General features: G+C 37.1%; 1 pseudogene; it reads left to right on the top strand.

The window, feature by feature from the left end:
* Positions 1-62,119: 62,119 nt before the first annotated feature.
* On the top strand, positions 62,120-62,218 carry LOC132297919 (small nucleolar RNA R71; annotated as a pseudogene).
* Positions 62,219-72,089: the final 9,871 nt, after the last annotated feature.

Raw genomic sequence — 72,089 nt, 5'->3', positions numbered from 1 at the left:
TATACTACTTGCATTCATAAGTATGGAATATCAAACAATAAGCATGGATTGTTGATCGGTTGATCAACTATACATCAACCTTAGCAATAGCACGAATCATTGTAAAATAGGACTATTGGTCGGGTAAGTCGAACCACTGGGACTGGGCTAATCTATGGCAACCTAAGTGTCTAGAGTCATTTTAGAGTGATAAGGGGTGTTCATAGAGGGTTTGTTTTGTTTGTCACTAAACTAGGAATTCAAAGATACATTAACAATAAAATTGTAAGAAATTTAGAAAGAGAGATCTAGGTAGAGAAGACTAAGGAGATGAATTCACACTACACCCTAAGTACATGCTAGATTAAGTCTAAATTGGGGATGGACAATATAGGCAATGGTCAAGAAATATATGACAACGCTTAGTTACCATATATTTGTTAAGAGATCCATTAAATTGGCACAAGAATGATCCTTCAAAAGCTAACACATTGAACTACCTAAACTAGGATGTAGAGTCAAATATATTATTTTAAGCTAAAGACCATCAAGCATTCGAGCAAATGACAAAGCACATAAAGTAGGAAACTAGCATAACCCATCAAAGGAAGTTCCTAAGCAATGGACTATCCATTTTTCTATCTACATGCCTTGAAAACATTTCATAGTTTTCTCCCCATTGTCACCATGACAATACAAGCAATAAGATTAATGTAAGATTCATCAAGTCAAGCTAAATAACTTACATCAATCATTTAAACATAATAGAGTTCATTACAAAAAGTAATATGCTCTAAACTAAGAAAAGACCAAAATCTATACATTAAAATCCCCAAAATAGAACCTAATCTAGAACATGAACAACAAGGGGAGGCTTCAACACCTCCCTAGATAGAGTTTAGTTACCCATTGATGCACTAGAGGAAGGCGGAAGCTTGAAGAAAGACTCCATTTTCGTGCTCCTTCTTTTTGCTCCAAGAACCCCCTCTTCCTTGCTCTCTTCTCCCTCCTCTATCTTCCCAAAATGAAGCTCAATCTAAATGTGTGGCCTCCCCCTTTTATCTTCTAGAGATAAGCCTCTAAAAACCCCCACCAACCAACATCTCCAACCAACCATTAAAGAGGGAAATTAGAATTGAGGAACCCAAGATGCAAGTGGCTGAAAATGGGCCATTTCTGGATGCAATTCTACCCTAATTTCGAGCACTTGAAATAAGGCCTCGAGCACTCGAAATTGGAGCAGAATGCTCCATTCTTGCCTTGCTCCGCCCGGACCTACTTTGGTGAAATGGCCATACCTTTGCATTCCAAACTCCGAATGAAAAACCGTTTGAAGATTTGAAGAGCTAATTCAGAGCTTTAAATACTTCATGTTTTGGTGGAGATCCAATTCTCAAGGATGGTTGGTCGAAAATGAAGATCAAGGAAGAATTTCATTGCTGCCAGGCAGTTCTGCGTACCTCTGGTAACAAGGCCATAACTCTCTGTTCTAAACTTCGAATGACAAACCGCTTAAAGATTTAGAAAGCTGATTCAGAGCTCTAAATATGTCATGTTATGAGCGAAGTCCAGTTCTTGAGTTTTCAAGGTCAAAATGGCGAGCAAAGTCCAGGTTCCACTGCTGCCAGTAATTCAGCATTGTGACCTTTGATGTTCAAAACTCCACAAAGCATCCTTCTTGCTTTTTTTTGGCCAATGAACCTGAAAATATGCAAAAACGTGCATATGAAGGTAATCTACATAATTAAACAAACAATGGACTTAAATAATGCAATTAAGGGCGCTTGAATATGCAATATTCGGCACTTATCACACCCCCAAACTTACATTTTGCTAGTCCCTTAGGAAAACCAAAATGAATACTTCAATGAAAATACAACCATGGGCATGCTACTACAAAAAATATTATCCATGGTAAAATGAGATATATACATAGCTCAAAAATAACTTGAAACAGAAAAAAAGCTGGAGATGGGGTCATTGGGAAGACTACCTTGCATATATGAAGCATTGATACTAAACACATTTCAACATGCATGTATCAACATCATAGTCCATATAAATAACTCAATTGTCATCTCTTAAATGGAAATCAACTCTAACTTCAGTGAAAGTGGATTGGATTCTCAACATGCGGCTTTTACTTTCTTTTCCAATTCCAAGACACGAGTTTTCAAATCACTGAATTCCCTTTTAAATAAAGTCCCTAAGGCATGATTTTATTTACAAGACAACTTTTGTTGCTTGCTGACACTTTATTATAACTCAAAAGCGAAACATAGAATGGTTGTGCAATGCTGAAGTCCCTTAAGCTTTCTAACCAACCTATGTAGCAAGCGTTAGGCCAACAACTCCCAAACCAGATGGCTTTAGGGTGTTAAGTGTAGAGACACTCCAAAGGGCTTAATAGCTCAAGTTGGAAAGGCTACGAACTCTAGCGAACCATGTTTATTACAATTTTTTTGAATGACCGTGCAATGTTAAAGTCCTTTAAGCTTTCTAACCAACCCTTGTAGCAAGCGTTAGGCCAACAACTCTCAAACCAGACGGCTTTAGGGTGCTAAGTGTAGAGACACTCCTAGGGCTTAATAGCTCGAGTTGGAAAGGCTACGAACGTCAACTGGTCATTTTTTTTTCTTTCTTTCTCATTTTTATTTTTTATTTTTTATTTTTTATTTTTTTATTTATAGACAACTTAAATCATGCCAAAGATATTCATCTATCAGGTTCATCAAATCAGATTAACTAGGCCAAGGTCAAGGTCGATTAAGTTGCATGACTCACAGTTAAGTTTCCAATGTGCATCTGTCCATTGTGAAGCTTAAAAGAGTGTCAAATCTAGCGAGAATTTAATTGAGACATTTATACAGACTAATTTGAATCTACATGATCATTTCAACTCAAATTTTTCTTTATTTTCAAAAATGTCAATTGCTTCTATACACAAAGTATTAAACATATGCTTCATCTCCGACAAGTGTCAAGTTATACTATCATTGCTTAGCAAAAATGTGAAACCAAAAATGTCCTATTGCACCCCCAAACTTGAATGTCACATTGTCCTCAATGTGTGAAGACAAGTGAAACAAAATAAGAGCAAAGGGGGGAAAAGAACAATAATACCAAGTGGAGTGACGACGACGTAGATGTTCAGCCATGTGAGTGCGCAAATGCGTCCTCCAAACTTGGACATGAAGACCTATCAAAACACAACTAAAATATACATAGAAAAGCATAGGTCTCGTAAGAAAAACCAAAACAGAAATAAAAACTCTAACTTGAAGTTTAGTGCAAGATGAAAAACAAAATAATGCCAAAAAAATTGATTTATTTATTTATTTAGTATTATTATTATTAGTATTATATGTATATATATATATATATATATTTTTTTTTTTTAAATTTTAAAAGTTAACTTCTTTTCTTTTCTTTTTTTTTTTTTTTTTTTTTTTTTTTTTTTTTTTTTTTTTTTTTCAAGATATGCATGAGGGGTTGGTCGCATGAGAGGTTGGTGTGCATGCAAGGGGGTGGTGAGGTGGTTGTGGTTAGAGGAGATGAGGTTGAGTTTGTGAGTTGGGTTGGTTGAATGTGGAGGTGGAGTGTGAGGTTGAGAGAGAAGGTGATGCAGGTTGTGGAGTTGGTGTTGATGGTGGTTGGGTTTGTATGGGGTTGGGTTGATTGGTGCAAACTGAGAGAAGTGATGGGGTTGGGTTGCTTGGTGTGGGTAGGTTGGTGGCAGGGTGGTGGTTAGTTGGCATGCAGGGGTTGGTCTGGATGGAGAGATGCCGAGAGGTTGAAAGAGGTTGAGTGCTCGGGTGGTGAGTGAGAGAGCTTGGGTGAGGTTGAGAGGGGGTTCGAGCACTCGAAGTTGGACTTCGAGTGCTCGAAAAACTGGTAGTGGCTACGGAACTGAAATGCCGAGAGGGTGGTCGTATGAGCATGGGTGGTTGGGTGGTTGTTTGGTTGAGAGAGAAGGTAGGGGGTTGCGAGGTTGGCATGAGGTGGTTGCCGAGAGAGAGAGAGAGAGAAGGTGAGGTTCGTTTGGTTGATATGGTTGGTGCATGGTGAGGGGCATGCATGCATGGGGCTTGGGAGTTGGTTTGGTTGATGTGGTGGTATGCCGAGGGTAGGTGATGGTTTAGAGTGTGGATGAGTTGCAGGCATGGGGTTGTGGGTTGCTGCTGCATGCTTGAGAGGATGAGGGTTGGGGTGGTGTTGTGTGGGCTGTGAGGTTGTTTGGTGTGGGGGTGGATGCCGAGAATGAAGAGTGGATGAGGAAGAGAGATGCCGAGAGGGGTTGCTTGGGGTGTTGCAGCAGGTTGGTTAAGGTGAGGGAGTGAGGCTTTGGTGGGTTGGTTTTGTTTCAAGATAGAGAGATGAAGAATGAGGGATAGAGGAAGGTGGTTGCTACTGGGGTTGATTTTTGAGCACTCTAAGCATTGAAGTAGAGTGCTCGAAGATGGGATAGTAGGCTCGGGGTTGAGTGAGGAGAGAGTGGGGTGTAATTCGAGCACTCGACATGGGGTCTTCGATTGCTCGAATTAGAAGCAGTAGCCGCGGAACTGAGGTAGGCAACTGCAAGCACTCAAAGCTTGGTCTTCGAGTGCTCGAAATTAGGGCAGTGGTGCAAGCAAGATTGGAGGCAGCAGCGAGCACTCAACAGGGAAGGTAGATTGCTCGAAATCATAGCAGTAGCCTCAGGATATTTGGTTTCGAGCACTCAACTGGACATCTTCATTGTGGGTTGACAGTGGGCATTATTGCATGTATTGGATGCATTTTCATGCATGGTATGCTAGCATGGATGAATGATTGCATGCAAAAAAAAATTTCATTCTTATGCATCCATGAATGCATGCATTTTTCATCATGGATGCATGCATGAATTTTTATTATTCTTATGCATTGCATGAATGCATGCTATGGAATCATTAAACTGGACTGCAACATTGAGATGGAAATTGTAAACCTCGCATGGCATTAGAAAGTGGCAACTTCATTCCCATGAAGGTATGCATTTTGAAAATGTGGCAACATTTTTCCATGAATGCAACCTTCCCATGCATGGAAAAAATTTTGAAAATTTTTGCATGTCATTCCATGTAATGCATGGGGAAAGTTTTAAACTTTGCATGCGGCAACCTAAATTCAAGCTATGCATAGAAAAATTTTGAAGCTTTGCATAGCATTCCCATGCATAGAAGAAATTTTTGAACTTTTGCATCGCAACATCATTCCAATTTTAATGTAGGGAAAATTTTTGAAGCTTTGCAAGATAATTCCAATCCAATGCATGGATGGAAATTTTTTGAAACTTAGCACTTTATCTCTAAAGCATGGAAAAATTTTTAAAATTTGCAAATTCAGTCCATTCCACTGCATGGATGGAAAATTTTTGGAAAAATTGTCAAATTGCTCAACATTTCTAATGCCTGGATGAAAATTTTTCAAACTTTGCATTTCATCTCCAATGCATGGAAAATTTTGGGGAGCCATGATCTAACAATGCGTTGAAAATGAGAGGTTGTGCACATGAGTTGCGTGCCAAAGATCCTATGAAATTGCTCGAAAGCGATGGAAATTTTCGGGAATGAAAATTAGAGCTGAGAAGGTCTAAGAGGCCGGTCTAAAATTGCGGAACACAACTGAAGACCATTTCAGAAAAATCAAATTTTTGGCTTTTCTAAACCATTTACCAGAAAATTTCAAGGCACGAGCAATTTGAGAAGGTAGGGAAGCTTGGAACATCGAAAGAATTTCTTCCCTTGCTTTGCTAAATTTAATGTCGATAGCTAGATGAACCAGGATCGGGATCCATTGGAGAGATGGATCCTTAACGCTCCGTATGCAACTTGCCTCTTTCATATGGTCTCAAACTTGGATCAATGAATGGTGAGGGATATTGATCCTTCCGAAGAGAAACAAGTTTGGCCTTAGAGGATTTGAGCATCGCTTTTAATCTCACTTCTTTTATTTTCAGATTTAAGCAAAGGTGTTGCTTGTTCTAGATTATCGAGGCTTGTTGAATGTCATTGTCTTGACTAACAATGGTAGGATCATGACCTTTCATATTTGCAATCTCCAAGTCATATACCTCATTGTACTCAAATGGTTTGTTCACAGGTTGAGTATCATGGACAATGATTCTAGATTGGGCCAGAATGATTGGAAGAATTTTCAGCAACTTGTCAACATTCTCCTTACCTTTGTCCGGTGGTTCACCCTTAAAATGTTGAGGTAACTCCGGTGAAGAAATGCAAGGAGATGGATAATCCCACGATAGAGATGGATTTGGTGCTTCCCATAAAGGAGAGGAAAATGGTGATGGAATATCAAGCAAGGAGTTGACTTCCCGAATGGATTTGTCCACACCAAAATCCTCAAAATCAAAAAGGACCAAGCAAGCATGTAGGGGATCCTCCGTTGAAGGAGGTGGGATTGGATTTTGAATGTGTTCATCAGCAATAGTGATTTCAAAACACTCATTGTCATCTGAAGGAAGTTGCACAGCATTGAAGATATTGAGCTTAACATTCATATTCCCAAAAGAGATATCCATCAATCCGGATCTACAGTTAATGGAAGCATTAGCTGTAGCTAGAAAAGGACGTCCGAGAATTATGGGAATGTGTTTTCTTGGATCATGGACTGGTTTCGTATCAAGAACCATGAAGTCTACCGGGAAGTAGAATTTGTCCATTTTTATGATCACATCTTCAATAATTCCCCGTGGTTGCTTAATAGATCGATCAGCAAATTGCAACACTATCGGAGTTGGCTTTAGATCTCCCAAACCAAGTTGTAGGTAAACCGAATATGGAATCAAATTCACACTAGCTCCTAAGTCGAGGTGGGCCCTCTCAATTTTGTTGTCACCAATGACACAAGAGATTGTGGGGGCACCCGGATCCTTATACTTCGGAGGAGTGCTGTGCTGAATGATCGCACTAATATTTTCGGTTAACCTCACTTTCTTTGGTAAATGACTTCTGGAAGTGCGCTTTTGAGTGCACAAATCCTTAAGGAATTTTGCATAAGGAGGAATTTGCTTGATAGCATCCAAGAGAGGAAGATTGATCTTTACTTGCCTAAAGACCTCCCACATGTCTTGAATTTTGCAATTCTTATTCCCAAAATGTGTCGACTCTTGAAGACGTTGAGGGAACGGAGCTTTTGGCTCATAAGTAGTTTCCACATTTGGGGTGACATGCGTAGGATTTCCGTGAATGGTATTTGGACAAGAAGAACTTGGATTTGGACTTGAAGAGCTTGAATTTGGATTTTTCAACGGAGGGTTTTTCTCACTTGTGTCTCCATCAACCTTGTTGTCAACCACTCTACCACTCCGAAGGGTGGCGATAGCTTGAACTTGTTCATGAGTCGGTCCACTCGGAGGAGGGGTTTCATCAATCACATGCATTCCTCTAGGATTTTCAAATGGTTGAGCGGGAAGCTTACCCTTGTCTTTTTGAAGAAGTTGGTTCACTTGGTTAGCTATTTGTCCCATTTGATTTTCGAGCCTAGCTATGGATTGAGTATGGGAGTGAACCATTTGGAGAGTAGGTTGCAAGGATGTCAAGAGATGCTTGTTGGAATCCATGATTTGCTTATTTAATGATTCCATCATTTGCACATTTAATGATTCCATCATTTGCTTGTTTGCAGCCACTATCTCATCAATTGGATTCATAGGAGGTTAAGTGGAGACATTTGGATTGTATGGAGGTTGGTAGCTTGAAGAGGCTTGGAAAGGCCTACCTTGATATTGAGAAGAGGGTTGATTTTGAGGCCCTTGATTTTGAAGTTGGGAATTTTGTGGGGCTTGTTGCCTCCACGAAAAATTCGGATTGTCCCTCTAACCTGGATTATATGTATTGGAATACGGGTTATGCCCGGGCCTTGAGAACATGGCATTAGCTTGCTCTTGGTTGGGATTGGGAAATTGCTCCAGTGTGGGGCAATCTTTCGAGAGATGGAATGGACTAGTACATGAAGCACAAACCGAACTTGCCGAATTTTGAGACAATGAAGGGGGAAGATGTGGTGCCATCAATTGGTAGAATTTATGAGCAATGGCATCCACTTGAGATGATTCCTCCCTTATTGATTTTTGTTGACAAGGATTAGTGTTCTTTGGAGTGGTTGAGGTCGGAGCCCTACGAGAATTGTGTTGAAGTGAATTTTCACTCATATTCTCAAGTAAGGTCCAAGCCTCATCCGCATTCTTGGACATGAACATCCCACCACAAGAAGAGTCAACCATGAATCTATGGGTGTCGGTCAAGCCGGCATAGAAAGCTTGCACTAATTGCCATTTTGGGATCAAATGATGAGGACACTTCCGAAGAAGATCTTGTAACCTTTCCCAAGTCTCGTGGAGTTGTTCTCCATTAACTTGAGAAAAGCTTAGAATGGAACGCCTCATTTGGTTGGTTTTACTCACCGGATAATACTTCTTAAGAAATTCTTGTTGTAATTGAGCCCAAGAAGTAATAGAGTTGGGAACGAGGGAGTTCAACCAATATTTTGCCCTATCCTTTAGGGAGAATGGGAAAAGATGTAAGTGGAGTGCATTTTCAGGAAATCCTCTTAACCGGATGGTCGAACAGATTTCAAGGAACTCATCGAGATGCTTATATGGATCTTCATTATCAAAACCATGAAAAGATGGAAGCATTTGGATGGTACTAGATTTGATCTCATATTGAGCTGCATCGATGTTTGGCATCACTATGCAAGATGGAGAAGCATAGGTGGTGGGGATGAAATGATCTCTAAGAGTCATTGGCTCGATATTAGTAATTTCAGCCCTTTCATTCCCCGGATTTCCTATATTATCCCCCATTGTATTAAATTCAGTTTCAAGATCCCTTGTAAGAGTAAGTTCCCTAGGGTTCCGTCTAAAAGTTCTTTCAAGAGAGTTAATATCAATGGGAGAATCGATTGTGGGTAAGGAAAGTGACCTACAACCAAACATCAACAACAAAGCATATACTCAACAAAGCAATTCATCAACCACAACTCCACATACGATGTTCCCTTTCTCCTCAATTATCAAGACAGAAAATAAATGGCCACGACAAGGACTGATGCTTGAACACGAAATATAAACAAGATAAGAGCCTCAACAAGGGCTTGCAACTAAATTATCACTAGATTAACACATACACAATATTCACAACACGAAACTAGAAGTCAAGAGACTTACCCGGGGTCCTCTAGACTTACAATTTGCTAGCATTCCCACGGCGAGCTTTGAGTTCCTAGAATCTTACAACACAAAGACGATAAAAATACACAAGGAATATTCACAAAACACGATATTCACAATCAAACTAAAATTAACCCTAGAACTTTGGTCGCTAAACCGTTTGCAGTCCCCGGCAACGGCGCCAAAAATTGATCGGATGGTCAATCATACATCAACCTTCGCAATAGCACGAATCATTGTAAAATAGGGCTATTGGTCGGGTAAGTCGAACCACTGGGACTGCGCTAATCTATGGCAACCTAAGTGTCTAGAGTCATTTTAGAGTGATAAGGGGTGTTCATAGAGGGTTTGTTTTGTTTGTCACTAAACTAGGAATTCAAAGATACATTAACAATAAAATTGTAAGAAATTTAGAAAGAGAGATCTAGGTAGAGAAGACTAAGGAGATGAATTCACACTACACCCTAAGTACATGCTAGATTAAGTCTAAATTGGGGATGGACAATATATGCAATGGTCAAGAAATATATGACAACACTTAGTTACCATATATTTGTTAAGAGATCCATTAAATTGGCACAAGAATGATCCTTCAAAAGCTAACACATTGAACTACTTAAACTAGGATGTAGAGTCAAATATATTATCTTAAGCTAAAGACCATCAAGCATTCGAGCAAATGACAAAGCACATGAAGTAGGAAACTAGCATAACCCATCAAAGGAAGTTCCTAAGCAATGGACTATCCATTTTTCTATCAACATGCCTTGAAAATATTTCATAGTTTTCTCCCCATTGTCACCATGAGAATACAAGCAATAAGATTAATGTAAGATTCATCAAGTCAAGCTAAATAACTTACATCAATCATTTAAACATAATAGAGTTCATTACAAGAAGTAATATGCTCTAAACTAAGAAAAGACCAAAATCTATACATTAAAATCCCCAAAATAGAACCTAATCTAGAACATGAACAACAAGGGGAGGCTTCATCACCTCCCTAGATAGAGTTTAGTTACCCATTGATGCACTAAAGGAAGGAGGAAGCTTGAAGAAAGACTCCATTTTCGTGTTCCTTCTTTTTGCTCCAAGAACCCCCTCTTCCTTGCTCTCTTCTCCCTCCTCTATCTTCCCAAAATGAAGCTCAATCTAAATGTGTGGCCTCCCCCTCTTATCTTCTAGAGATAAGCCTCTAAAAACCCCCACCAACCAACATCTCCAACCAACCATTAAAGAGGGAAATTAGAATTGAGGAACCCAAGATGCAAGTGGCTGAAAATGGGCCATTTCCGGATGCAATTCTGCCCTAATTTTGAGCACTCGAAATAAGGGCTCGAGCACTCGAAATTGGAGCAGAATGCTCCATTCTTGCCTTGCTCCGCCCGGACCTACTTTGGTGAAATGGCCATACCTTTGCGCTCTGAACTCCGAATGATGAACCGTTTGAATATTTGGAGATCTAATTCAGAGATTTAAATACTTCATGTTTTGGTGGAGATCCAATTCTCAAGGATAGTTGGTCGAAAATGAAGATCAAGGCAGAATTTCATTGCTGCCAGGCAGTTCTGCACACCTCTGGTAACAAGGCCATAACTCTCTGCTCCGAACTCCGAATGATGAACCGCTTGAAGATTTGGAAAACTGATTCAGAGCTCTAAATATGTCATGCTATGAGGGAAGTCCAGTTCTCGAGTTTTCAAGGTCAAAATGGCGAGCAAAGTCCAGGTTCCACTGCTGCCAGTAATTCAGCATTGTGACCTTTGATGTTCAAAACTCCACAAAGCATCCTTCTTGCTTCTTTTTGGCCAATGAACCTGAAAATATGCAAAAACGTGCATATGAAGGTAATCTACATAATTAAACAAACAATGGACTTAAATAATGCAATTAAGGGCGCTTGAAGATGCAATATTCGGCGCTTATCAATTGTTCTCCCATTTATCAACTAAGGTAACTACACTAAATCTAAGCTAATGACATGAAAATTAAACTAATTAAACTACGGGAGAGGCACAATCCATTAAGAAATGAGTATGAACCATCAAATAAACCACAAGAGCATTCTATTAAGCACTATGTCTTGACAATCTTTAGATCTATAGCATCAATACACATCGACATGCATCAACAACACAAGAGATAGAGATAAACACTTGACCATCTATTATAGCATACATAGACATATGGATAGAATGAAATGATTAATTAGAAGAATTAAATCACACAAATCATTGATAAACAAGATCTATGTATATAAAGATGTCAAAACATGTATTACAACACAAATCTCCTCAAAAATACATAAATCAAGGTAAAGAAAGCATGCTTAGGGCTAACTCTAACCCCAAGAGGATGTCTAGCCACTCATGAATGGCGTCCTCCAACCCTGAAGGGTTATCTCCATGGTAGAAATGCTCTTCTTCTTGAAGTAGATGGAAGATCTCTCAAGAATGTGTCTCTAGCCTCCTCTTCTCTTTTCTTTCTCTCTAAGAATATTCAAAAATTGTATTTATCAACTCCTAAAAGCCTATGTGTAAAAGTGGCTCATAATCCTTATATAGGTAGCTCAAATGATTGCACCATGAGACAACTTTTAATAAGCTGGAAATTAATTTAATTCGCACTTAATAAGGTTCGATCGATCGAACCTATGTTGAGATCGATCGAACTTGGCTGAGATCTATCATACTTTGGCTGGATCGATCCTCCCATGGAGGCACCTTTTTGGATAAGGACAGATCTCAGATATTTTAAGGAAAGAGACAAAAGTGGTAGGTAGGGTGGTACAACAGGATAAGATGAAATCTTTTCGATCGATCTGAGAATTGTTGGATCGATCGAACTTTGTGGGATCTTTGGATAAGGACAAAAGAGCTTGGATCCATCTTGGAATGTTTAGATCGATGAACTTTTGATCGATCGAAGTATTCTTGAGATCGATTGAACATGCTGATTTTCACACTTTGCTTCACTCTGCTTCCACTTTGTTCCTTTCTTCCATCTAGCTTAAGTTAGCTTCTTTTAAGCTCTTATTTGGTTGAATTAGCTTATTTGGGGGATAAGCACCTAAAAAGGATAATAACACGAAATTAGTCTAAAACGGGAAAGTAAGATAGATAAAGGTCCTAAAATACCTAAGCTTAAGGGGTTTAAATGCGCACTTTTCAGCGTTCATCAGCTAATTTTCATTACAATAAACTAAGGTGGAAGTACATTAATTGGAATTATTTCTTTCTTACATATCTTGGAGGTGAAACAACGAAGTCATCATCTCCCGAGTCAGAAAAATTTAACAAATCAGAATCTGATTTCAAATCTGGGTCATTCAAAATGGAGGCAATTTGTTCTGCTGGATCCTCATATGTTTCTTTAGCTTCATTGACTTTCTCCACCTTACGCCATCTCACATAAAGTTGACGGATTTCACAGTTAATCTGAGCAATGATGGAATACATATCTGATGTACCTACCAGCTACATTTTAAGTGAACGTGGTCTTAGAATGGGTAAACCTGCTCGTCTACACTCTGCAACAATTACACTTATCACCTTTGTTAACTTGTCATACTTAATAAGCTGTTCCGGTTGCCAATTAGCTTGAGACACCTATGGAGGTGGACGAACTGCATCATCTTCAATATCTTGTAGTACCTCACCTTCACTTTTTACCACTTTAGCGTGGCAGTGGGCATTCCATCTGCTGAAGGCCTCAACAGTGTATACATGAGTAGTATAAGGATAATACTTTGCATCAGGATACCCTCGTGTCTGTGCCTTCGCGTCTGCCAACTTCCTGTATATACCCATATTCCAGCCCTTGAAAATAACATAAAACTAATGTGCATCCATTGCTTATACAGAATATATGATGTGCATATGAGATGAAGGATATGGAGATGAAGAATCCCTGAATATTTAAACTTCAAGTTTAGCAAAGGGAAAATATAACTCGCCTCTTTAATGTTCTTACCAAACCGTAATGAATTGTCCAAACAACTACCAGTATAGGTGGAAAGTAATTGTCCAAACAAAACCATAGCCTCTTTACACTTCTTACCAACAACTTCACCAAACCGAAATATTTAATGTGCAATAATAAATGCAATCTACATAAATAAACTATAAAAAGTCTATCTAAGATCACACGGGAAGCAAAAGATTTAAGTTCATATATGTTCTTCAATAACATTTTTGTACCAAAAGAAATAAATGCACCAAATTTTTATATCCTTGAGAATGTTCTGTTCTACTCATTCTCAAGAGACATGTTGGTGAAATGTTTGATTCATGTTTGCCATTGGCACAGGGGACATTGGCGTAACATTCGATTGACGTATAGCCTCTACATCAACTCCCTTTTAGTATCATGATTCACACAAAATAATACATAAGTTGTTAGCAATTTCAACAGCAAATTTATTTAAAATTTGGGCCTTATGAATATAATATTCACTTACCAGATTCAACATGAATAGTTCTTCATATGCATATGGGGTCATTACTAGTTCACTTGAAAACAGGTTACTTAATGGAGTCATGGGTTTACCAAAATAAGCTGTACGGGGGCTATTATCCGATTCCTAGGGTTGTGTTGAAGGTCCTGGCCTATCAAATTCTTTAGACATGAATATGTAATGGAATTTCAACACCCTTCAAACAATCAAACCATCAACTTAAGTGTTATGATATACATATAGTTTCGGATATGTCAATCTTAGAAGAACACTCACATTGTGTAAAATATATGAAGGGGTGGTAATACCACCACTGCAACCTGCCACTCTGGCAACAACGCCACCATTAGAATTCTATATAACACAAATTAAGGAAATTGTTGTTTAAAAATTATATAATGAGAACAGAGATAAAATGATAAACATAACAGAGTAAAACCACACATATAAAGGTAAATACATACATGCTAAGATATACATATAGTTTTGGATATGTCAATCTTAAAAGAAGACTCACATTGTGTAAAATATATGAAGGGGTGGTAATACCACCACCACAACCTGCCACTCTGGCAACAACGCCACCAATGTAATTCTATATAACACAAATTGTTGTTTCAAAATTGTTATAATAAGAACAGAGATAAAATGATAAACATAATCGAGTAAAACCACACACATAAAGGTAAATACATACATGCTAAGGCTAAAGGTATGTACCTTTAAATTACTGTTGTCAGTCTTTTTCTTCTTTGTAGTGGTTTTTTCCAACACAAATATGAACCTACACCTTCTTTCTTTCGATGTATCTTCGGTGGCAATCCCCTTCGAATTAAATCTTGGAATGCTTTGCACAATGTCTTTGGCGGCAACCCTAAGATTAGGTATTGATCCTTGGGCATTTTGCTTCAAACTAGTAAGCTGCATCAAAACATTATTGAATCTGTTATGGTTAAGGGATGCAATGGAAGATATTTCTGTGAGATGACAACAAAGTATTTTGTGCCATTGTCTCATCTCAAGTCTAGGATTCGTCAGCACATCTGTGCCAATTAAATCTGTCAACCTGCCGTCCTTGGCATTTCTTGTCCACTTTTTTAAAACATGTCAGCTCAGTATTTTGTTCGCAGACATCTTATCTCTAAGGACTTCCAGAGTATGGCTGCACATGACACCCTCCATTTCAAACTTTCCACAAGAACAAGACAAATGGTCGTCACGTGTCGTATCACTCGCCGTATCACCTTGTCATTATACAGCGCAACTTCATACACAAATTCCTTATTACCATTGTCATTACAGTTCAGGATATACTGACTCATACAAGTTATTAATAATTGTTCCTGAAAAAGTTCAAATATATTAGCAATGTACACATGTCCGGCGTGATCTAATATGGGAAACCTTACTTTCATCCTAGGCATCTTCTGCACCAAATCATATTCAGCTTGATACTCCTTGTACCTCTTGTTGTACAACAAGGTAACGAAATGCTTGTAGAAATCTAGAAGTGCATATTATCTAGATAAGTACTGTTTCAAGCCACTGTGGAAGCTTTCACTTAGTTGTGTGGTAGGCATGCCAGCAGACCATACATTTTTTACGTATGCCTTGGCCTATACATGTTTCAAACGAAACAAGTTAGCCAACCATGTATTATTCTCTACACCAAATTCTTTTTCCTTCAAAGCCCATTCCTATAAAAACTTATCAGGCTCCTCAATGTCAACCATTAATTTACAAATCACACTTTTTATGCCTTTCCCATCAACAGACAAGTTGCCGATATGCTTTTGCACATTAAGCATAAGGTACCACGTACATAGATGGTGATTTGTGTCAGGCATTACCTGTATTAATGCCTTTGCCATTATTACGTCTTGGTCAGTCAATATTGTCCTTGGCATTTTACGGGACATTGCGTTCAAGAATATATTAAACAACTAAGCAAACAAATCCGCCATCTTATCATACATGAAAGCTGCACTAAACACAACTTCCTGCCGATAATGGTTCAAACCGAGGACAACACCCAAAGGCCTGTTACCTTGGACAAGTTTGTAGGTTGTATCATACGTAACCACATCTCCAAAATGGTGATAATCTCATATCATTTTTGAACCGGCCCAAAATATATTAGTTATCATTGTATCAATGTCCAGTTGGACAACATAAAAAATGATAGATCTTCCAATGACTGAGTTTTGAAATAATTCATGAGCTAAGCCGTCGCTCCATATTCTAGCTCATTCTATCTTCTTGTCCTAATATAATTTTGTACATCAACCTTGGTGTAACCAATTGTTTCTCTACCTCCAACTTGCCTGGAGCTTAATTTGAAGGCTTTACAAACTACTATTCCATAATCATAAGCCAGCTCCACATCAATACCTTGCACTGAGCTAATTTTTCACTGCGATGGCATCATGTGGGTGCACTGCTGCATGATGAGGGGATGGTTGTGACTTTCTTCAAACTATCTTACAACGAACTTTTGCAAACCCACATTATACCTTACTAACATGTGTGCACCACAGTTTGTGCATGTTTTAGCCATTGGTTTCTTTATTTTTTCGTCTCTCTTGTTCTTACCTCCTTACTACATACAAATAACCTAAATGTTATTTTTTCATCCTACGGACTTCTATTTCCGTACTCCTTCGGAATATTAAAACTGACTCTGCCACCATAATTGTTGTAAAAATCATACGCCACATCTTCATAATCAAACTCCATTTCAATACATGGTTTTCATTGTACTTCATGTACCTCGCAGTCTGATTCACTATCTGTTTCTTCAATATTAATAGTTCTATCTTCTATAGCCATAACTTAAATATAAAACCTACAAATACAAAAATTACAAAAGTAAGCATAAGACGTAAGTAATAGCATAGTTCAACTAACACCACCTTTCACTAACATGTATCAACAGTTTAATAAAGATTCCATCAAATATTTTACCTAACATCTTCATATAAAAATAATGGAATAATATAATGCATATCCACATATGCATACACTTTTCCAACATGTGGCAGTACTTATATGAACATATCATACCAAAATAACCTAACATACTTCAAGAAAACCTCATAAAGGCAAATTATTTAAAGTAGGAATCAAATGAACTTTTCTACTGAACAACATAACCTTTTACCAACACATATCAACACTTTAATAAATAAATCGTCACATCTTTTAACTAACATCTTGGCATACATATCTACACTTTCATACACTTTTGCAATATGTGGAACCACTTATATGAACATATCATACAAAATATATCCTAACATACTTCAAGTGAACCTCATAAAGGCATTTAAAGTGGGAAGCAAATGAATTTTTGAACTGAACAGCATAACGTTTTACAAACAGGTGTCAATAGTATAATAAATAAAACATCACATCCTTTACCTAACATCTTCACATGACTATAAGTCATAGAGTAATATAATACATGTCCACACATTTATACAGTTTTCCAATATATGTCTCCACTTATATGAACATGTCATACAAAATATATCCTTACATACTTCAACTGAATCTCATAAAGACAAATCATTTAAAGTGGGAAGTAAATGAACTTTTGAACTGAACAACATAACCTTTTACAAAGAGGTATCAACAGTTTACTAAATAAATCATCACATCTTTTACTTAACATCCAGTTATACACTTTTCCAACATGTGGCACGACTAATATGAATATGTTATACAAAATTATTCCTAACATACTTCAACTAACCTCATAAATGAAAATCATTTAAAGTGGGAACCAAAAGAACTTTTGAACTGGACAGCATAACCTTTTACAAACAGGTGTCAACAGTTTAATAAATACACCATCATATCTTTAACCTAACATCTTCACCTGATTTTAACAGATAGAGTAACATAATGAATGTCCACACATTCATACATTTTTTCAATATGTCGCAGAACTTAAATGACCATGTCATACAAAATTATTCTTAACATACTTTAACTGCACCTCATAAAGGCAAATCATTTGAAGTGGGAAGCAAATGCACTTTTGAACTCAACAACATAACCTTTTACAAACAGGTGTCAACAGTGTAATAACTAAACCATCACATCTTTTACCTAACATGTTGACCTAATTTTAACAGATTGAGTAATATAATGCATGTCCATACATTCATACACTTTTCCAACATGTGGCACCACTTATATGGACATGTCATACAAAATTATTCCTAACATACTTCAACTGAACCTTATAAAGGCATTTAAAGTGGGAATCAAAAGGGTTTTTGAACTGAACAACATAACCTTTTACAAACAGGTGTCAACAATTTACTAAATAAACCATCACATCTTTTACCTAACATCTATTCATACACTTTTTCAACATGTGGCACCACTTATATGAACATGTCATACAAAATTTTTCCTAACATACTTCAACTGAACCTCATAGAGGCATTTAAAGTGGGAACCAAATGAATTTTTGAATTAAACAACATAACATTTTACAAACAGGTGTCAACAGTTTAATAAATAAACCATCATATCTTTAACCTCATATCTTCACCTGATTATAACAGATAGAGTAATATAATGCATGTCCACACATTCATACAGTTTTTCAACATGTGGCAGCACTTATATGAACATGTCATATAGAATATATCCAAACATACTTCAACTACAAAACATAACTATTGAAAAACAAGTGTCAACATCTTTATTAATAAACTATCACATCTTTTTACTAACATTCTCACAAATTTTACTTATAAAGTAATATTATGCATATCATAAACTTTTTCAACTTGTAGCACCACTTATATGAACATATCATTCAAAAGAAATCCTAACATACTTTAACTGAGCAACATAACGTTTTACAAAAAACTTTTCAGCTCAATAAATAAACCATTACATTTTAATAAATTTAGTAATATCATGGATATGTAAACATTCATAACATTTTCCAACATTGGCACCACTTACTAGTATAACTAAATTTGACATTCAAAACCAATTTCAATGACACAGTACAATGAACTTAATTTCAATGCAGTAGAAAATATATTAAGATTGTCTTTCAATTTCTGATCGAAATATTACTATAACTAAATAAATTCCAATGCAACAGTACACTTCGTTCAGGTGTTTCTCCCTCTAAATTTCTGATCGAAAAATATTATGACACTCACACTGTTTTGTTGGCTCTTAATCTATTGAATCAAAATTAATTAAGGGGTTGTTTCACAAACCAAATATAAAACAATTGGCCTAATATATCACAAATTCAATTACTATAATCACACATAAAATAGACTTCTAAATTAGATGTAAACACATATCTCCAGTGGGAAAAATATTATCACACTCACACTGTTTTGTTGTATCTTAATTTATTAAATCAGAATTAATTCAGGGGTTATTTCACAAGCCAAATATAAAACAATTACCCTACTATATCACAATTTCAATTAATATAATCAGATGGAAAATAGACTTATAAATTATATATAAACACATATGTCCACTAAAAAAAATATTATCACACTCATTGTTTTCTTATATCTTAATTTATTGAATCGTATATAATTCAAGGATTTTATATTTCATAAACCAAATACAAAACAAAATTACTAATATATTACAAATTCAATGACTACAATAAGATGTAAAATAGACTTTTAAATGACATGTAAATAAAATTACAGACTTTGCAAATTTAAAATACATATGCAGAACAACAAACAAAGTAAAATTTAGCTTCACTGAAATATATAAAAATACAGAAAAACAAATAAACCAAATTCTTGTACAAATATATATCCTTTTTTGAAGACAGACAATGTTTACGAAGCTTAGTCTTTGGCCAGATTCTTAATCAGCAGAGACAGACTTGAATTTCAGAGGGACAAAAACCTGAACAAAGCTTCAATTTCAGAGGGAGAGTTAAATTTCAGAGGGAGAAAGACCTGAACAAAGCTTGGTCTTTGGTCGGATTCTTCAAACTTCAATTTCAAAGGGACAAACACCTGAACGAAGCTTAGTCATTCGCCGGAGAAGCTTCGCTTTTGGCCAGATTCTTGATCAGTCATCGGATTCTTGTTCAGTCACCGGATTCTTCATGACTTCAATTTCAGAAGGAGAGAGGACTAAATTTCGGAGGCAAATAATGATACAAAAGTTGAGGATAAACATTTTTGTTTTGGGGGGAAATAAGATCTCAGATTTGGGGGGAAATAAGAAATCAGTTTTAGGGGAAAATTTAAGATACAATGTCTTTGCGCCAAGTACAGATACATAGGTAGTATAATATACATACATAAGAAGTAAATACCATATTTACAAACCTGCCATGTCACCCATTTACTAGCCTCTATGTCAGCAATGGACACCTCCAGTGAGAGGGTGTCCGGAGATGATTTTTTCCCATGACAGAGGCTGTGAGGGTGTAGGGGTAATGGTGAGAGGTATTTTGGCCGATTAACCTGATTGATATTTTATGAATATAATAGAATTATATAATAAAGGGTAAATAAGACATTTCAAACTTCAAAGGGTTTGTCCAAAAAAAATTTGAACCACTAACATTGACTGAAATTTCAGGAATTGTCAGTGCAAATTACCCAATAAATAAAAAGCTAATTATAGTATAAAGCTTGAAAATAGAGACAAACAAAAAACATTAAGACCAGAGACTTATACTGTGTACTCTTTCTGTCTCAAAAAGAATGTCTTATTTGGGAAACCGTGACTCACAAAGTATTAAAGAAGGGGTAAGGGCAAGAAACACCCCTGACGTATACCTTTCAAACACTTTTACCCATATTTAAAAAGATGTGCAAAGAATACCCCTATTCTTTTCAATTTGTGCAAAAACACCCCTCAATTAATATAATGCTCATCTTATCCTTTTTACTTTTCCAAAAACCCCTCTGAAGGTTGGGAATTTACTGTTGGGTCTCTGATGGAGGAACGGTTGGTAGCGGTGCGCCGAAGATGATGGAGCAATGAAACGGCAACTGATCAGCAAGAATGATCGTCAAGCGCATAACGGAGTGTTGGAGCATGTTAACATGCGATCTGTATGAAGAGGACTAGGGACGCGGGTTAAGGAAACATGCGATCTGTATGAAGAGGACTAGGGACGCGGGTTAAGGAGGCCGGAGTGTAACGGGCACGTGATATTGAACAGAGGTTTGAGACCGGTGAAGCGGCATAGGGCAGTGGTGGCAGCAGAGAGTAGCGGAGTGCTCTGTACAGCGCGTGCTCGCCGTTATTTACCGTGGCTTGGGAAAAGAGCTCTGATATTCTATATTGGTATTCTGTTTTTTTTTTTTTTTTTTAATTTTTTATTTATAGCATCGAATTTTAACGGTTTTAAGGGTTATTGGATTTGTTTTTCCGAACTATTGATCCGTGTAATTTTGCCTGAAAGGTCCTTTTCAAGCTGCCATTATTGACTTTGTCATTGTTTACTAAGTCAAAATTGACTTTCTAAAAATGCAATGAGATATTAAATATAGATTAAGCTTCATCGATCTTGAGAAATTCAATTAAAAGTAGTTTCAGAAGTGTTTTAGCAAAGTAATTTTGATGGAAACTACAATTTTCTTTCGAATATGAATTTTTGCTCTCTATCTCTCCTTTTGCTTTCCAAGTTTCTCTTGATGCTTTCATATAGTTCTGCTTCATAATGAGGTTTTCTCAAAACAATTGCAATAACTCTAGAAAGCCTCTAACATGATTTGGGATTTTGGTTAGCCTGTGTTGGTCCACCTCGTCGGCGGCGAAGCACCACTGGCGAAGATGAGAGAGAAAGTGAGAAAAGTCCCTCTAATTTAGAGCAGAACAAGGCTTGGTTGCTTGCAAAGTCAGGTGGGTGTGGTGGAGAGTTGTTAAATGTTGAATCACAATCGGTTCACTCTTCTTTCAGGTCTATGTTCACATGGTGATGGCTTTTGGAGCTTGTGGCCGGGGAAGGAGAAGTAAAAGGAGAGAAGATGGTATTTTTAGCTACCCTTTTTAATAATTTTACAAAATATAAAATTTTTATATGTATTATTAGATGTGTTTCTAAGGCATTTTTGTCCAATTTTTATAAATATGACCTATTTGCACAAATATCATAATTTAGGAGTGGTTTTTGTACGAAAAGGATGCAATATGCATTATAAACATATTATATAGGTGTTTTTTTGCACATGACCCTATTAAAGAAAAATTCCATAAAAAAAACCCTAATCCAATTCATCACTCTGCTACCACTATGAAAAATATCTACATGTAACCAAAAAACTAAATATTAAAAAAAATAAAAAAATAAAAAGGATGAAGGGAGTACCTTTCCAACTCCAACATTCCAAATCCATTTCTAAAACTCACGGAATGCAAAATAACATTGCCCTTGTTTAACTCGAACCTACAACGCTCATCTCTCTCTATTTCATGTCTAAATTGGCAAATTTGGGCAAATTTCGACGAGTCCAGCGCTCCAATGGACTTGCCAAATTGTGGCCCAAATTTTGTGGCACGCCCGCCTGCTTTTTTATTTTTATTTTTTTTCTTTTTGGCCAAATTACTGTTAAGAGCGTGTTTGACTTGCAAATATTTTAGTTCAAGCTTATTATTGACGTCACAGGGAACTGTAGTCCAGTAACATTTCTCGAATAAAAGGGTGAGAGTTCAAATTTTCAAAGGACGCAAACATATGCGTTTCTTGTCGGAGCAAAAAAAATATTAAAGTTTTTAATAAAAATAACTTTGCCTTTTATTAAGCTTAATTTCAATTTATTCCAAATGCAAAAAGGAAAAATCAAAGCCTATGGTTTTAAACATTAGTATATGCCATGTTAACAACTAAATGTTACAAAAGTTTAAACGTGTTAAAAGAAGGTGCAAATATAATGATTTATATATGTTGTACCTCCGTTTTTACTTAAGAAGTACAGATACAGGTACGATACGTCATGAACACGACGATACTAATTTATATATGTTGTACCTCCGTTTTTACTTAAAAAGTACAGATACAGGTACGATACGTCATGAACACGACGATACGATAAATTTTAAAAAATTAGAACACGAACATAACATGAATATGGTAATAAAATAATATAATTTTATTATATATATAAATTTTAATTGTTAAATCATATTCAAAATCAAATCCATTTACATTAGGTCTACCAAATAACTCATAAAATCATAGGCCCAAATTTGATTAGAGTACAAATAAAAATTAGACTAGTATATATTTGTATCCAGTAATGGAATTATTATCGTTTGTAACCTAACACTCTCAAACTGAAGATAATAGTGCATTCGATCATATGACTTTAGGTGTTCCCGTATTCTGATCTATATGTCTGTGCTCTATAGGTCTTAACAATCAATTATAAAATTTTAAGTTGGTAGAGTTTGTGTAATCATTTTAATTTATATGTTCTAACAACACATTACAAATGACAAACTAGATGTATCATGTAAGATATAGTCATTACATCATTCAAATTTCATGGCCACTGTTGGTCCTCTGAGGTGAATTATATTTATATACAACCAAGGAACTTTTATTAGCATGTATATTTTAGTTCCACTCACCAAAAAAATTGTATATTTTAGTTCCACTACTATTGCTATGAAATGTAGTGTATTTTAAATCCATTGACTATTACTACGAAATTTTGTCGTAAGCATTCAATTAAGAAAATTTATACATGGGATTAGTGTTAGAGGGTTGTTATCCTGCGTTGATAGAATAGATATGCAATTATGTGAAATTAAGTTTTTGGGTCGTGTGACAGGTATTAGGCTTGTTACGAATGGTATAGGAGCAAACTCAGCTCCCGTACAAAAAACTGATTTTAATTCGGTGTTCAGGTCTAGGTTGATACTAATTTTTCTCGTACAAGTTATAGAGCAATCCAGATATAACAAAAGTTACAAGTTCGAGTGAAAAGAAATTTTAGAGTATCCTTATTGCACGATGAATCAAAATAAAGAGAATCTTGAACATCATAATAATTTCTAAACTCCAAAACCACTCCACAACCAGGTGCTATAAAATAAAAATACCAACTACCTCTTTCTAAAATTTCGTATTTTATTTAATTATTGCAAGAAAATAATCATCCCCGTTGCCCGCAAGAATTTTAAGCAAAAACTTTGGGTTTAGTTTTAGTTTGGGTTTGGGTTTGACATGGAACAAACCCATTGTAACCCAACTTATACATTATTGGAATTTGTTTGGACTTAAGACGTTGAGTTCAATTTGAAATGGGCCAAACTTGAATAACAAAAGTAGTGGAATTGGGTTCGATTGACCTTGACCTATATACCCGACTTTAACCATTGCATCTTTTTTCATATAAAACCAAGGTGGGAGTTTGGGGGAGTTCTCTCAACCTAAACATTAAGGTGGTGTTTGGGTTTTTGGATTAGTGTGATGCGATTTTGAATTTTTATTTTTATTTTTTTAGCAGCTCAATTGAACATTTAATTTTAAAAAATAAAAAATATGCAAGATTGTGAAATTTAGAGGTTGCAATTCGTGTTGGCGCGTCGTGTTCGTGTCGACATGATTAGGGTCGACATGAACACGACACGATTATTAATTGTGTATAAAACTCTTGACACGAATACTACATGATTATTACACGTGTAATATGAAATGACAAACGTAACATGTTTAATAAATAGGTTAAGACTTGACACGCCACGAAAATACACGTTTAAGTCATTCTTGACACGAACACGACATATTTATTCTACACATATAGTTAAATGGATCTTTTTGGCACGAACATGACACATTTATCTAACACATTTAGTTAATTTAGTTAATCGTGTCATAATTGTATTTACAGGTCAAACACGAACACGACATGTTTAGTTAGCAGGTTAATTCGTGTCAACACGATTACAACACGAACACGATTAGTCCAAACCCAAACTCTCTTATCTCGTGTCGTGTTTTTGAATCAAAATTCTATGTTTGGGCTTTTAATTTTCTTTCTTTTTCCCAAAATAAATACAATCCTTCTCTTCTTCCTTTATTTTTATTTGTTTATCTTTTTTGGTGTATAATGAGTTGCTTCTTACTATGGTGAGTTCCTTCAAGTTTGTCCATGCTCTAAAACTTGCAGCTAATGCAATACAACAAAATTAAAAGAAATTTAAACAACGCTACTGTGTTTGATAATTAAGATTTAAAACATTAAATAGAATCGCCTGATTTTGAAAGCAAAAAATTAAAAAGTAAGTTTAATAATTATGATTTTAATTTTGGTTTCTAAATTATAAGCACAGTTAGGTTCATATCCACCAAGCTCACATACATCCTCAAATAAACCTGCTATATCATCTTACCAAATTTTTAAAAACTTTAACCCAAATTGACAGACTCACATAGGAATTTGGAGTGGGCATATTGCAAATGTTTGATTTAAATAATCAGAATTATTTTGAGAAGAAAGTTATTCCTTCTCTTTCGGGAAAAATGGCCGAGAACATAGATCAGAAACCAACACAACAGATCCAACACAACATAGCTCTGGTCCTTTCTCTTCCTCACACGGATAAGGCCGCCGCCTCCGCATCCTAGAACTCGGCTCTAGCACGGGACTCGTTGCAATCGCCGCCAAAGTCACCGTAATTGATTTGGGTATATTATTGATAGGGTTTGATGTGTATTGATCGGTTGTCAATTATACATCAACCTTTACAATAGCACAAATCATTGTAAAATAGGGTTATTGGTCGGGTAGGTCGAACCACTGGGACTGCTAGCTTATGGCAACCTAGGTGTCTAGAGTCATTTTTAGAATGATAAGGGGGTTATAGAGGATTTTTTGGATTGTCACTAAGATTATGAATTGAAAAGTGCATAAAACATTAATGCTAAGAAGTAAAGAGGCAATTAAAATGGGAACTAGGGAAGTGAATCCACTACACATCCAGAAGCATACTAGGACATGATTTACTTGGGAATATATATATATATAACCATGGAATGCAACAACATAGCATTGATACATTATCTTCAAGAAATATATGAAAACAAGATACAAGAATAACCTATCAAGGCTTATATGTTTTGGTTACCTAAATTAGGATGCAACCTTAGACATGGTCACCAACCCATAGATCATTAAGCCCTTAATCTCATAATAGGAGCACATGAACTAGAAATCAAGAATCAAAGGAAAGCCTTAAGCAATAGATTATCAAAATTCCTAAATATCATGCCAATAAAAACACTTCCATAAACTCATCTCCATTGTCACTATGAAAATGTAGCAATATAATCATGAGAGAAAAACAATCTAAGACAAGATATTTGACTTAAAATGATCATTTATAGATAAAAAGATTCATTACATCATATGAAGTGCTCTAGTTCATGGAAAAGTTATATATATACATTATACCCCAAATATAAATCAAAACATAGCAATGCTTACAAAATGGGGCTTCATCACCTCCCTAGATAGGGAGTTAGTTACCCATGAAGACAAAATATGAAGGAGAAGATAAAGAATCCCTCTCCATTTCGACACCTTCAGCTCAAGAACAGCCAAGACCCTCCAAACTCACTCTTTCTCTATCTAAAACTTAGCAAAATGTGAGATATTTCAAAAATAAATGAACTTCCCCTCTATATACACTCAAAACCTACTCCCCATACTGAAAATCCCGAGCTCCTCCCTCTGCATGAAGCTAGACCACACAAAAGAAGGATAATGGGACCAAGATGCTGAAATTCAAGGGCAGTTAAGCTGTCTGTTGCAGGTCGGCGGGCGCCCGCGAGGCGCTGGCGGGCACCCGCGGTGGCTCGCAAAATCAAAGAGGGCACTGGCATGTTTGGCAGGCCCCTATGATGGCGCGACGGGCGCGGGTGCCCGCGGTGGCTCGCGGGGGCTCCCGCGGGGGTTGATCAAGGCTCCGTGAAATGGGGAAGAGAGATGAGGGAATTGGCGGGCGCTCGCGGAGGCTTTACACCTGCACTTCAAACCAAGGCTTCTAGCAAGCCTTTCCGAGCCAGAACGCTAACACGGCTTCCACTATGAACACTAAGCCACGAACTTCACAAAAATGGCGACTGAAGAGGTTAGGTCCCGAAGATGACTCACTGACACGGCGCATGTATTTCAACAGAAAGATGTCAAAACCGCTTCTTTGATCATTCTTGGGAAAAATACCTGAAATCAGAAAGAAAAACACAACTGAATTAAAATGTACATTATCCTCTAATAATGGACTTAACTAATGCAAGAAAGGGCGCTTGAACATGTAATATTCGGCGCTTATCACACCCCCAAACTTACATTTTGTTAGTCCCTTAGCAAAATAAGACAAAGAGCTTAATGTAAATGACGACCAATGAAATGCTAACACATGCATCAATCATCAAACAAAAATATCGACAAATCTCAACTATGATTTGGTACACAGAAAATTTTGAAGATAGACATTAGGTAGACTACCTTGCATATATGAAGCCTTAACACAAAATGGCAAAACATGTTCAATTTAAATGCATCAATCATCAAGGTCTATATAAACATTTCAATTGTCATTTCTTGAATAACATGAACTCTGACTTCAGTGAAAGTGAGCCGGCGTCCTAATATATGGCTTTTACCCTCTTTTTCCAGTATCAAGAACACATTTTCACATCCTTAAATCTCCTTCTAAATGAGGTCTCCAAGGCATAACTTTATTAACTGAACAACTTTTGTTGCTTATTAATAATTTTATTGATCAACTCAAAAGATCACTTACTATGGTCGTGCAATGTCGAGAATTCATTAAGCTTTCTAACCAACCCATGTAGCAAGTGTTGGGCCAATAACTCCCAAGCCAGATGGCTTTAGGGCGCTAAGTGTAAGGACACTCCTAGGGCTTAATAACTAGAATTGGAAAGGCTACGAATTTTGACGAACCATCTTTATTTATTTTTAAACAACCGTGCAATGTCTAAATTCTTTAAGCTTTCTAACCAACCCATGTAACAAGTGTTAGGCCAACAACTCCCAAGCCAAATGGCTTTAGGGTGCTAAATGTAAAAACACTCATAAGGCTTAATAACTCGAATTGGAAAGGCTACGAACTTCGACTAGTCATTGATTTTTTTTTTTAACTTATGCCAAGGATATCCATTCATTAGGGTCATTAATTCAGATCACTGAGTCCCGATCAGGGTCAATTTGGATTGCATATGTGCAAATGTGCAATGTGAAGCACAACAGAGTATGAAATCCAACGAAAATTTAATTGAAGTTTTTATATAAACCGATTATGAATCATCATGTTTAATTCAAAAGTTTCTTTATTTTCAAAAAATTTGTCTTGACTTCTATACACAAAGTATTAAGCACATGCTTCAACCTTCAAAAAGTTCCCTTTGAACAAAATGATTTTATTAACTTACGAGCATAAAAAATGAGCTTCTATACATAAAGTATTAAGCACATGTTTCAACCTTCAAAAAGTTCCCTTTAAATAAAATAATTTTATTAACTTACGAGCATAAAAAATGAGCAAAAATATCAAAACTGCAATAACATGCTCATGCACCCCCAAACTTGAATGGCACATTGTCCCAAATGTGAGAAGACAAGGGACAAGCAAAGAGAATGAACAAAGGGGGAAAGGAACAATAGTACCAAGTTGAGAGGATTGGAGTGGCGGTGCAAATATAGGCTAGCTCGTGAATTCCAAGAGCATGCCCCCAAACTTGGTTTCAAAAACCTGTCAAAAGATATCTATACAAGGCAAGAATCATATGAATCTAAATTCAATGAAAATAACTGCAATTTATTTGACTAAAAACTATAAGCCATGCAAAGTAGCAAAAGTGATATAGTTATAAGTGCAAAAGAAAAACTGAAAAGAAAATGCCAAACGCGGCCCAAAATAAGTCTAAAAAGTACTACTGAAAAGGGAAATAAGAAAAAAAACATGAAATCACTCAACCATTGGAGTAGAGGAGGAGGCACCAGGTGGGCCAGGTGCACGGTCAATCAATGACTAGAGCATAGCCTGCAGAATCTCTTGATTCTCTTGAGTTTTCTGGATGGCACCCTCTATAGTATCAAAGCACAAGGAAAAGACATCAAGACGAGCATCCAAGGCGAGATAGTGGGCGCGAGTCATGACATCCGGTGGCTGGACAAAATGTGCAGCTGGAGAAGCGGGGCAGCAGGAACAGGAGGAGCAGGAGCCACAGGGGGGGCCGGAGCACCCCAATCCAACTCGTCACCAATGCGAGCTTGACGGGACGTCTGAAGCTGAGTTGTGCTGGACTTCCAGACCCCAAGGTTGAAGTTCAACACATTTTTCTCTTTCTACTCACTACGGGGAGCTCAGAACCCCATATTTTTGAGCAACCTTATAATAAGGTATGGAAATGGGAATGCCAAGGTGGTGGTGGTGCGTGACCGAATCAAGATTAATTCATTGTAGATTTTTAGCAATTGGTCCCAAACAAGCTGTGGGACACAAAACCAACACTCCTTTTCAGCATAGTAGAGGGTTTTCAGAAAATCCCCCTTTCGCTCGGAATAGCCTGGCATGGGTAGGACGTTCTTGGTTAGGGCCAAATCGAGAAACCATAGCCGCCATGGTAAGAAAGATTTATTGGTGCTTGTGGTTTTATTTCCGGTGAATTGACCATAACAAATTTCGCCCACAATGTCCGCTAAGGTAAGCTGATCTGGACCTTCAACATAAAGGGCAAGGCCCGCCTCATCCACCGGCGAAAGCAAGGGGCAATCTATAGCCATAGCAAGGTCATCCAAGTTGAATTCATAGTCATAGCCATCAATGGTGGTTTTGAGTTTGTCTGGTTCCTCACATGAGTGAAATATGTTGGCATAGAACAGATGGACCACACGCGGGTAGTAAGAATGAGCGCGCAGTTTGAAAAAAGAGGCGAGAGCATAGGCCCTCAATTCACGGATAGACTATGCAGTCTCCAAATTATTCTCGAAAGTATTGGCAATGTCAAATCGGGCTTTGGTTTCAATTGGCCATTCAGCCCAATTTGGAGTCGGAGGAGCATTAGAAGGGCCCTCAGATGAATGAGCATGCTTGGAAATAACCTTAGGAGCCATTGAAATGAAGAAAACTGGTTCGGGAATTTCTACGAACACTTAGTGTGCCACAGAATTGGGAAGAGAGCTAAAAATAAGGTTTGAAATGCAAAAACCCCAAAATTTTGACCTGCAATGAACATTCAATCACAACCCAACAATCACTAATCCCTCAGAACAAGAATCCCATCCTCTTTAGTGCAAAAATTTAAAGAAAAAGAAAGGTAAAAATACTTACCCAAAGTGAAGGACTCAATTCCCTCAAGCTTGAATGATGGATGATGAGGTTGGAGATTAGATGATGAGGATGGAGATTTTTGAGGGTTTGAGAGGGTTGGGGGTGAGAGTAGAGAGGGAGAAGGGTTGAAGGGAGAGTAAAAGAGGGAAAAATGGGCATTAAAGCCCATTTAAACCCTACCTGCGAAGGCGGCGGGCGCCCGCAGAACCGATGGCGGGGGCCCGCGCGGCTTGGTGGGGCCCCGTGGAGGTTGGTTTGGTACTGCCTCATTTGGCGGGCGCTTGCAGGTCCTCTCTGCAACTGCCTTGTGCAGCTTAAGATGGTCTTGCAAGGCCGAGCCAGGGTCACAAACAACCGAATTTGAAAATTTAAGTGTATAAAGACCCGTGATACCTCGTAGAACCTGCAGAACAGGAATTGAAGCGTTAAAAAATGCTAGACTTGAAAGAAGAGGCTCGAAAAATGGAAGAATTTCTTCCATGAATGCTAAATTTATTGTCGATAGCTAGACGAACCAGGCATTGCATGGCGCACTAATCCTCGTAGATTGGGTCCGTCAATAGGACTTTCTCAACTTTTCGAAAAAGGATTATGCCATCGATAGGGCTTAAGCCGTTGGCCATTAACCTTGAAGAGAGATCCATTGGTAGGATCTTGGAGTTCAACTGTACCATAAGGAAAGACGGCGATGATAACATATGGACCATCCCACCGTGAATGGAGTTTACTGGGAAAGAGTCTCAATCTAGAATTGAAAAGCGAAACTTTTTTGTCCAGGGGCAAAAGACTTTTTGACAATGTGCTTGTCATGAAAAGCTTTAGTCTTTGCCTTATAGATTTTGGTGCTTTCATACACATCATTTCGAAGTTCCTCAAGTTCATTGAGTTACAATTTATGAGTAGAGCCGGCTTGTTTGAGATCAAAGTTGAGCCTTTTTATGGCCCAATAAGCACGGTGCTCTAGTTCAACGGGGAGATAACACGCTTTGCCAAAGACAAGTCGATATGGCGACATGCTAATGGGTGTCTTATAAGCTGTCCGGTAAGCCCAAAGCGTATCGTTTAGTCTTAATGACCAATCTTTGCGGTCCGGTCGAACCATTTTTCGAAGATGTGCTTAATCTCCTTATTAGACACTTCCACTTGACCACTCGTTTGAGGATGGTAAGGTGTGGAAACCTTGTAGAGGACAGAGTACTTGAAGAGGACGGATTTAAGATAATGATTTCACAAATGAGTTCCACCATCACTAATGATTGCTCGGGGCGTACCAAAACGACTAAAAATGTTGGACTGAATGAAGTTGATCACTGGTTTTGGTAGTTTCGGCTTCAACCCACTTGGAAACATAATCCACTGCTACAAGGATGTAATCATAACCATAAGAAGATGGAAATGGTCCTATGATGTCGATCCCCCCCACACATCAAAAATTTCTATGATTAAGATGGGAGCGAGGGGCATCATATCCCTCCAGGACATGGATCCGAGCTGTTGACATCGCTCACAAGATTTACAAAAATTGTATACATCTCGAAACAAGGATGACCAATAAAATCTGCTTTAAAGGACTTTGTCGGCGGTCTTTTTGGCACTGAAGTGTCCCCCACAAGCAAGAGTGTGGCAGAAATTTAGGACGTTTGTGGTTTCATGGTCAGAATGCATCTTCGGATGATTTTATCCGGGTAATATTTGAACAACTTCGGATCTTCCCAAAAGAAATGCTTAATTTGGGAGAAGAACTGGTCTTTTTCTTGTTTGGACCAATTGGATGGAATTTTGCCTATCGCTAGATAGTTGACAATATCCGCATACCAAGGGAGACTGGAATAGGAAATCTAAAAAAGTTGCTCATCCGGAAAGGAATCACAGACTGCAGCAAATTCAGAAGATTTTTCAATGAGTAAACGAGAAAGATAGTCTGCGACAACATTGTCGGTCCCTTTTTTGTCTCGGATTTCAATGTCAAACTCTTGAAGTAAGAGTATCCATTGAATTAGGCGGGGTTTGGTCTCTTTTTTAGCCAGCAAATGCCGAAGAACGGCATGATCCGAGAAGACAATAACCTTGGATCCAAGAAGATAGGAACAAAATTTATCCAAGGCGTACACCACAGTTAGCAATTCTTTTTCAGTGGTGATGTAATTTAACTGAGCATCGGAGAGAGTCTTGCTAGCATAATAGATGACGTATGGAAGTTTTTTCACACGTTGGCCCAAAACCGCACCTAATGCATAATCAGATGCATCACACATGATCTCAAATGGAAGAGACCAATTAGGCGGTTTCATGATTAGGGCGGATGAGAGAAAAGTGCGCAGTTTCACGAAAGCTTCCATACAAGCTTCATCAAAATTAAATGGAACGTCCTTGGCAAGAAGATTACACAAGGGCCGAGAGATTTTGCTAAAATCTTTGATGAAGCAACGATAGAAACCGGCATATCCAAGGAAGGAACGGATTTGACAGACTGAATTTGGAGGAGGGAGATTAGAGATTAACTCCACTTTGACTTTGTCAACCTCAATTCCCCTTTTTGAAATGACATGTCCTAAAACAATGCCTTCTTGGACCATAAAATGACTTTTCTCCCAACTTAAAATAAGATTTGTTTCCTTGCACCTTTGAAGGACAAAAGATAGATTTTGGAGGCACGAGTCAAAGGAGGATCCAAAGACGGAGGAGTCGTCCATGAATACCTCTAAGAATTTTTCAACCATATCCAAAAATATGGTCATCATGCATCTTTGGAACGTGGCCGGTGCATTGCATAGCCCAAAAGGCATGCGTCTATAAGCAAAGGTTCTAAAGGGGCATGTGAATGTGGTCTTCTCTTGATCTTGCGGATCAATTGCCACTTGGTTATAACCGGAATAACCATCAAGAAAACAATAGAAACTTTGGTTGGCTAACCTTTCTAGGATTTGATTAATGAATGGGAGTGGAAAATGATCCTTCCTAGTAGTAGAGTTAAGTTTCTGGTAGTCAATGCACACACGCCACCCGGTGGTGGTACGTTGTGGCACGAGCTCTCCCGCAGAATTTTCAATGACGGTGAGGCCAGATTTCTTAGGAACAACTTGAGTAGGACTCACCCATTTGCTATCGGAGACAAGGTAGATGATTCCTGCATCCAATAGCTTGATCACTTCTTTTATGAACACTTCCTTCATGTTGGGATTCAACTGGCGTTGTACCTCTCTAGAAGGTTTAGCATCCTCCTCCATATGGATGCGATGTATACAAATAGAAGGGTCGATTCCTTTCAAATTAGCCACTACCCAGCCAATAGCTTCTTTGTGCTCTTGTAGCACCGCTAAAAGGCTAGTTTCTTAATCCTTTAAAAGGTCAGAAGCAATGATGACCAGAAGATTTTGATTTGCACCAAGAAACACATACTTGAGGTGAGCCGGGAGCGGCTTTAGTTCAAGTTGTGGAGGAGACTCCAAGGAAGGGACCAGAGGAGTAGAAGAAAGTTGAGGAAGCAGTTCTTTTGGAATTTTCCAATGAGGAGTATCCATGACAGCATTAATGTCAAGTAAGGAATTTACTTCTTGGATTGATTGGTTAATATCAAAGTTTAAGAAGTCGAAATGAGACATGCATGTTTCCAAAGGATCTTTGCTTAGAATGAAGGGGAGAGATTCTTCGACCACTTTATCTACCATATCGATAAGGAAACAATCATCCTCATCGGAAGGATGTTGAGTTGTATGGAAGATGTAGAGTTTGACTTGCATATTTCCAAAGGCGATATCCATCACCCCGGTTCGGCAATTAATTAAAGTGTTAGCCGTAGCTAAAAATGGCCTACCGAGGATCACGGGAATATGCTTCTTTGGGTCATGGACCGGTTCTGTGTCGAGAACCACAAAGTCTACCGGAAAGTAGAATTTGTCCACTTTGATAATGACATCCTCAAGAATGCCTCGTGGGTGCTTGACCGATCTATCGGCAAGCTGCAAAACCACGGAGGTTGGCTTTAGATCTCCCAACCCAAGCTGTAAGTAAACTGAATATGGAATCAAATTTACACTAGCTCTTAAGTCAAGAAGGGCCCTTTCTATCTTATTGTCGCCAATGACACATGAGATAGTTGGAGCGCCTGGATCCTTATACTTTGGAGGAGCACTGCATTGAATGATTACACTCACATTTTCAGTTAATCTCACCCTCTTTGGCAAATGATTTTTGGAGGTGCGCTTTTGAGTGCACAAATCCTTGAGAAATTTTGCATAGGGAGGGATTTGCTTTATAGCATCCAAGAAAGGCAAGTTGATTTTTACTTACTTGAAAACTTCCCACATGTCTTGAATTTTGCAATTCTTGTTCCCAATGTGTGTCGACTCTTGGAGACGTTAAGGAAACAGAGTTTTAGGCTCATAAGAAGTTTCCATATTTGGGGTGACAAGCTTGGGATTTTCATGAGTAGGATTTGGATTAGAAGAGCTGGGACTTGGATTTGGATTTTTCGAAGGAGAATTTTTCTCATCCTTGTTTCCATCAACCTTGTTGTCAACAACATGATCACTTCTAAGGGTGGTGATTGCTTGGACTAGTTCATGAATTGGCCCACTTGGAGGAGGGGTTTCGTCAATCACATACATCCCTTTAGGATTTTCAAATGGTTGAGCGGGAAGCTTACCCTTATCTTTTTGGAGCAATTGATTCATGGAGTTAGCTATTTGGCCCACTTGATTCTCAAGCTTAGCTATGGACTGAGTATGAGAATGAACCATTTGGAAAGTGGGTTGCAAAGATGTCAAGAGTTGCTTGTTGGAATCATCATTTACTTATTCAATGATTCCATCATTTACTTGTTTACAGCCACGATCTCATCAGTTGGGAACACATGGGGTTGATTGGAGACATTTGGATTCTATGGAGGACAGTAGCTTGAGGAGGCCTGAAATTGCCTATTTTGAAATTGAGAAGAGGGCTGATTTTGTTGCCCTTGATTTTGAAAATTTGAATTTTGTGGGGCTTGTTGCATCCACGAGAAATTCGGATGATCTCTCCATCCGGGATTGTAAGCATATGAGCAAGAAAATAGCCTCAACAAGGGCTTCACAACTTAACTATCACCAAATGTATACATACACATTATTAACAATTTCGAAACTAAAAGGCCAAGAGACTTACCTGGAGTCCTCTAGACTTACAAATTCGCTAGCGTTCCCTCGGTAAGCATCAAGTCCCTAGAATCTCACAAATAACTTTCAACATCAAGATGGTCAAAACCGCACAAGAAATATTCACAAATCACAATATTGACAGTCAAACCAAAATGAACCCTAGAACTTTGGTTGCTAAACCGTGTGTAATTCCCCGGCAACGACGCTAAAAATTGATCGGTAGTCAATTATACATCAACCTTTGTAATAGCACAAATCATTGTAAAATAGGGTTATTGGTCGGGTAGCTCGAACCACTGGGACTACTAGCTTATGGCAACCTAGGTGTCTAGAGTCATTTTTAGAATGATAAGGGGGTTATAGAGGATTTGTTGGATTGTCACTAAGATTATGAATTGAAAAGTGCATAAAATATTAATGCTAAGAAGTAAAGAGGCAAAGACAATTAAAATGGGAACTAGGGAAGTAAATCCACTACCCATCCATAAGTATACTAGGATATGATTTACTTTGGGAAATATATATATATAACCATGGAATGCAACAACATAGCATTGATACATTATCTTCAAGAAATATATGAAAACAAGATACAAGAATAACCTATCAAGGCTTACATATTTTGGTTACCTAAACTAGGATGCAACCTTAGATATGATCACCAACCCATAGATCATCAAACCCTTAATCTCATAATAAGAGCACATGAACTAGAAATCAAGAAGAATCTATCAAAGGAAAGCCCTAAGCAATAGATTATCAAAATTCCTAAATATCATGCCAATAAAAAAACTTCCATGAACTCATCTCCATTGTCACTATGAAAATGTAGCAATATAATCATGAGAGAAAAACAATCTAAGACAAGATATTTGACTTAAAATGATCATTTATAGATAAAGAGATTCATTACATCATATAAAGTGCTCTAGTTCATGGAAAAGTTATATATATACATTATACCCCAAATATAAATCAAAACATAGCAATGCTTACAAAATGGGGCTTCATCACCTCCCTAGATAGGGAGTTAGTTACCCATGAAGACAAAGAATGAAGGAGAAGATGAAGAATCCTTCTCCATTTCCACACCTTAAGCTCAAGAACACCCAAGACTCTCCAAACTCACTATTTCTCTGTCTAAAACTTAGAAAAATGTGAGATATTTCAAAAATAAATGAACTTCCCTTCTATATACACTCAAAACCTACTCCCCATACTGAAAATCCCAAGCTCCCCCTTCTGCATGAAGCTAAACCACACAAAAGAAGGATAAGGGGACCAAGATGCTGAAATTCAAGGGCAGTTGAGCTGCCTGCTGCAGGTCGGCGGGCGCTCGCGGTGGCTCGCGAAATCAAAGAGGGCACTGGCATGTTTGGCGGGCGCCTGCGATGGCACGGCGGGCACCCACGGTGGCTCGCGGGGGCTGATCAAGGCTCCGCGAAAAGGGGCAGAGAGATGAGGGAATTTGTAGGGCCCTCGTGGAGGCTTTGCACCTGCACTTCAAACCAAGGCTTCTCGTAAGCCTTTCTGAGCCGAAGCGCTGACGCGGCTTCCACTATGAACACTATGCCACGAACTTCACAAAAATGGCGACTGAAGAGGTTAGGTCCCGAAGATGACTCCCAGACACGGCGCATACATTTCAACAGAAAGATGTCAAAACCGCTTCTTTGATCATTCTCGGGAAAAATACCTGAAATCAGAAAGAAAAACACAACTGAATTAAAATGTACATTATCCTCTAATAATGGACTTAACTAATGCAAGAAAGGGCGCTTGAATATGTAATATTCGGTCCTTATCATGTATGAGAGAAGATATAGATAATTGTGGCAATGGGTTTTGTTGTGTATGAGGGAAGAGAGAGATGGTTGATTTGGGTATATTATTGATGGGGTTTGATGTGTATGGGAGAGGAGATAGATGGTTGATTTGGGTATATTATGTAAAGGGGTTTGATGTGTATAAGAGAAGAGTCTTCGTCCAGATAAAGAGATACACTATTAGGAAGTGTGGTGGGTGGTGTTTTCCATTGTCGACGGTGGGTAGTGTCTTCCATTGTTGTCGGTGGGTGGGATGAGATGATGATGACAGAGAGGGAGATGACGAAGGGTGATGATGGTCGGGTGAGAATGGTGGGGTGAGATGATAAAGAGTGAGAGGATGATTGGTGAGTAAATGCTATAGTAAGGAAAGTATTTTCTGTGTACAGCATTAAAAAGTAACAAATTCTCACTTTCTCTTTTCTTTATTAAATGTGAAAGTAATTTCTAAAATATAAAAAATAAAATTATATTAAAAAAAAACATAATTTTTAATTTTACTTCACATTTTTAAAAATTAATAGTAGAAAACAGGAATAATTCATGCTAGTAAACAGGCCCCTAGTGAGTTGCTTCTTGCTACGGTGAGTTCCCTCAAGTTTGTCCATGCTCTAAAACCTGCGTTAATGCAATACAACAAAATCAAAAGAAATTTAAACAGTGCTACTGTATTTGATGAGTAAGATTTAAAACATTAATAGAATTGCTTTTATCCGGTTAGATATGTTTTAAGTAATATACATTGATTCCACTTAAAGCATAAGGATAAGATTATACACTAACCATTAATGTTTTATCTCTAACAAATCCTCCTCCCTCCATGCTCTATATTCGGTGATCAATAAATGTGTACCAAAATTTTAAGGCCATGCCCATGCATGACAATGAAATATCACCACTACAAAATTTTCATCACCAATTCTATTTATTTGATGGAGGGACTAAAGATAAAATAATAATAATAATAATAATTTTTTTAAAAAAAGACTGAAGATCATTTAAATTGACTTGATTTATAGTTTTGTACCTTACTTGCTATTTGAAAGTCTACTAGACATTGCCTGCAACAACCAACTGATGCAACACACTGTGACTGATTGTACTACCATTATGCATTGAAAAATAAATGTAGTAATGTATGGATTTCAATTCTCTATTCATCTAAGCGTAATATTATGATAACACTTTCATTTGAATTGATGGTCTTAAAAATGAAAAGATTTTATAGTTCTTGCTATTATAAATTTCAAGTAAATCTTGTTCTTTATAAAATATTAAAAACGCAAATCAATTTATCTACCAGACTAGCATATCCTTTTACAAATCTAATTTAAAGCTGCAATTTGACTTTTTTTTTGTTTTTTTTTTTTTTTAATGGATTTCAACTTTTTTTTTTTTCACCATTAGGATTGAACATAATATTGAAAATCCCAATTGAAACAATGATAATTTAGTTTCGGACTTATATTTTTGGGGCACCGAATTAGCAGTTTGGATTTGAAATTAAAAGAAATTTAACTAACTAGAACTTTGAACAAAAAATTTTCCAATTTTAAATTCAATGCGGTTAATTCAATACTACCGAACACAATTAAATTTATAAAACTAGAAAGTGAAACTTCTCCTGCTAACAAAATTTATGAAATTAACAACCAACAAACATAAGGGATCATGTCCAGTATATCTCCTTAGATATACTGGGCCTTATGAAAATTAGGCTACTTGAACCACTTTTATCCCCTTAGATATGTTTTAAGTGAAAAACATAGATCTCGCTTGAAATATAAAGTAAAAGGTTTTTGAAGATTTTTTGTTTTTCATAGTTGGTACTCACACACACATGTCTACCGCTAGACCACTAGCTTGGTGGTGTTCTTTGAAGATAGACATTTGTTTAACTAAATTTTATTTTTTTTTAAGAAAAAAAATTCTAAAAACGGCAACCAATCAAAATTCTAAAATTTTATAATTTTTAATTATCTAAAAATAAAAAATTAAACCAATCAGAACATTAATTATTTAGTTTGCTCTCTTCAAATAGTTTTTCAAGTTAGTTTATTTATTAACATATATATATATATATATATATATATATATTTTCATGAATGTATTTATTAACATATAAGGTGCAACGCGCACTTACCTTTATGATCAAAGGTTCACTTATGTGGCAATGGAATTTGATGTGGCCTCTAAATGTCAGTTAATAAATGTCTACTAATTATCAGGGCCCAAAATAGCTTTAGCATTAAGAAGCTCTGGCCATTTAGGATTCTCCTCAGCCATTCAAGGTTCAAAAGCTCTAAATTCAGCTACAAATCTAAGAAGGTTCAATAATAAATAAGCTTGGTGTCATGCTCTTGTAGTAGTAACATAGGTCTTCTTGGTTTAGTTCAAAAATTTGCCAAGTTGCAGTTAATTTTGTGAAAAAATGAAAAATGGCTTAATTTTAAAGAATTGTCTATTTTTGGATTTCTTAAAATTAATCTTTTTTTGGAGAACTAAACCAAACAAGTCCGAAGTTATAAATCAAAAACTGTCTTGAATAATTCTCTGAATATTTTCTATTTTAGAATATTAAAAAATATCTCTAGTGCCTAAATAATCCAATCCTTCCTTACTCAATGACTTTAGGCCAATCTCATGTTGCTCAACTATCTACAAATGTATCTCTAAATTGTTAGCCAATAAACTCAAACACATCTTACCTCACATCATTGGGCCCTTACAATCTGCCTTTGTCCAAGGAAGATTGATTGATGATGGCATTCTGCTTGCACAGGAACTCCTCAATGGCTATCATAGGCAGGGTCACTTACCAAGGTGTGCGGTTAAAGTGGACTTGTAGAAGACCTTCAATTCCGTGTCTTGGGAATTCTTATTTAATTCTCTTAAGCTTTTTGGGTTTCCTGCTCAATTTATTACCTGGATCCAAGCATGTGTTACCTCTCCTTCATTCAACATTTTTGTTAATGGTGAATTCAATGGGCATTTCAGGAGTATTAAAGGATTGAGACAAGGAGACCCCTTGTCACCTTTCTTGTTTGTTATTGTTATGCAGGTGTTCACCTTAATTATCAACAAATTCACTTTGGAGAGGCCATTCAAGCACCACTGGAGATGTAAAGGTATGTCCCTTACCCATCTAATTTTTGCTGATGATCTTATACTTTTCTCCCATGGCAGCATTGCATCAGTTTAAACTCTCAAACAAGCATTGGATACCTTCTCACATCTCTCTGGCCTCAGGATGAATCACAACAAAAGTCAAGTCTTCTTCTCTAGTGCAAATTTGCAACTTAAAACTGTTATTCTCTCCACTCTTGGATTTGCGAAAGGCTTCCTCCCTGTGAAGTATCTTGGTGTGCCACTTGTCACTATAATGATTAAGGCTATTGACTGTAGGGGGCTCATTGATAAGAAAACTTCAAGGATTACTCATTGGACAAGTAGATCACTTTCCTTTGTTGACAAACTACAACTCATAAGAGCAATCCTATTCTCTGCTCAAATGTTCTAGAGCTCTAAGTTCATTCTCCCAATCAGTATCACTTTGATACAATTTTCAGATCTTTCCTTTGGTCTGGGCTACCATTTAAAAAAAAAAAAAAAAAAAAACAGGTTCTAAGGTGAATTGGGAAACTTGTTGCCTTCCTAAAAGGGTTGGGGGCTTTAGTCTTCCTAATCTCTATCATTAGAATGGAGTTGTTATGATGAAGCACCTTTGGCATGTTATCAATTCTAAGGAAATGTTATGGGTTCAGTGGATCAGCACCTACTTACTTAGAGGTAGAAATGTTTGGGAAGTAAAAATCCTAGGGCAATGTTCTTGGAGCTAGAGGAAGCTTCTTTAACTTAGGTCTTTTATCAAACCTTTTGTCAAGGTGGAAATTGGAGATGGAAGTTTGTACAATTTCTGGTTTGACAATAGGAGTTCTCTTGGACCCTTACATCTACTTATTACCCAACAGCAGCTTATACACTCAAGCTTGATACAAAAACTAAGCTGTGTTCATTCATTATTGACTCCAATTGGTTATTTCCTCCATCCATCACTGACATCCTACCCCAACTACTACCTACAACAACACTTCCCAGACCAGTCCCACAAAAGAAAGTCGGATTCATATAGATTCCTTCCCCAAATGGAAAATTCACAATTGCTTCTACACTTAAACTCATCAACCAGAACATAACTTCTCAGCCCTGGACTAATCTGGTTTGGTTCAAACTCTCAATCCCAAAGCATGCATTAACACTATGGGTTGCAATCCAAAATCGTCTGTTAACCCTCAACAGAAGGTGTGTTACTTACCTTAACACCACTGTTTGCCTCCTGTGCAACAATGACATAGAATCACACAACCATTTTTTCTTCAACTGTCCCTATGTTAAACCCTTATGGAACTTTCTGCAAGCACGTTACGGGTTTTATATATTGCCCTCAAATTGGTCTGAACTGATACATTAGGTTGTTCATCACTGGCGAGGCAACAATCAAGCTCAGTGTAATTCTGTATCCAAATTAGCTCTATTTTCTTTGGTTTATAATGTGTGGAATGAACGAAATAGGAGTTTATTCAAGAAAAAGAGGCTATCTAAAAACTCCCTACTTTATATAACATTAGAACCTGTCTGATTGAAGCTCATGTCCTCAACATTCACTGAATCAATCCATACCAGACGGCTTACTGTGGAGTGGGATCTTCTGTCCTATGTTCTAAGGCCACCACCAGAGCCTCCAGATTGATAACATTACCGGTGATGCGGAGAAGTTTCTCTATTTTTATGGAATTATCCCAATATTTTTTTTTAGTAAATTAATGAATGTATTTCACTCTGATGAATGATATAATAAGAGAATTTCCTAGCAATCTAACTTTCTATTTTCCTATCATAGTATCATATGTTTGTTTATATATAAATTGTAAAATAATTTGTGTAGAGAAGGAAGGAGGGAGAAAAAAAAAAAAAAAAAAAAATTCTTAAAATAAAAGTTGAACGAAAGGAAAAAGGGTCTGGATTTAAAATCAATAATATACGACACAACTTGTAAAAACTATTAACAAAATAGGACTACAAAACAGGTGTCAATCTGCGGGTAAATCGAGGGCTTCCTGTTTGACTGTCTGTCTATTAATAGGAGAAGCAACATGGGTAACTATCCCAGAATTTCTTATAAAGGACAGCATTCATTAATTGCATTAAGCACATTCAAATGCCATAAGATTGGATAATTCATCGGAAACATAACATACAACTATCACTCGAGTGGTTCTTTCCTAATTGATTCAATTTGTTTTTCAATTTTGTGCAACACGGGCTTGATTTATACAAGTAATGTTAGAAACTGTAAATGAAAATTGTTTGATTAGTCATCAATAGATGTCTTTGACTGAACAGGTGCAATTATTGGTTGGTTATGGAATGAAAAGATGCAACTTAAAATGAACAGACATAACATATAGGAGTGGGATGTGTCTAGGGGTGAATAGACACCATATAAACCATTGCAACCTATTGGAGTGGATATGTCTAGTGGTGAACAGATACTATGTGAACCATTGCAACTAATTGGAGTGGTTGTGTCTAGTGATGAAGAGACACATATAAATGGTTATGCCCAATAATGAAAAGACACATATAAATAGTTGTGTCCAATGATGAAGAGACACATCTAATCCGAAAATGCACTTCTATTTCTATAAATACCCCATTGGGTTGCCATTTGGAATTCGTTCAATTCAATTTTTGTCTCTCCCTCTCTAGACTTGAACCCAACCTAAGTGGGTTCAAACCATAGATTAAGTGGTCTGAGCCACTTAGACCCTAATCCAATTTCATCGAACCATATTAAGATTGGTCCAAATCATTTGGTTCGAATTGCATCCACTTTAGCATCTATATAGTATAGATGCATTTTTGAGTTAGAGAGAATATTACACTGTGATACCCCTCGGATCCAAGACACAGGTTGATCAGGCCCAGGCCCAAACCCGAGGGAAATATCAAACAATTAATACTTTAATGAACACAGAATACAAGATGAAATATAAGAAGTAAATAATAATGGCTGAAAAGAACTCTAACTGAAAATCCTCAAAATAATAATATAAAATCTAACTCTACAACCTCCAATTAATTAACAAATCGGGAATCCATCTAGTGGACCCCTAATAAAAATCCCAACGGTAAAATGAAATAACTTAAATAAGATTCAAAGCTAATAAGTAAGCAATCCTACGTAATCGGTGAAATAGAAATCTGTATCTGCTCTGCACGACTAAGCTCTAACCCTGGAACTGACAAGCACCAGAAAATAATAAAAGAGTAGGTCAGGCCCACATGCAAGTCCTGATCTACTACGATTTAAACAAGAATCCAATACGCAGATGCATCTTAGATAGACTCAACAATATCTAGAGTAGTCCATATATGTATATATTACATACTATAGGACGCTCACTAGTCCAATAGGTCTGTCTCAGCCTAAGTAGAGATACCATGCAAATCGCACATTACGTGGTCATGTGTACCTAGACCTACCAGGGAACAACAACTATTGTCCAACTATCCATCCTAGGCGATATACGCACCCTAACTATAGTCATAAGACTCAAGCTCATACCATGGCATCATAACATAAATATATAAAGTCCGTGTCCTCCTAATACAGAATATCATCCATCTGATATAGTGGCTCGATATTTGTATAACAATTCATCCCAGAACTCCAAGTATGTCATTCAATTATTTACTGACCTGACCTTAACAGAAGTCCGACTTAACTTTTAGTGCTAATCTGAACCTCAACCCAAATTAGGTAGGCTTAGTGTTTGAACCAATCCATACCTAGTATGCCACTATCCCATACCGGTGCATACTATCCTCCAGTTAACTTAGTTGACAAAAACAGTAGAATTAACTATCAACCGAAATCCAAAACAAGCATAAGTATAGTTTAACATGTGTATAACTAAACCATACCTCCACTGAAAGATTCAGAATCCAGATTTCAGTTCATTAACTTGATAAAACAGGTTTATGCATTTTGCTTCTCAAAACAGTACCATAACTGGTGCATTTATGTACAGATTTAAGCTTCAATTTATTCTAATTAAACATACACATTATTGAATAATAATATACTTATAACACAGCTGCAAAGCATGGTTCAAAACTTAAGAACATGTAAAGGCATCAAATCTCCTCCAAACAGTGTTGTAACAGATGAGATATACAACAGATTTAATTGTCAGTTAATCCCCACTAAGCATACATGTACTTAAATAACATAATGCTTAAAACTTAGCTACAAGACATGATACAAAACCTAAGATCATCCAGAGGCATCAACTTTATAAAACAGTTTGCAGTACAAGTCATTTGCTCAATCTTCCACAGACACACCTTTGTTCAAACTTATGTTAATTCTATCCTAAATTCCTAAGTGTAAGCTTGCTTCCTAATTTATTTATAAGTCTTACACAATGTATTAAATCACCAGAAGCTTTTAAACAATTTTAGAAACCCCAGCCTCAGCCAAACAAAGCAAAGAAATCAAGTTCTACGTATTACAGGAGAAAGAGAAGGCTCTGTAAAACAGAAAGCCTTCTCTGTGCAAGGAGAGACAGCTCCCCTCCCTTGGGAGCTGGCTCTAGATGATTAAGAGCCGGCTCTCAACCCTAGAGAGCTGGCTTTTGTGTTTTGGGAGCAGGCTCCCTCTATTTTTGGAGCCTGCTCTCACCTCTAAGAGCCGTGGTTGCGTTTGCGTGTGTCTTCTCCGACTCCAATGGTTTTCAATCTTTAAAAATAGTTTCATTACAGATTTTAAAGTCCTACTCTCATCCCAGATTGATCACAAGATAGAGATATACTTCCATGAATTGAATTACAGATCAAAATTTAAAGCAACGGCAACAATATAAAACTGAACTTGAAATCAACTGAGAAACAAATTTAATTCAGTGAAGCTAAAAACTGATTTAACATGTTTAAACAATGTAATTACAACTTAGTTTAATTCCTGAAATCTAACTAAGCATGCACAGAACAAAAATTCCTGGGAAAGAGAAGATCAGAAACTTATCTTTGAGTTTCAGATTTGAAACTCTAATTCCACAATTTCTATATGATACGTTTGTGTCCTAAACTGCAAGTCTGCTCCTCCAGTGCTTTGGTTCAACCCAAAAACAACCCTGTACCTTCCTCTTTGAACTGCTTTATTAATCACCCAAGGTTACTCTGTGTTTCTCTCCAATCATACTCTCTGTTTCTCTCTGCCTCTCACTTCGGGAATAAGGTTTTGTTTTCAACCCTAGGCAGAACGTATACATGTATATTTATAGATTTATAAACCCTAAACCCTAATTCTAATTGTAATCCAAGAATGGAATGTATTCAAAAATTAAATTAATAAGTCGGCTACACCTTGAAACCTAAAACCCTAAGTCACGATACACAAGATCAATACACAGTGAATTAACTTAATGACTCAATTAACTAATTCAAGTAACTAAAAAAGTTACATATTAATAAGCAAATAATTTAATTTAAATAAGTCAAAGAATTCAAATAATTTAATTACATCCAATAAAAACAATTAAACCAACCAATTAATTCAAGTAATCCAAAGAATTTAAATAATTAATTAAATCAAATAAAATAATTAAGCTAATCAATTAATTCAAGTAACTAAACAATTACATAACTAAAAACAAATGCAAATAAATACTCAAGTAAATACCAGAAATATCCTTTTAAAAGTAGGGGTATTACATACACGGAGGAGGTTCGCCGTATCTACGAGTTTGTAGTTCTGCTACCGGTGGATGTAGACCGTTGTATCTTGGGAGATAGACGCCACTGAGTCTGTTAGCACCATAACGGGGCAAATCTATCTTAAGGACATAGTATTCAATACTAGCCTCAGTCCAAGTTCTTTATTTATTATTTATTAATTTATTGCTTTATTTTGCATATTTAATTAAATATATAGTTACATATTTAATTAATCAATTCTTAGCATATTGTTAATTATTTCATAGCATATTAACATAAGGATTGTTATATTTTAAATGTCACATGAAGCATATATTTTTCCAATAGTCTTAAGATAGAATAATTCTTTGCGTAGATTTTATTACATGCTTCTATTTAAGATATAAACAAGTAGATATTATACTAATAGTTGAGATACAATAAAATAATGTTATATACATTATTATATGATAATATGCTAAATGATGAGCACTGAAAAGTGTGCAATTAAACCCTTAAGCTTAGGTATTCTAGCACCTTTATTTATCTTACTTTCCCGTTTTAGACTAATTTCGTGTTATTGCCCTTTTCAGGCACTTATCCCAAAAATAAGTTAATTCAGCCACATAAGAGCATTAAAGAAGCTAACTCAAGCTAGATGGAAAAAAAGAGAAAGTGGAAGCAGAATGAAGCAAAGTGTGGAAATCAACATGTTCAATCGATCTCAGAAATCCTTCGATCGATCGAAGCAACATTGATCTGGACACATCAAGATGGATCCAAGCCTTTGTTCTTATCCAAAAGAATCCACCAAGTTCGATTGATCCAACATCTCTTCAATCGATCGAAAATATTCGATCTTTTCCACACCTACCACCCCACCTACCACTTTTGTCTCTTTCCCAAAATATCCCAAAATATCTCAGAGATTTGTCTTTATTCAAAAAGGCGCCACCAAGGATGGATCAATCTCTGCAGTATTCGATGGATCTCACCTCTGTTCGATCGATCTTAGAATAGTTTGATCGATCGAACCTCCTCAAGTCCGAAAAAAATAAGTTCCAGCTCATTAAAAGTTGGCTCATGGTGCAATCATTGCAAGGACCCTAGTACACGAAGCCAAACTATTAGGTATGACACTTGACCTACCTATATAAGGATTTTGAGCCTCTTTTATATCATATATCATATACCATCTCATAGACTCAGAAACATTCTTAGAGAGGAGGAGAAGCTAGAGACACATTCTTAGGAGTTCTTCCATTCTTCTAGGGTTTCCATCAAGAAGGAGGTCATTCCTACCATGGAGATAGCCCTTAAGGGTTGGATGACTACTTCAATAAGTGGCTAAACATCTTCTTGGGGCTAGAGTTAGCCCTAAGCAAGCCTTCTAAACTCTAATGCTTTGTATTTTGAGGGGATTTATATAGTAATCTTGCTTTGACACTTATTTTATATATGAATCTTATTTCTTCAATGATTTGTGTGGTTTAATACTTCCAATTGATCAGTTCATTCTATCCATATGTCTATGTATGCTAAAATAGATGCTCATGTGTTTATCTCTTGTTGTTTGATGTTCTATACTTATGAATGCAAGTAATACTGTTCTCTAACTATGTGATGTGTTTGGATTGTGAGCTTAAAGGAAGGATTAATGGCTTAGTTTGATGTATTTTGCTACTCACTAGGTTGCTTAGATAATATATGTAATGACCCGATCATTTCCTTCCTTTCATTTTCCTCAGATTTTCACGAATATTTTTTTTTCCGTTGCTCTTTTCCTTTCTGAGTTCAGTTTTTCGTCACTTAGTGTCATCTCGAGTGCTCTAGAATGATTTTTGAGACTCTTTTCTTTGGATTGACAACTTCCTTTGAGGACCGCGTCATTTCCATATTTTCATTTTTTGGACACTATTCACTTTTCGTCCTTTTCCCTATTTCGTCTTTTCCCCGTTTGTCACTTTGTTGGCATACCACACTTCTTGTGTTCGAAGTTGGTTTTTGACTTCACGTATCTTCATTCTAAGTAGGTTCCACGAAATACGTATCTTTACTTTTGCAGAAAAGTACTATGGTTGCTCTCGGTGTCCGTAGGGGCACGTATGCAAAGTTCTTTGAAAACTTATTCTTTTCTTGGGGTATTTTTCATAAATATATCTTGAAGATATTTTATTTTAGGGGTTTCTAAGAAAATATTTTTGGAAAATATTTTCATTTTGGGCCAGTTGTGCAATTTGCACTATTTGGAGGGGCCATTGTGCAATTAATGAAATTTAGTTCTAAATGTCTCATTTTGAGCCTGGATCCTCGTACGGGATTCATTTTCACTTTTCGTTGAGTCACGTACTCTTAAAATTTCCTTCTGTTGTTTTTCTCCAGTTTTAAGGTTTTTGGCCACGGTTGCCGCTGAACTTGTTCGGGGCATATCTCTCTGCTCGGGACTCGATTTTCGACGTGGTTTATGCCATTGTTCATATTTTCTCATTTTAGTTCTTTTTTGTTCACAGAGTTTTGCGGTTTGAGCGCATCTGCTCAAATCCACTTTTTCGGACACGGCGGGGCCTGTTCGGGGCACTTTTTGAGATTTTCTATAAATAGGGGGCCTAAGAAAGAAAAATTAGATTTTTTTTCTCTCTCCCTCTCTCTCTCTCTCTCTCTCTCTCCCATAGCTGCCATCTTCTCTCTCCTCTTTTGAGCCTCTTCCCTTCAATGAAAAGTTATAGTGCCTTAGTGTTTTATGTTCGTCTTAGCGAGGCCTTTGTTCCACCGACTGGAATCTGATTTTGGCCATTTCTTGAGTTCAGGTTTAAAGTCAAGTTGTGATTTTCATAGGGCTTCCTTGGGCTTCTTGTTCACCGTGATGTCCCCGACAAAACCTAGAAGTTTCGTCGGATTCGGAGCCGTTTTATTTCGGTAGGCATTTGAGATTTCATCTCAAATGGAGGGAGGGGATATTTCAGGATTTTGTATGTATTTTATTGGGTGTTTTCCATGATTAGACAACTTGTTTGCTTGCCTTGTATCAAATCTAGAAAATTAGTAATGTTTAATTCTTTGTATATAATTTAATTTACAAGGATATATATATAGTTTAAAATTGAAAAGTGGCATGATGATAAATTATGTTTTGATATGTGTGTTAACATATATTAAATTAGAATTATTTGAATAATAATTACACTTTTTATTTAATAATTATCTTTTGTGGAAGTTTAACTTTCATGGGTGTACCTTGCATGAAATTAAGTTGTGATATGTTTTTAAATTAAGTCTTGGCATGTCCTTTAACTTACTTTAAATTGAAAGCATTTGGATAAGTATGAAAAATCTAGAGATTTTAATTAAAATGATTAATTAAAATCTATTTAAAGGTTCCGTTGGCTTAATTAAGTTTTTGACTTAATTTTTGTGATGACTAGGACTTGTACACTAGCATATGTTAAATTGGGACCATTCGATGTTGTTTTAGAATCTAGGAATTTAATTATTATGTTTTAATTAAATTCCATCATATTGTTTTAATGACCTAATTAAGTTTTTCATGTGGTATATGTAATGACCATGCTATGTTGTATAACATGTGTTAATTAGGGATCATTAAATCGAGACTTGAAACTTACAGAAATTAATTAGGTTATGTAATTAATTTTCGTCTCTATTGTGTTGAAGATTTAATCATGTATATAACATTGGTAATATGTTTGAAGCATGATTTTAGACTTATAATGGATTTATAAGCTATGCTTTCAATATTGAATTATATTGTCATAGCGTGTAATGAATCGCACACTGAAGATTCGACATGTGATGTTATTATAGCGCGTAACGAATCGCGCTCTGAAGATTCGACATTTTTCATCCTATAGTAGTTGTGGATTTAGAGCATGTATTGTGTGGCTTCAACCTACTTGTGCATGAAGGTAGTTTCGTGTACTATTTAATGCGTATATAAGTTGTTAATTTATTTATTTTTGGAGTCACTTGGGACATGGTTACTATGTAATGGCTAGAGTTTGGCTCTAGTGTGGGAGGTATGAGTTCTCCCTAATTGAGATAGTGCGCACTTAAGGTGGTCTTCCCTGCGGGTTAATGCCCGGAATAACCGTTGAGGTCCAAGTATTCCATTATAAGATTTCACACTTTTAGATTTCAAGTTGATAACTTTGAGAATCTATGTCTTGATGTGTGGTATTAGAAATTCTAATTATACTAAATTACTATATTTAGTTGATTTCGAACTTTTAGATTTCAAATTGACAACTTTGAGAATCTATGTCTTGATGTGTGGTATTAGAAATTCTAATTATACTAAATTGATATATTTAGTTGATCTCGTATTTTAGATTTTAAGTTGATAACTTTGAGAATCTATGTCTTGATGTGTGGTATTAGAAATTCTAATTATACCAAATTGCTATATTTAGTTGATCTCGTATTTTAGATTTCTAGTTGATAATCTAGAGAATCTATATTTTGATGTGTGGTATTAGAAATTCTAATTATACTAAATTGCTATATTTAGTTGATCTCGTATTTTAGATTTCTAGTTGATAATCTAGAGAATCTATGTCTTGATGTGTGGTATTAGAAATTCTAATTATACTAAATTGCTATATTTAGTTGATTTTGCACTTTTAGATTTCAAGTTGATAACTTTGTGAATCTATGTCTTGTTGCTTTGTATAGCATGCATCTATGTTGGTTAAATTGTATAAATATGGTGAATTGTGCTATATTTTTCAAATGTAGCTTAGGAATAATCCTTTAGATTCATTTGGAACATAGACGTTAGGTGGCATGACCCACTTTGGTTGTTTTCACATTTTAGATTTCAAGTTGATAACTTTGAGAATCTATACCTTGTTGCTTTGTATAGCATGCTCCTATGTGGTTTGAATTGCATGGATGATGTGATTTGTGCTAGAAATGATCTAGGGTAGCTTAGGATGCTCCCTAAGTCTCATCTTGACATAGACGTTAGGTGGCATGAGCCTCTTTGATATGTTTCACCTTAAGGTGATAAAATTGTAAAATGCTAGGTCGATGCATGCTCATTTCCTACGAGTAGGTTTATGTTACTCACCCCAAAGTTACTGGGGCATATTTCAGGTACAGGAATCAAGGTTGAGGTTCTCATTATGCTTGGATGATTTGAGGACTTGAAGGGTTCGATTCTTGTGAAGGTTGGCTTGAAAAGCCATTTGTAACCTTATATGTCAAATGTGTATATTTTAGTTGTAAACTTGTAATGTATGCCTAAACACACTTTTTGATTCTCATTTTATGTATATGACATGAGGCCAATGGCTAAACTTCTTTCAGAATTACATTTATTTCATGAAGGTCAAATCTTGCCTTTAATGAGAATATATGAAAATAATGCGTTTTAGTATGCTATTTTGCACCGAAGCGTGCATTGTGTGTTAAATTTATCCATTAGCATTCATTTATCATGTATGAAATGTGGCCAATGGCCAAATGACATTTCAAAACCATTTCATAATTTTGAGATCTAAGTTTTCATTCCAAGCTTCATTTTTGTCATTTTGGCCGTTGAGGGGGGGGGGGGGGGGTCATATTTTGCATCGACGGTATTTTTAAACCGTGGATCATTGTAACACGTCCTAATAGGTAAGTTACGTTTGCGTGCATGGTCTTTTTTGGGAAAAACTCTTTCGTTGGCGAAACGAGCCTCTTATGGATTCATTTCACACATTTGTTGAAAAATCTTGCTTTAGGGAATTTTGGGGATTTCTTTTGGGAAATAAATTCCATTCTCAACTCCTTCACATAGAAAATGTAATTTTAAGGGAGTTTCTTCACGACATTTTTCTGAAAAATGTCATCTTGATCTCGAAAACCGCGCTCCAAGCTTAATTTTTCTACTAAAACACTGTTTATACTGCATTTTGGGTGTTCTGTTCAAGTTGTACCGGTTCAAGAATAGTTGAACCGGTTCAAGGTGTCATTTTGGTTCAGCTTGGGCGTACTGCCAATGTTAAACCGGTTCAAGTCTTCCAGAGTTTTCAATTTTGGACTTCCAACTTCAAACTAATGTAACTTCTTCGTTTTAACTCCGAATTGGTCCGTTCTTGAGTCTAAACTTGAAATGTTGAGATCGATCATTGTTCAATCGATCGAACCTTAAACTTGGATCGATCGAACTTTGTTGCTTGCCACCTTTGGCTTCATTTGCTTCATTCTTTCTCCACTTTGCTCCTTTCTTTATTTAATCCCAGAATTGTTTCAATTAAGCTCTTATTTGGCTAAGTTAGCTTATTTTCGGGATAAGTGCCTGAAAATGGAAATAATACGAAATCAATCTAAAACGATAAAATAAGATACATAGGTACTAGAATGCCTAAGCTTAAGGGGTTTAAATACGCACTTTTGAGTGCTTATCACACCCCCAAACTTAAATATTGCTAGTCCCTAGCAATGAACTAGAAAGAAAAGGAATAAAATAAACAACTATACAAGTATGAATCTAGAAAACAATAAATGGATAACGCCACTTTTGTAGGGAACACGATTGCACTTAGCATAAGCAACAAGCCTTTTAAACCCCTAGGTTACCCCTAGTGGACGAGTGAAGTCTCGTGAGGGTTTCCAAAAATGGTACCCACAAACATTAAGCTCATTCTTTCAAAAGAGGCACCAATATTACAAACAAGCATTGGGAGAAAACTACCTCAAGTATGCAATTTTTCAACCCTTTCTAAGCAATCTCCCAAAATTTTAACATCAAGCAAGCAAGTATGGTCCTCCACACATCAAGAAAATGATCATGCAAATCAAAACAACTCTAGAATCCTTTTGAGTGGACCGGCATCAAATGTGTTGTTATCTAAGCCAACTAAAGAATTAATCACATCCTTACCCTCAAACTAGCACACAAATCTAGTACCGATCATTAAGACAAAAAGTGGACCTCTTTTTTAAAGCTTTATTGTTCTAGGTGCGCTTATTCTTTTCACTAGATTTTTTTTTTTTTTTTTTTTTTTTGAGGATCAAAGATGGAAGTATAGTGCAATGTGTTGATCTATTAAGCTTTTTACCGATTCATGAGGTCGAGCGTTAGGTCAATGACTCCCAAACAGACGGCTTTAGGGCATTAGGCGTTCAAATACCCCTACGGACTTACAAACTCAAATCAACTAGGCTACAAATCAAGACAACCTCCATCTAATCATTTCCCACTCCTCACCTTTTGGGAGAAGTCCTCACTTTTTTATTGCTTTTGCAACTTCTTTTTTTTTTTTTTTGTAAGCAAGTTCAATTATTAACTTAGAGTTTGGGCCTTCTACCTTTCGGCGCGAGAAGTTCAATGCTTGATGAGGCTAGAATCCCGGCTACTTAGTGAAAAGGGGGTGAAAAGGGGTTGTTATCCACCTTTATCAAGAATGAAAGCTTTTAATGCACTACTAGCCCAATTGGGATATAACCAATTCAATAATCAACAAAGCATGTACCCCAAAATTAATGCTAGTATCCCCCTGTGCTAGTGTAGAATACCAGAGTGAATCTCAAAACAATCATAAAATCAAGATGATGTGGACCAAAAGTGCAAGCATGATATCAATTTTTCAAAAAATTTACTCCTAAATGGCATTCATAAGGCATACAAGGAGTATTGGACTCTCAAGTCAAGCAATTTTTAAATTTTAAGCAATATAGTCCTCAAAAGATCAAAATCATAGCTAGATATGGACCAATCATAGAAATATCCCTCAAATACACAAGTCATGCTAAAAATTTGAATTTAAAACTAACACTGTAGAGCACCATTTCCCCCAAACTTAAATTACACAATGTCCTCAATGTGCAAAGAGAACAAAGAAAAGAGTATACCAGTGCAACTAAGCAAGAATGATTAGGACTGAAGTATCCGAAGTGGGTGGCATTGCCCCCCCAAACTTGGGATGAACTGTGGTCCTGCAAATTGACACTTGGATAAACTTATCAGATAACAAAATGGGATAATCAGTGCACAGTGGATATGCAAGTGTAAATGGGATAAATAGATAACGAAATGAGAGAGGTATAAAAGTGGTCCTGGAAATTGGGTAGCACTCTCTCACTAAAGTCACTGTGATGCACCTGATGGAGTCAAACATACAGATATGAGAATACAATCATATGACATCCATAGCAAAAATAGATATATATAAAATGGATAAAGTGCATGTACAACAAAAATATCAAAGCCGACAGACCAGCTATAAAAATAATACAGTGATAATAATAAAGTATCAAAAGGAGAGAGGGATCAAAAGATAGAAAAGACTGGGAGCTCAGGAAGATGAGGTAGGAAGGAAGGTCTGGCTTCGCGGATGTCTCTGGATAAATCTCTAAAGATGGTCGAGACATCCGTGCAGAAGGCAGCAAACTCAGCTCAGATGGTAATAACAACATCCTTGAGCGTCTGCAGACGTACTCCAAAGCCCGGGGTCATATCTGGAGTCTCAGGCATAAATGAATCAGAAGAAAGCTCCTGAGTCTGCTCCTGCTCATGAATGGGTGACCTGGCTGGAGAATCCTGCTCTGCATCATCTACAGGGCTCTCTAAGTCGATGTCTAAATGCTCGGTAGCTAGATCGACTGGTGTGTCATTCGCTACCGGATGTGCTGCTGCTGCCTCTGCCGGTGCCTCTGTCTGGGCCTGTGCCTGGGCTTGTACCTGTGCCTGTGCCTCCTCCAACTCTAACTCTGCTGTAGCCAGTACCACGTGGTCCTGCAACCTAGTAATAAGGGAGCAGTAGGTCTTGTTCCAGTCCTTCCTGAGGAAATGACAGGAACCTGTCTCGGGGTGCTCCCGAGGATGGATGGGATAGGGCTGGTCAATGAGAATCTGGGTGATGAGGTGGTTGAAAGGAAGAGACTTAGCCCGTCCAGGCGTCTCCTTGCTGATGTACTCGTCATACAGCTTCCTCATCACGCTCCAGATGAGCGCGGGAATGGACACCCAGTGCCCAGTGTAGAAAGAGTAAAGGGCTGTCAGATAATCGCCCCTCCTCTGAATCTTGTGCCCCGCCATGTATATATTCCGGTAAAGGACGGAATCAGTAAACCATAGGTCATCTGGAAGGTATGTCCGGGTGGCGAAAGTCGCGCCACTGGCATGGTGACCTGTGAGGGAAACTGCCATGTCGGCATATGAAGACCTGAATAGCCTCAGATATGTGTCCTGAAGCTCTGGAGGACATCTGTGTGGACAGCGGCAAGAGCGGGCTAAAGTGTTCACTGTAATGGTGATCGGATAGCCATCGATAGAAGTGACCATCTCGGTTATGGTACGCGGCGATAGTCGGAGGTTCTGGTAGAACAACCGAACCAGCCATGGGTAGACCGGCTCTGTAACGGGGGCAAGAATAGCGGCTAGGCCCTTCTGAATAATATCCTGGTAGGCGGATCGGGTCAGCACCAATCGAGAGAAGAAGGCCGTGTTAAACTCTGACTCATGGTCGAGTGTCATGTGTGCATATCGAGGGGTGGACCTATCACGCTGCAGATGAGCTGGCTGAGCTGGCTAAGGTGGTATATGTGAATACTCAGCTCTAGTCTGCGGTGGAGATGGTGATGGAGTGAAAACAGGATGAGCCGTAGAAGTGGATGGTATATGGTCATCCTCAGGCTCATGAGATAGTGAGTGAGGCGGGGTAGCCTATGCTGGCTCCTGCTATGCATAAGAGGGCTCTGCGGGCTCCTCTGTCCGTGGCCTAGTATGGCAGGTGGGCCCATGTTGCCTGTTGGCAACGGTCTTCCTCTTTACCATGGTCTGCACAAAAAAAAAAAAAAAAAAAAAAAAAAAAAAAAAAACTTGCAATGGGAGTTAGTGCCAGAATAAGAAATTTAAAAGCACGAAATAGAATCATGGATGTCAAGTAAAATAAACAAAACAAATATGTCATGAATCTATGCAAGTGGTAGAATATGAAACATGCTAAACAATGTAAGTATGAAATGCATCCAATGTGGAATATCACAGGCATTGGGCATAGATATGATAGCATGAACATAAGATATGATGAATGAAGTGTGTGTGGGAGATCTGTAAAGTTCAATCGATCATAAAAAGAAGTGAGATCGATCACAAAAGTTGGATCGATCGAAAGTAAGTGAGATCGATGTAATACCCCTAATTTTAAAAAGGATAGTCCTGGTATTTTGGTTAATTATTTAATTGTATTTTTAATAATTTAAATTGTGACTTGTCTTAATTATGGCGTTTTAATTTATTTAATTTTTTAGTTAATTGTATTTTTGTATTTGAATTCTTTTAAATGTTTAATTGGTTTTTAAGGTTTAGTTAACTGTTTAATTGTGCATTAAATTTTCATTACATGACTCATTGTTTTAATTGAACTTAAATGTTTTAATTATTTTAACGTGGTTCTGTTTTATTGTTGCACTCATATAGTTACATTAGGTTTACAATTTACATAAGTAGCCGGCGATGATTAAAACCTAGGTTTATATTCTATGGGCCGGGTAAATCAATTAGGGTTTAATGGAACCTAGGATTGGTGACCTATAAATAAACCAGTAATGCTCTGCCTAGGGTTCAAGATTATATTCACGATATAGTAAAGGCAGAAGTAATTTTGGAGAAATCTGGGAAGCAACAAAGAGGGAAGAAACAGAGAGTTCACCGGGGAATTTAGAACGACGTCAGTGTAAGGCAAGTTCTAATCCTAACTCTTTTCCTTAGGCTCGTGTTCTTTGCATCACTAATACAACTCCAGGACTCTATAAAGATTAAAAGTAAATTGGTTTGCATGTCTCTGTTATTTTGTTTAAACTGAACGTAGCTTGGGTTGCACTGGTTGTTTGTGATCTTTTGTATATGACTCGTAAATTAATTCACATAACTAGATGCTTAATTTATGTAAACTGTTATATCAAGAGTTAAATTAGTTTTTAACACTCAGAGAAACATTAATAATACTCTGGTTCACATGGTTGAGTTACTCAGAACAGTGTGTGTTCTTGAAGGGTAAACTGTTTGTTCAAATTTCTTGTTGCATAGATCTTGTTCCGATTGTTGTCGGGGAGTGACTAAAGCATTAAAATATTTCTGGATCACACTAGGATATAATTTTAACCAGTAGTGGCTTTAGAATTTAGGACAGATGCACTAAACGTTGCTGGAGAGGTCACAACTGAAGAAGACGAGCAGATTAGGAGCAGAGGGCCAAAGAGGCGGCTCCCTACAAGGGGGAGCCGGCTCCATCAAGGGTGGAGGCGGCTCCACATAGTGTGGAGCTGGCTCCACTCAAATGGGAGGCGGCTCCCCTTGTGGGGAGGCGTCTCCTTCTTCCTCTGTTGCGTTTTTGACCCTCTGTGTTGATTCCGGGCTGGTTTCTGATGCGACGATTGTGTTTAGGAGCTGTGATTGGGAGTTTTGGGTGAGGTCTATGATCAAATTAAATCTACAGAGGGCTTGACAATTCATAATAAAGCAAGTAATGGTTGTTGTGGGATTATACATAATTTTTAAAGAAAATTAGTAAACTGTCTTGGAGATTGAGGATTTAAATTGCACAACTTTAGGTGTAGCAGTTTATTTGGGAATGGAGTTATGTTTTCTGCATGTTTCTGTAGTGTACTATAAAAATGTAGGACTACAGAATGAATTATATGCCTATCATGGATGAATGATGTATACTTACATTAACTGTTCTATTCACTCCTGAACAACTGGGTAGTATTATAGGATCAGCATGTAAATCTGTAAAATCTGACACGCTTACTTGGATTTAACTAAAGGTTACATATATGATTTGTATTATCAATCATGGAACTGTGTGGAGTAGTGTTAATAGGCTAGTTAAATAACAAAGTTTTAACATGATTAATGTGAAGCAGTTGATGTTTACAATTAAATGTTTGACTATCGATTGTTGGATTTACTATATAATTGATAATTACATTGATTACTGGTGTTGTCAACTGTGGATGTTGGATTACATGCACCGGTATGGGATGGTGGCATGCCTAGGTTTGGATTAGTCTCAAAATACTATATCCTACCTATACGGAATAAGGGAATGGATTTTTAAAATAAATCCTACTTATACTTAAGTCAAAGAAGCTGAACAAGCTGAATGACTAACTGGACTTCTTGGTATCTATGTGAGTCTGTGCAGCTGAACAAGCTGAACGACTAACTGGATTTCTTATGGATGGATTAGGCACGGACTTTAAATATATTTTTATGGTACCGCGATATGAGCTTGAGTCTCAGAGTCGTCGGTTAGGGAGCGTATATGCAATGGGATGAGTAGCTGGATATGAGAGGTTGAGGTATACCCTGTTAGGTCTAGGTACTCATGCCCACCTTTGGGTGCGTTTTTGCATGTTGCCTTCTATTCAGGTTGAGACCCTCTCCATAGTCCAGTGAGAGTCCTATAGTGTGATTATATATATGTACGGACTATTAGCTATTGTTGAGTTGGTTAGAATGTATATGCGTATCGAGTCTCTGCTTAGATCGTAGTAGAATAGGACTTGCATGTGGGCCTGACCTACTCCTTTATTTTTCAGGTGTTCGTCAATTCCAGGGCTAGAGCTTGGACGTGCAGAGTAGATCCAGACACTTACTCCTCTGATAATGTAGGATTTCATTTTATGTTCTAGATTGGGATTTAGTCTTCTATTGGTTAGTTCAGTTTGGATTTTAAGGGGTCCACAAGATGGATTTCCGAGTTGTACAAATATTGGAAGTTTGGAATAATTTATATTAATTTATAAATTGTAAGGATTTTATTTAGTTTTCTTTTCAGCTTTAATATTTATTTCTTAAACTATTTTGTAATCTGTGTTCATTTATATATTAATTGTTTGGTATCCCTTGGATCTGTGCTCGGATCTGATCACCCGTGGCTCTAGAATCGAGGGGTATCACAATCGATCTCACTACTTCGATCGATCGAAGACTTGAGTTCGATCGATCTCTTAAGATCGATCGGAGATACTAGTTCGATTGATCGAACTGTGCGACGATGAAAACCTAAAGGTCACAGATCTGTGACCTTGGAAGCATGGGGCCCACACGAACGTGTTCGTGGGCCCATCAACACAACAAATCAACAATTTCTAACACCCAATCATGGCCCATCCTTCTAAATCGAATCAAAACACAAAAATATATACGCATATATACAAATATACTTCAAGCTTCAACCATGGAGGATTTGATTATGAAAATGACATGGATTCGGCATATAAAGCATAGATACATAAGATTGAAGCTTGCAATCAACTATGGTGCTTCGGATCTTATCGCAACCGAATGAAAGAAGTGGATGCGAAGAGGGGGTGAGATCCAAAATGCAAGAGAGAGAAAGAGAGCCAAAGCTCACTGTGTTTCGCTAGAAAACATGCTGGAGATGATGAAGATGGTTGAGGCTCACAGCGGCGCAGAGAGGGATTGAGGGATAGGGTTTGAAAGGGTTGGATTGATCTAAGGTATCGATTTAGAAACCCTCGGTTCTATTTTTAAAAACATTCCCGATAGAGTTCGATCGATCGAACTCAACTGCAATCAATTGAACTTTGATGAACTCTCTTCAAAGTTTTTTTTTTTCATTAAATGAACACTTAATAATTAAAAATTAATTAAGATATTTTGGGATTTTTGAAAATGTAATAAAATAAAATGAAAATAAAATAAAGTAAAATGAAATAAAATAAAAAATAAAAATGAAAATATTTTTGGATTTTTGAAATTTTGAAAAGTCAAAATAAAGTTAAAATAATGAAATGAAGATTGAGATCGATCGAACTCTTGTTTCGATCAATCAGACAGAGAGCAAAAATATGCAGGTTTTTGGTTCAAAAATTTGGCTAAGTGTTGGAACATGAGATCGATCGAAGGTCTCTTGATCGATCTTGGAGTTGATTCGAACGATGGGATAGAGAGGTGATTTGGATGCAGGTTTCTGCAGGTTGAAAAATTTTCTAAGTGTTGGAAGCAAAGAAGAGTTCGATCGATCGAACTCAAGTTTGAGATCGATCGAACTATGCAGAATGCTTAATAATGACATGAAAGCTTATGCAATCCTCACCAAAGTTTTTTGAAATGCATTTGAACCAAAAACAAGTATCTAGACTTCGTAAGAAATGAAATGAAAGATAGAAATGGGGGAGGAATAGGGTTTTGACACCATACGAATGCTTTTGCTAGTTTTTGATGTCTCTAGTAAGACATTGGGCTCTTTTAGCACGGATCAAAGATCTTATAATGCATCCCCTCCTTGTTGGGGTGATAGATGCTTTAAACTCCACCCAACAAATGGTTCTTTGAAGAACTTGTTAGATTAAGCTCAAAAGAAGTCTTTGGTCCCTTGTCTATGCAATTACAACCTTTGGGCTTCCATGCCCTTTCAAAGCAAGAGTTTGAAACAAGACTTTTAGAATGCAAGGTTGAAGATGATCCTTTGGAAGTTTTGGTTTTACACAAAAGCTCATTTCCTTAGCATTGAAAATTATGACATTCATCTACAACATTAACTTCTCCTTCATATTTGTCAAATGAATTGGGTGTGGGATTAAAGATATTTAACTTCACCTTTATGTGGCCAAATGAAATCTTCATTATCCCCATCCTACAATTGATGTTGGCATTAGCGGTTGCCAAGAAAGGACGGCCAAGGATAACGGGAATTTGGCTCTTAGGATTGGGAACAGGTTCTGTGTCTATGACAACGAAATCAACCGGGAAGAAGAATTTGTCAATCTTTATCAAAACATCCTCAATTATACCCCTAGGCTTCTTAATGGATCGGTCGGCAAGTTGCAAAACTACCGACGTCGGTTTCAATTCACCTAAGCCCAATTTGACATAAACCGAGTATGAAAGAAGGTTAACACTTGATCCTAAGTTAAGAAGCGCCCGATTAATGATATGATCACCAATAATGCATGATATAATGGGTGAACCGGCATCCTTAAACTTTGGAAGAGTGTTATGTTACAAAATTGAGCTTACTTGCTCGGTCAAAACCACTTTTCTTGGTGCTTGGCTCTTGTTCTTCCGCTTTTGGGTGCATAAGTCTTTTAAGAATTTGGCATAAGTCAGAATTTGCTTGATTGCATCTAATAGTGGAAGATTAACTTTCACTTACCTAAACATTTCCATGATTTCATTGGTTTTTGCCTTTTGCTTGTCTTTGAAATGGATCCTTTTAAGGCATCCGGAAATGGAACCTTTGGTTCAAACACTTTTTCAAAAATTTCTTTTGAACTCTCTTCAACACAAGAAGTTCTTAAATCATTTTTCAATAAAACCTTTTGAACATCATTTTTCAAAACTTCTTTTTCAAATACATCTTTTAAAACTTTCTCATTTACAAGATCATGTATATGCAATGAAGAAGGAATGGGATGTGAAACGGGACGGGTAACAACTTGAGGTTGCACTGGTTCACTCTCTTCATTAGACATTCCAACTTGATTGTCCACAATCCTACCACTCCGCAAGGTAGTCACCGCATTAACATGTTCAATGGTGTGGCCTTCCGATGAGGAATGGGTTTCCACAACACATTGTTGCTTAGGTGGGGCATTTATAGGCATCTTTCCCTTCTCTCTTGCATTGAGAGTGCTTGCTATTTACCCTACTTGGGTTTCTAGCTTCGCAATAGATTGAGAGTGAGAATGAAGCAATTGAGTGTTAGCCTCTAAAGTGCCCAAAGCATTCAAAACTTTCTCTTCAAAGGCGGGACTTCTGGTATTACCTTGGGTATAAGATTGGTTGGGAAAATGAGAACTAGCAAATTGATTCCCTTAGGATTGATAGGGTCTATAACCTTGGGATCCTTGGTTTTGAAGTGGAGGTGGAATGTACTTCCCTTGAAAACCGCCTTGGGAAGGGTTTGAGCCCTCTCCTTGGTTTTTCCAAGAGAAATTCGGATGATTCCTCCAACTTGGATTATAATGAGTACCATAAGGATTGTTCCCTTGGTTCACAAAAGCTGTATTGACTTGTTTATTAGGTTCACTTTGCACTTGTCCGTGAAGACAATGAGAAGTAGAATGAAGACCACTAGAACAAGTCATACGTGTTTCATTTGATGCACGATGAGAATGGTTGGGGAAAGAAGATACTTGGTTCGCCGAGTTTTGGTTAATAAAAAATTGATCAAACCTTTGAGACAAAGACTTCATTTCGGCGACTATTTCATTTGAATGGTCGACTTGATGTAAGCCAACACTCTTCCTACCTTGTGAATTTCTAACATTCTCGGATGATAGTGTTCTATGCAAAGAATTTTCACTCATGCTCTCATAGAGACACCACATATCATCCTCATGTCTATCAATGTATGAGCCACCCATGGAAGCGTCAACCATACCCTTATAGTTGTCCGATAAGCTCTCAAAGAAGTATTGAACTAATTGCCATTTGGGCATGTCATGATGTGGACACTTCCTAAGCAATTCATTGAAGCGTTCCCATGCCTCATGAAACGTTTCTCCATCCCCATGTGAAAATTCTAGAATTGAGGTCCTCATGGCATTGGTCTTAGAAACCGGATAGTACTTCTTCAAGAACTCTTGTTGCATTTTTGCCCAAGAAGTGATTGAAAAAGGCCTAAGATTGTTAAACCAATACTTTACCTTGTCTTTTAAAGTGAATGGAAAAAGTTTGAGTCTTAAAACCTCTTCCGGCATGTCTGTATATTTTAAGGTGGAACATACTTCAAGAAACTCATCCAAATGCTTTTAAGGTTCTTCACTTGGAAGTCCATGATAGTTAGGAAGCATTTGAATGGTTTATGGCTTAATTTCATAATGATGTGCTCTAAATGGAGACAATTGGATGTATATAGGTGCATTATACTCATTAGGCACATAATGGTCTCTTAAAGCAAGAGGTGGATTAGCTACTTGAGGTGCAACATGAACACCTTGGTTTTGAATTCCTTGATTGTTGATGGGAGGTTGTGGAGCATACATTGGCCTTGGCATTCCATATGGAACTTGGCCTTGTTGTTGTGGTGGTTGGTGAATGAATGGCCTAGGCATGCCTAATGGTACTTGTATGTTCTCATTGTACACATTGGGATGAAGGATACCTTGTTAGTCTAAGTGACCAATGTCCTCAACATGATTATCATTATGGTCATCCATTGAAAGATTGGCTCTATTTGAACTTCCTCTTCCCCTAGGATTTCTAACGATAGATTCAAGATGCAAATCAAGAGGGGCAAGAGTTGGTCTCAATGAACGACGCCCAGGCATGCACAATACAAAACACAACAAACACAAAGAATGACAAACACTATGCCTTCACAACAATGCAATTAGACTTCTTCCATAAACATTTAATTCATACTCCCATACTTTAACAACAATGATGCAAGACAATTAAAAATAAGCCTCCACACGAGCCGACGATTTAACTAAGGGATTGAGTAAAGAAAATCTCACAAAGGTCCTTTAGCACTTCAACTCCAAATTTTAAAGCTTGGCTTAGCAATTTTAAAATTTTTAGCTTTTTGCTTTCTTTGCTTGGTTGAATTGAATGCTTGATGGCTCATTTACTTGCTTCCTCTCCAACAATGTACCTAGTTAAGTAAGAACAACACAATAAGTAACCAAAAAGTAAAATAAAAATAAAGTAAAGACACCATCAAAAGAGTACTAATCCTAATCAATTCCACAGACCGACGTTGCCAAATCTAACCTCCAAGATTGTGAAAGGCACAATAAATCAAAACAACATGTGAAAGGCACAATAAATCAAAACAAGTCATTAATCCTTTCATTAAGCTCACAATCCAAATACAACACAAGGATAGAGACATATGTTAATTGCATTTAAAAGCTTAGATCATCAAACAACAAGCATAGATTATCCTCCCATTTAATACTACACTACAACTACACTTCATCTACACTACTAGCATGAAAACAAACTAAGGGAGAGGCACAATCCATTAAGAGATAAGCATGAATCACAAAAGCATTCCTTTAACCACTATGTTTTGATAATCTCTAAATCTATAGCATCAATACACATAAACATGCATTAATAAAACAAAATCTAGAGACAAGCACATGAACATCAATTCTAGCATACATAGACATATGGATAGAATGAAATCATCAATTAGAAGCATTAAACCACATAAATCATCGAATAAATAAGATCTATATATATCAAAGTGTCAAAACATCAATTACAACACTAATCCCTCAATAATACACAAGATTAAGATATAGAAAGCATGCTTGGGGCTAACTCTAGCCCCAAGAGGATATCTAGCCACTCATGGTGATGATGCTCCAACCCTCAAGGGCTAATTCCATGGTTGAAATCAGCTCCTTGTTGATGAAGAGTCTCTAGTGGTGTCTTTAGCCTCTTCTTCCTCTCTAAGAAATGATATGAAAATAATGTTGGCTCCCCCTTATAAAATCAATCCTTATCCTTATATAGGTAGGTCAAAATAACACCCAAAATGAGCTGGGGTCGTGCACACAATATTCCCTAATGATTAGATAAAGGACAACTTTCAATGAGATGGAATTTTAACTTTTTCGCACTGGAGGAAGTTCGATCGATCGAACCTCGAACTTGGATAGATCGAAAGTAAGTGAGATCGATCGAACTTAGGATGGATCGATCCAACTGGCTGAGCTTTTTGGAAAAAGACAAATCCGAGATATTTATGGGAGATATTTATGGGAAAAGGACAAAAGTGGTTAGTGGGTGGTACAGCTGTGGATAGGATCAATCATTTGAATAAGGACAAAAGTGTTCGATCGATCGAAGGATGGTGTTGGATCGATCGAACTTTTGGAACTTTATATTGTTGGGTCAAGGCTTGGATCTATTTTGAAGTGCTGAGATCGATCATTGTTTGATCGATCGAACCTTGAACTTGAATCGATCGAACTTTGTTGCTTGCCACTTTTGGCTTCATTTGCTTCCTTCTTTCTCCACTTTGCTCATTTCTTTGTTTAATCCCAGAATTGCTTCAATTAAGCTCTTATTTGGCTAAGTTAGCTTATTTTCGGGATCAGTGCCTAAAAAAGGAAATAATACGAAATCAATCTAAAATGGTAAAGTAAGATAGATAAAGGTACTAGAATACCTAAGCTTAAGGGGTTTAAATACGCATTTTTTAATGCTCATCAGTGACTGAGTGCATCCGCCACCACATTCGCTTTCCCTAGATGGTACTAAATAGAGAAGTGATAGTCTTTCACAAACTCTAACCATCTGCACTATCTCATATTCAGCTCTCGCTGAGTGAACAAATACTGCAGGGTCTTGTGATCGCTAAATAATCTAAAGGACTCACCCAACAGATAATGCCTCCAAATACGTAAGGCAAAGACCACAGCTGCCCACTCCAAATCATGCGTTGGATAATTAAGCTCGTAAGGTTTAAGCTTACGAGATCCATACGAAATTGGTCGCTCCTCCTGCATCAAAACACATCCAAGACCCTGCAAAGAAGCATCCATGTAGACAAGATACTCTATCCTACTCTATGGGGTAGACAAAACCGGTGTAGAAGTCAACTTATTCTTCAGCTCATCAAAAGTTTTCTGACAATGCTCATCCTACACGAACCGTACACCCTTTTTAGTCAAATGAGTGAGTGGTCCGATTATCTTGGAGAACCCTTGGATGAACCTCCGATAATATCCTGCCAATTCGAAGAAACTCCGAATCTCGGTAGGTGAAGTAGGCTATCCCCACTCACCCACTGCTAAAACTTTGGCTGAATCTACCACTATTCCCCTTTCTGACACCACGTGACCCAGAAACTTTATTTCCCGTTGCCAAAATTCACATTTCTCGAATTTGGCATATAACTGGTGTTCATAAAGCGTCTGCAACACAATCCGAAGATGTCTAGCATGATCGTCCTCAGACCTAGATTAGATCAAGATATCATTAATGAAAATAATGACAAACTGATCCAAATAAGCCCTGAAGACTCTGTTCATTAAATCCATGAAGACTGCTAGTGTGTTAGTCAGCCCGAACGGCATCACACGAAACTCATAAGATCCATATCTATTGAGAAATACGGTTCTTGGAACATCCTGCTCCCGAACTCGAAGTTGATGATATCCAAAACGCAGATCAATCTTAGAGAAGTATGTAGCTCCCTTCAACTGATCAAAAAGATCATCAATTCTGGGCAAAGGGTACTTATTCTGAATAGTAACCTTGTTCAACTCCCTGTAATCTATACACATGCGAAGTAAACCATCCTTCTTCTTCATAAACAAAACCGGTGCTCCCCAGGGTGAAGTACTCCTACAAATAAAACCCTGACTAAGTAATTGCTGAATCTGATCCCTCAGCTCTCGCATCTCCACTGGTGCCATCCTATACGGTACCTTAGCAATAGACGTAGTGCCTAGAGCTAAGTTAATCACAAAGTCAATCTCGCGACTAAGTGGCAATCCTGGAATCTCCTGAAATATATCCAGAAAGTCTTGTACAATTGGTATGCTATCCAATGATACAGTAGTCCCTTCCTCTGTTTCCTCTTCCATATGGAACAAATAAGTGATAGTGACCCCGTTAGAACGTGACATAGCAACGACGTACACATCCTGACTAGGTATGGTGAACACAATAGACCTATCCAAAATAATTAACTTGGGCATGGTAGTGAGATAATCAGTCCATCCCAAGTAACACAGTATAAATGTGTACATGTCCAGGACCACTAGATTGGCTAGAAATCTAAGCCTGCAAATATCTAGTGTCACCAAATAAACTATCCAAACTAGAATGCTGAATACTCCGGTGAGCAAAACACGAAAAGTATACAAAATACTCCGAAACTACTCCCTTTTAGATTATCATGCTATCCTGGGAGTTCCTCCTTCGAAAACAAACCTACCATATTGATTTACACAAGTTCTTTTATAAGCCTCTTGGTAATCGTCCCGTCTTAACACAACGTCCATACAAGCAAATATTTGTTTGCCTATCCAAAAACCAATCACTCTATTGTGATAATTATTTATTATCACGACATACACATTCCAATACAGTTTAATAAAACCATATGTGTATAAATCACAAAAATGCTATCACAAAACACAATAAAAATAATCAAAACCGCTAGTTTACTTTATTAAGAACTTTTCCAAACCATAAACTGTCAAACGAATAATCGTAAGTTATTCTTTAACATAATACTAGTATACGTGATTAAATCCGTACTACACTTTTACTAATACCTCCTCTACTACTAGTAATTAAAATTACTCTTAGAAGAGCCTTCATCCTTTAACACCGGTGCCCTCTATCTTGGATGCTCCGTATCTCCTCCATTCTGATCTTCTTCCAGGTCTTCCTCTCCGCTTGGCTCAGCTTTGATTACCACCAAAGTTGTGTTAGGTCCACAGTATGGTGGCCAATATCGCACACCAAAAACCTTCCTTGACTTATACTCCGAAGCAACACCTAGTGGAACCAATTCCTTAGTCTCTAATTCTGCCTTCGTAGAGGAATTGTCTGAGTAATCTTCTTCTTCCTTAGGTCCTTCTTTGCTTTCATCGCGGACCACATCCTTCTCCTAGTGCCAAACATTCTGAAATTACGAAATAAGATTGACATTAGTACGTTCTAAGCGAACTGTAAAGTAATACAATGAATCCTAAACTTAAGCTCTAATCAAGAGAAAACACTACGCGGAAGTCTTAATACGAAATACCCTAGAGACACTTGAACCTGGAGTACTCTGATACCGACTGTGATACCTCTCGGATCCGAGACACGGGTTAATCAGGCCTAAGCCCAAACCCGAGGGAATATCAAACAATTAAAGTATTTAAAACAAACATGGATTACAAAATGAATTAAGAAAGAAATAAATAAAGTTGAAAGAATTTCTAAAATATAATCCTTTAAAATTAAATACTTAAAATCCACAACCTCCAATAATTAACAACTCGGGAATCCATCTCTAGTGGACCCCTAATAAAAATCCAAACTGAAATGAAACTACTAAAATAACATCCAAAGTTAAACCATGGAGAGAAGTCACTACAAGAAAAATAGTTTTTTACCACGTACTTTTTACCACGGTTTTAAAATAACCGTGGTAAAAGACCATTACTACCACGGTTTTAAAATAACCGTAGTAGAAAGTATATATTTTACCACGGTTATTTTAAAACCGTGGTTGAAGTTTCTTCCACCGTTAATGAAAAACCGTGATAGTAATTATATTTTTTACCACGGTTATAAAAGAACCGTGGTAGAAAGTGCATTTATTTCACCACGATTTTCCATTAACCGTGATAGAAAGTGCTCTTTCTACCACGGTTACTAAGAAACCGTGGTAGTAAGAAAGTGAATTTAATTTCGTTAAGCGCGGGTCTTATTACCGCTAGCTTCTTAAAAATATATATATATTTTATATACAAAAATAAATATAGTCACACACATATAGACCACACACGCATACAATTAGGGCAAATCATTTCAGCCTCCCAAATCGCCTCTGTCTCTTTTTTCGTTCTCATCATTTCAGCCTCCCAAATCGCCTCCATCTGTATTCTCGTTCTCAACTCTGAACTTGCCCTCTCTCTGTCTCTGCAACTGCAAACTACAAAATCTAAAAGAATCAGAACCCATATCGACATATCATTTCAAATTGTTCAAAAAATCAAAACCTATATCCTTCAGTTTCTAAATCCCGCTGTTCCAGTTTGATCGGGTTCGCCGTTCGCAAGCTTCAGCCTCTGGCCCGCTATGTCTTAACTCTCAAGCCCTCTTTCTGCAATTGCTAACTTGTATGTATGGGTTTTGTTTTAATTTTTTTTTTTCTCTAAATCTGTGACGACCCTGGTTTTTAGGCCAGCGTGTCCTGTGATGAACCGTAAGGATGATCCGATAACAGATCCGAAATGCGGAAGCGAAAACAGAAAACAAGACTCTAAGAAGTCAAAGTAACCTTCCATGAGGTCGTGAAACTCAATGAGAACTGATGCGGAAGCAAAAGATCAAAAATATGACAAATAAGCCCCCGGGGGCAAAATAGTCATTTTTAAAAAATATGGATTCGGGTGCCACCGAGCACACCGCTAGAAAGACAACAAAAAAATCATTAGGATGGACTCAAAAATCGCATGATTCGGAGTCCGGACGAAGGAGAAACGACCTGACGAAGAAAAACGAGCACTTAAGGCAAAAAGGGTAAACTGGTAATTATCTAGGAAGATCCGGGTGCAACCGAGCACAACGTTGGAAAGACAGCGAAAAATTAGTCATGTTCAAAAAAAAGTTCACTCGATTTAGAGTCCGGACGAGGGAGAAACGAGGGTTTGAAGTTGAGACGTCGCGGAGGCCCGACGAAGGCCATGGGCCACATGGCGCCCATGCCAGCACCCAATGGCATGCACAAGCTGACAGCAAGAAAAAAAAATATGAGATTCCAGAACTGAGGCTTGAAACGGAGGCTAAGACGAGTTTTTCTAGGAAAAACACGAAGAAGAAACTCCCCCTAAAATCGGGTTTTCTACCCGACATTGCGGACGGAATCGAAAAAAACTCACTGTGAAATCCCCAAAATGCCACTAGATCAGAACTAGACACGAGGGCAAAAAGCTGCTACAGGATCTGTCTACATCTTAGATCAAAAAAAGGCAAGAAGATGAATTTTTCTGGAAAAACACAAAGAAGAAACCCCCCTCAAAATTGAGTTTTTTACGTGATATGTAAGAGAATTCAAACAAAACACAATGTAGAATACCCGAAATGCCCCTCCATGAAATTTGGTCATGGAGGTCCAGAAAGCTCTCCTATTTGCGATAGATTTCCGATACCAAGACGATGTTTTTTGGAAAAATATAAAGAAGAAACCTCTCTTAAAATCACGTTTTCTAAGCAACCATCTCAAAAGAAGAAAATAAAACTGATGTGAAAAGTCTATAATGCCCCTAGAATAGATTATGCAACAAAATTGAAAAATGATTCTATAGGAGGCTCAAATCACAAAGGAAAGGGTTTTTCCCAGAAACGATCATGCACGCAGACGTAAATGGTGATTTTGAGTGCGCAGGAATGGTCCGCGGCTCCCGGAAATGGCCGAGTCAAAATCCGACCCCCCAACGGCCAAAAAGCCGAAAATGAACTTGAAATGGAAAATATGGAAACCAAAATTAGGAAATGGTTTCAAATGACCGTTTGGCCCTTAGCCACACTTCATACAAGATAAATGAGATCTAATGGAGGTGCCGGAACACACTTTGCACCACCCGATTTGAAAATGAACCATTAAAGGCTCGGATTTTACTATTTAGTCCAAAAATACAATATGTGAACTAAAATGCAAAAATGAAAACTAAATGGTGTTTGGCCCTTGGCCACACCTCACATATGACAAATGAATGCTAAATGATGAATTACATACACAATGCACGCACCGATGCAAAAATGACATAATATCTCATGAATTTTCAATATTTCCATAATGAAGTTTTTAAGTAAAAGTGCATAACATACATAATATATGATATTGGCCTCCGGCCTCATTACATACACATCAAAAGAGTGTCAAAAGGTGCACTTAAGTGCACATTACATGGCTTAAACAATAAGTATAAGTTTTGTCAAAATAAACAAAAGTAAACATGATATGCTACCATGTGCATATTCAATGTCATCAAAAATACTTCAAGACTTCTAGCATGTCTAAGGTTCTAAAGCAACTTCAAATGGTCCACAATTAATATATATTAGTAAACAAGCCATAGCCAATACAAATATTAAGTTAAAATCTTAATTAAGCTAATAGGACCACAAAATAGATTTTAATTAATTCTTTTAATTAAAATCTCTAGATTTTCAAACTTAACCAAATGCTCTCAATTTAACATATCTTAGAGAACATGCTAAGGACTAATGTAATATCACATTACAAGTTTATTTCATTCAATTTATGACCATGTGAATTAAACTTTCACTAAAGTTAAATATAAAATAAAAGTTGCAATTCTCATGCAATTAATCCCAATTTAATATATGTGAACAACCATACCAAAGCCTAATTTTCTAGCATGCCACAATTCAATTCCAAGTTGTATATCACCATGAGGATTAAATCTTCAACAAGGAAATTAATTAAATAAAAGGTTTCAAAACCTCACTGAATATTCTAAATCAAATATATGTGAAGCTATATAGCATGTAGATCAAGAATATCAAGTCGGAATTCAAATGGAGTGAATAGTGCACTCGAGGCAAATTAATTAATCAAGTTAATTAATAATTACTAATTTTAAAAACACCTCCAATTACTTTCAAAAACTATTTTGAAGAGCATGCTAAGGTATCACACATTGATTTCAAGCTAGTTAAGATCACATGAATTAATATTTTATTCAAAATAAATATTAAATAAAATCTTCATTTCTTATCCAAATGCTCCTATTTTAATATATGTTAATCAACATATCAAGGTGTAATATAGTCAAGCCACAAGTTTAAAACATGCTATAACTCACTAGGAAAATTAAATTTCATACTAGAAAATAAATAATCAAAAATTCTAGATTTAATATCCAAGCATGTAATTGAGTTGAATAAGCATCACAAGCATGTAATAGAGTAAGAAAGTAAATTATAATACCCCCTACCTCAAAGGCCCACCGAAAAAAAATGTTCCGAATCCGCCGAAACCGAAGGGTTTTGTCGGGGACAACACGATCTACATGAATCTGAAGGAAGCCCCATGAAAATCACAACTTGACTTCAAACCCAAACTCAAGAAATGGTCAAAAATGAATTCTAATAAGGGGGAATGGTAGAACACGTCGAGGGAAACAAAAAACATAAAAGCCGAAGATTTTTCATTTAGGAAAAGTAAATCAAAGGAGGAGAGAGAAGGTGGCAGCTCCATGGGCATCCATGGCTGCTTCAGGTCATGCAAGGGGAGTGGGGAAGATGAAGAATGAAATATCTCATCCCCCTTTTATAGAAATCTCAAAAAGTGCCCCGAACAAGCCCCGCCGGGTCTGGAAAAGTGGATTTTGAGCAAACGCACTCAAACGGCAAAACTCCATGAACAAAAAAGATTCAAAATGAGAAAATATGAACAACGGAAGAAACAGCGTCGAAAACCGAGTCCCGAACAGAAACTTATGCCCCGAACAAGTTCGGCTGCAGCCGGGTCTAGAAACTCTGAAACTAGAAAAAAACGACCAGAAGGAAATTCTATGAATTTACGAGTCAATGAAAAGTGAAAGTGAATCCCGTACGAGGATCCAGGCTCCAGGCGAGATATTTTGCAATAACTTTCGTTAATTGCACAATAGCCCCTACGAAATGGGTTTATTGCGAAACTGCCCCAGAATGAAAATATCTTCCAAAAGATATTTTCTTAGATACCCCTGAA

This window comes from Cornus florida, unplaced genomic scaffold, assembly GCF_030987335.1.
Source record: "Cornus florida cultivar Cherokee Brave unplaced genomic scaffold, ASM3098733v1 CherokeeBrave_3.0.0_Hap2_Chr02, whole genome shotgun sequence".
NCBI lineage: Eukaryota > Viridiplantae > Streptophyta > Magnoliopsida > Cornales > Cornaceae > Cornus > Cornus florida.
This window is presented reverse-complemented; position numbering and strand designations above follow the sequence as displayed.